General features: G+C 42.2%; 5 protein-coding genes across 6 annotated transcripts in view; 1 reads left to right on the forward strand and 4 right to left on the reverse strand.

Moving 5' to 3' along the window:
• Positions 1-8,081, reverse strand: part of prkd2 (protein kinase D2) — a 32,897-nt gene extending 24,816 nt beyond the window's left edge. Inside the window, exons 1-2 of one of the 2 annotated variants that reach the window (XM_069148114.1) lie at positions 7,981-8,081; positions 6,250-6,993 (exon numbers count right to left, since the gene is read on the reverse strand). In XM_069148114.1, coding sequence (XP_069004215.1) covers positions 6,250-6,666 — 417 coding nt within the window. In that variant the 5' untranslated portion in view covers positions 6,667-6,993; positions 7,981-8,081. Of the gene's footprint in view, positions 1-6,249; positions 6,994-7,577; positions 7,957-7,980 lie in introns of those variants that run through there. The other variant, XM_069148115.1, reaches the window with a different exon arrangement.
• Positions 8,082-11,140: 3,059 nt separating this feature from the next.
• Positions 11,141-27,553, reverse strand: strn4 (striatin, calmodulin binding protein 4). The gene is made up of 18 exons (XM_069148116.1): positions 27,061-27,553; positions 18,885-18,988; positions 18,656-18,732; positions 18,419-18,497; positions 18,113-18,298; positions 16,525-16,702; positions 16,249-16,405; positions 15,589-15,684; positions 15,102-15,220; positions 14,828-15,003; positions 14,647-14,694; positions 14,442-14,563; positions 13,926-14,093; positions 13,694-13,834; positions 13,450-13,548; positions 13,270-13,356; positions 12,575-12,763; positions 11,141-12,079 (listed from the first exon to the last, which is right to left on the reverse strand). The coding sequence occupies exons 1-17, from the start codon at positions 27,367-27,369 to the stop codon at positions 12,594-12,596; spliced, it is 2,316 nt and encodes a 771-aa protein (XP_069004217.1). The 5' UTR covers positions 27,370-27,553; the 3' UTR covers positions 11,141-12,079; positions 12,575-12,593.
• Positions 27,554-29,379: 1,826 nt separating this feature from the next.
• Positions 29,380-32,668, forward strand: fkrp (fukutin related protein). Its single transcript, XM_069148117.1, is given in 3 exon segments — positions 29,380-29,789; positions 30,035-30,787; positions 30,789-32,668. Coding segments are annotated over 2 exon segments (1,578 nt in total). The 5' UTR covers positions 29,380-29,789; positions 30,035-30,157; the 3' UTR covers positions 31,737-32,668.
• Positions 32,669-33,217: 549 nt separating this feature from the next.
• Positions 33,218-42,551, reverse strand: slc1a5 (solute carrier family 1 member 5). The gene is made up of 8 exons (XM_069148118.1): positions 41,868-42,551; positions 37,804-37,846; positions 37,615-37,683; positions 37,329-37,495; positions 36,742-36,975; positions 36,344-36,538; positions 36,010-36,144; positions 33,218-35,861 (listed from the first exon to the last, which is right to left on the reverse strand). The coding sequence occupies exons 1-8, from the start codon at positions 42,389-42,391 to the stop codon at positions 35,621-35,623; spliced, it is 1,608 nt and encodes a 535-aa protein (XP_069004219.1). The 5' UTR covers positions 42,392-42,551; the 3' UTR covers positions 33,218-35,620.
• A 19,045-nt stretch (positions 42,552-61,596) lies between these two features.
• The window catches only part of egln2 (egl-9 family hypoxia-inducible factor 2), a 16,194-nt gene continuing 5,701 nt past the window's right edge, over positions 61,597-72,089 (reverse strand). The window contains exons 3-6 of the mRNA XM_069148119.1: positions 65,577-65,696; positions 65,068-65,204; positions 64,084-64,151; positions 61,597-63,968 (exon numbers count right to left, since the gene is read on the reverse strand). Coding sequence (XP_069004220.1) covers positions 63,916-63,968; positions 64,084-64,151; positions 65,068-65,204; positions 65,577-65,696 — 378 coding nt within the window. The 3' untranslated portion in view covers positions 61,597-63,915. The remainder of the gene's footprint in view (positions 63,969-64,083; positions 64,152-65,067; positions 65,205-65,576; positions 65,697-72,089) is intronic.

The following is a 72,089-nucleotide window of genomic DNA, read 5'->3' on the forward strand; positions in this document are numbered from 1 at the left end:
GTCCCGTGTCGCTCAAACAGTAATCTGCTCAGCTTGCTTGGAACTTCAACAAAGGTGATATTAAGAATCATACCAGGTAAACAGTCATGGTCAGTGCAAAAAAAAAAAAAAAAAAGGCAAGTAGAGCCTAACCAGTAAAGGCAGTGGAAAAGTGATATTAATCATGCCATCAAGTTCCCAGAATTTAGAAAATAAGGTGGTGGTTACACCAGGAAAAGCTACGTATTTGATCTTTTTGTGTATTGTATCTCACAAATGCTCTTTGGGGATCACAATCTCAGCAGCTCCAGTTTCAAACACTTAGACTCTCCATCTATGATCCCACCTCTCTTGGGCTCCCGCTGATAAACATCCCTGTCGCTGTACACAGGTATCGGTGTGTACTTTGAATAATCAAATGTCCTAAGCTTCTCCTGCAGCACACCACCAACAGCTAGGAGGCACCAGGCACGGTCAGTCATGCAAAGCTGTTCCGCTACCATGCAAATTAATAGAGAGAGGCGCGCGCGCACACACACACACACAGCGAGAGAGAGGGAGGTTTGGGGGAGCAGAACTGATGCATGCTGCTGTCGGTCTAACCCTTTGAAAATAGACACCGTTTCCTGTACACCGCTAAGGCTTAAGTAGATAAAGTAATTATAGCCCCTGTGAGGCTCAGAGAGTTTGGCTAAAGCTGCTGCATATGGTCAGTGGCGGCGTTATCTTCACTCAGTCATACGGCCGTGATAAAGGTGTGGTTTGTTCTTTCACTGGCATGTCCACCTGCCAGTGTCTCGCTAATTAACCGGCATTTATTCCCTGAGCAAAGGTTTGGAGTGATAAGAAGAGTGTATTTGTTCCATCAGCTCGGACACATACGGGAGGCTTTTTAATAATCCACGCAGCATGACAACAAAACTCATGACATTAGATCAGCACAGTGGATGACAGCGTAGCTGGAGGTTTCAAGTCGGACCAAATTAAGTCACCTACAGCCGTGCTGAACACCGAACGGTGCTGTTATCATACAAACAACATGACCTTGTGTCACAGTGGGCCTTTTCGGTGCGCGCGCGCGTGTGTGTGTGTGTGTGTGTGTGTGTATGTGTTTGTAGAATACTTGTACAAGAGAGTGAGGTAAACAGGAGGTGGTGTGTATGATCCCATTCCCAGGGCCAAACTTCTTCTCCAGGGAGAGAGATAAAGAAACAGCCCCTTCCACAACGGAGGTGGAAACAATGGCCAGGGCAGGCGGCTCTCAGCCACAGCTGTATGTGTGTGCGTGGGTCTGTATGTGAGACATAGAAAGCATGTGTGTGTGTGTGTGTGTGTGTGTGTGTGTGTGTGTGTGTGTGTGTGTGTGTGTGGTTACTTATCATTGTGTGCTTTTTAACCATCCAAATAAAAGAAAAGTCCGTTGTTATTTCGTCATTTCTGTGCAAGTTGATGAAGTCACCAGCTGACATCCTAAACTGCCTTCTGCCGTTTTGCGGACGACTAAATGTTCAGTAACTTCAACGACATAAAAAATTGAACAGCAGTGTGATTCCTCGCAGCCACAGCTGGATCCCACAGGGCTCGCTGGGTGTTAAATGTGGCGTAACTCATCACAGATTAGTCCGACAACATGTTCAACAATCCGGTAATGCGACACAGCCGACACTGACGGGAGTCAACAGGTTCTCCCTTGTGTTCACACGTCGACACATGTGCGCGTACGTCGTAGCACACCCAGTGACGAAGACCCAAATGACTGTGCATCTCCATGACGAAATACAACATGTGGTTGGTGTTGAAAGAACAGGAACTGTTAAGCTCAGCTGACACACCTTTTTGGTAGGTCAAGGAGGGGATACAACCCAGACCCGAGCACACAGGACGTTAACCGGACTGTTTTGGAGTGGCTTATTTCTATGCTTTTTCCAAATCATACATCAACCTTCACTACTTCACTGGAGAGTATGAATCATTCTATCTGAGGCAACTGTTTGATAAATAAGAGACTCTTCTAGTATACCTCCTCCTAACCTGTATTCTCCTGGTATATTCGAAAGGAAAGAATGTGAATTTATTTCCCCACTTGAAGTGAACAAAAGAACAAAGAACCTACAGAAAAGATGAGACTGTAGAGAGCAGCAGTGGCAGTATAGGTAGATGCAAAGCGATTACAGTAAAGTGGATGAACAGCGGAAGGGATATGAGGAGGAAGAGGAGGTAGAGCGTGAAAGGAAGTTGATGATAAGGCAAGCAGAGGGAACTGAAGATGAGTGGATAAGGAGAGGAAGTACTGGATCAAAAGAAGAGGGGAAGAGGTAAAGGCACGATAGAAGGAAGAGCAGGAGGTTGTTATCCTGTAGACAGATAGAGGAAACAGACATTCAATTTAGGAGAGGAGAGGAGAGGAGAGGAGAGGAGAGGAGAGGAGAGGAGAGGAGAGGAAGAAGGGGAAATTGAGAACTGTAATAATGATGGAGATCAGGGAGGCCTATCCAACAAACAAGATAAAGCATCAGAGCTGCATCATGGCTGAATAAAGAAAGACTTCTGGTTTCCAGGCCACACTATTAGTTATTGATCCATCAGGTAGGAGGTGCAGCTAAGATCTTGGTGAGAACTGCGGCCAGGTACAGAGCCAACATGAGGTTTGGAACGGTGTAGGAAGATAAGACAGAAGACACTGTGTGTAACTAAAGGCAGATTTGTATTTCTGCTGAGGTCGATGGTCAGATCAGGTCAGAAGAATATGAAAGCCATAAAGAAAGACAAGAGGGAGATTAAGTTGGGGGGGGGTGGTGTTGGAAGTTGAAGCCATGCAAGAGAGAGTGTGCTCCTCCACTGGGAAGTGAATGGAAAAATGTGTCAATGGAACACAAGGAGGGATCCTGTGAATAAACAGAGCCGGTGACTCAACCTTTCTGGGATGGGAGACATGACCGTGGGTGGGGGGTGTGGGTACCAAACTACCTTCCCTACGCCTCCAAACACAGCAATAGGCATTGATGCGTGTACACTCAGTCCAACTCATGTGTCGCACTCAGTCGGCCGAACCAGGACAAGCTGTCTTTTGTCCAACTCTCCCACCTAAGGCTGTAGCTCCAAGCAGGACAGGGGTTTTTGTATTTAGGGGATTTTGGGGATTGGTGAGAGAGTGTGTGTGTGTGTGTGTGTGTGTGTGTGTGTGTGTGTGTGTGTGTGTGTGTGTGTGTGTGTGTTAGTGACTGGTCTAATGAGGTTAAAAAAAATAGCTTTGTGCCATTTTGTTTGTGGGAATGAAGGCATCTTTTCCAAAAAAAAATTATCTTGCTTCATTTTCCCCCAAAAAATTAAGCGTAAACGTCAGTTACAGGACTGATGCAAACAGCCACCTGATACCTCTGAACAACACCCAACAGAAACACCTCTGAACTGTATGTTGACTGTGTTTGCATTAGTTTCAATACAAATGAGGCTGAAACATCAGCCACTACTGAACAACATCCTTTGAAGTTTAAAGTGTCGTATTTATGTCATATTCATTGGAATTGATCATTATTATTTGCAGTAGTCACAGCTGGCAGAGGCTGAAGCCTCTGCTCAAACAGTAAATTAGAAGTATCCTAAGACCTAAGATCTAAGATGGGAGGAAATTCACCCAATCAGAGAAAAACAGGAGGAGAACAGAGAATATCCATACAGAAAGACTCAGTCATCTGTAGTTATGTTCATTTACAATTGACCAACTTATTCCTACTAAGATGCAAATATAGCAAACAATAACTTCATATTATCACGCTTCATGCTTAAATACACTAGTGAGTCAAATCAACCTACATCGATTCAAACTGCTATTTATCAAATTAAGTTCCAGTATCCTTTCATTTTATTTTCAATTTGGGTGAATAATCTCATTCCACATCATCTCAAAGAATATCATCTCCAGTCTTGATGTTCCTGTCCCAGCTATTCATTAATGTAATACATTGATGAAACCAGTTTGTCAAATTCAAATAATTTAGATGTTTAGTGCATAACTTCCCTCTCATTTCCCCAAGATGTTTCTCCATGTCTGGGATATTTGACACTTCTGGATAGATAGATAGATAGATAGTTACTTTATTAATCCCCAAGGGGAATTTTTTTTCACTACAGCAGCATTTATAGATACAGGAAAGAAAGAAAATAACAGTAAAAAATATTAAATATAAAAATGCACAGTATATACACAATAAAATAGAATAAAATAGAATAATTAAATTAAAACTAACTAAACAATAGTGCAAAGTTTTTTGTTTTTTTATATTTAAACAACCAAGAAAAACAGACAACAGAGTTATTGTTGTGTGATCTTAAAGTTTGTTAAATTTGGACCATGTTTACAACAATTAACTGACTCCCCTGTCTCTTGTTGCTGACAAGGGAGTTTTTTTCTTTCTTCTAAATTCAATGCAGTGGAGCAGGAACCACAAACTGGTACCCAAATGTATATTAAGGATTCTGCTGTGGAAACACTGTTTTCTCTGTAAAAACCCAGGAAAAGTCTTGAGTCACGAGTGTCGAGTCAGAAGTTCTGTGGGATCGTAGACCTCATACGCAATCACAATACTGCCGGTGTTGTTTATGAATATATTTTCATCCACTTGTTTATTTTTTGGGTCATACAGACAGTACAGCTAAATTTGCAGCCTCCATTGCTGGTTAAGATTTGAACTAATCATCATTTAAATTATCTTAACTGCACATTATCCATTTCTGTTCTTCACTCCCACCGATCTACTTCCTGCACTACATCACTGCATCTGTCTCCTTTCCTGGAAAATGTACCATTTTGGAGAAGTTATACAAACCTGCTCTGAGCAGGCAGTTTGTGGAAATCTGCAAATCTGATCATCTGCCAGGATAACAGGCTGATAAAAACCCTGCTCAGACTACCACTTTAGGCATAAAGTTATCTCCTGCATGTGTTGTACATGTATATATTCTCTCAAATGGTTAATATGGCTGAAAGAATTTGTGCTGCCAGTTCTCAAATATATAAAACATGTCTCCCATAACACTGACTGCTTCCTGTTGCAAAGAGGATGTCGGTACTTCTCCACCCCTCCCAGCTCTTGTGCCTGCATGTGTGTTTTGAAGTTTTCTCTTTTAGTTTAACAAGAAGAAAAAATACTTTTGGAGAAAAGAGGGGAAGTCTCAGCACTTTTTCTGCTGGAAAAACTGTGCCGTTTCCATTTTACATAAAAAACAAAGTGGCTGCAAATTCTTTTAAAGAGGGCTTAAATTAAGGTTAACATTGTGATGCAAGGTTATTAAAAGGCCCCTGAAATCCTGGGCAAGATAAAAGTATAAGTTAAAAGTGATCATTGACAACTAAAAAAAAAAAAAAAAAAAAAAGAAAAAGAAGAAGAAATCAACGAAGCGCTGAGAAAACAGGCTAAAACTGGCCTGATGTGTTTTCATAGCATGAAATGCAAAACCTCTGATGGTGCACTAAGGAGAAGTGAAAGGGACTTTTGAACATCACAGTCAGAAGTGTCACAGGAGAACTTAATTAAGTTCAGATCTCACTAATCCACATCTGCTCACTACGATTCGGTGACTGGTTTCATACTTAAAGTCTGTCTAACAAAGGTTTAAAAAAATACATATATATATATATATAAATAATATTGCCACACAACAACTGAATGTTGACTTCCTTTTGTATGCTCATCTTACTGATGAAGTAAAAAAAAAAAAAAAAAAAAATCCATGTAAAGTTCAGACATATATTCTTTATGTTTCTATAAAAATCGTCCGTTTTGCCCTGTGGGTGAACAGCCGGGTGGAACTGCCCGTGTCCCCGTCTTAAACACTAAACCTGTCAAACATCACTCTGCCGGTCGAGATGTGGCATAACAAAGCCTAATTGAACACAGCTTTCACCTCCAACTGTGTGAGGGGAAAAAATGCTAATTGCTGTAATTAGGGCGTGGAAAAATGATGTTCTCCTTCAAGTCTGTTACGGCTGTCTGCTCAAATACTTTGTCTGCTTGCATGTTTTTTTTAAATATATATATTTATCTTCGAGAATAAAATGAGTGTAAACAAAGAAAAAGTCAACCCAAACTGTTCATATGACACACAGCTGAAAAACAGCCATAAACATGTGGCATGAAGTCACTTGAACAGCTTTACATCTGGAGAAAACTTGTGCCCAATCTCACCTGACATGCCACTTTAACCCAGTTTGCGCGCAAACACATACACACACGCACGCGCACACACACACACACACACAAATATTCTTACCTTGGTGTCAACAATGGAGCAGGCCATCTGCTTCACGTAGGCCAAGTCAGCGCTCTGGGGCAACAGGACAGACTCTCTGGTCAGGCCGATCTGGATGATGAAGGACACCCCCGCTGGAGTGGGGGGCAGTGAAGGCACCACAGCGCCTCCAAGACCCTGCCCCGGGGTCAGGTCCATCACAGGAAACCCGCCCTGGGCGGGCATGGAGGGCATGGATATGGGGGTCCCCTGCTGCATCACAGCTGAGCCTGGTGGCGAGGGGCCCCCGGGGGGGAAGAAGACCTGGGCAATGGCCCCGGAGGGCATGCAAGGGCTCGCATTAGCCATTCGGAGTCCGCTGCCTGACGCTTTCAACACACACGGTGACGAACACACACCCGGGTGCAGTCGAAAGTCTGCAGGAAAAGCCACGCTCATTCAAACCGTCTCAGTGGAGGAGAACCACGGACACGCCGCGCACTGAGCGGACGTCCTCAGAGTCCCGTGTCCCCCCCCCCCCACTTCCAGTGGATCAAGGAAATATCCTTATCCAGGAAGCAGTGTGAGTTCCCCTCCTCCCTCCCTCTCCCTCTCTCGCTGTCAGACTTCTTTTATTGTCCAGGTGTGAGAAGCAGGAACAATGTGTAGGAGACACTCACCAAAGAAACAGAGGGACAAAACTATACCCTCCTCCTCCTCCTCCTGCTCCTGCTCCTGCTGCTGCTGTCCCACCTCCACCTTCTCCCCTCCTTCACTTCTGTCGCCCTGCAGTAGGAGAAAAATCCAAACTGGATTGTGAGACTCCCGGCGGAGAAAAACAAAAACAAAAACAAAAACAAAAGTAATGCCAAACTTTGTTGTGCTCCTCTCCAGGCCGGGTTACAAAATGGCCTCCTTAAACAGGAAACTGTGAGAATGAGGGCGAGCAAGAGACTTCGCTCCTCTTACGAGTCTTACCCTGTTTCAGTTTCAAACCCAGTTCGGTTTTTTTTTTTTGTTTTTTGTCAAAAAGCACACGGAGAGAGAGAGAGAGAGCGAGCTGTCTGAAGGTGCCTCCCTCTCCCCTCCCCTCTCATTTGTGATCTCTGCCACGGACGGAAGTGAAATGATTGACACATCCAGGAGCCAATAGGCGTTCAATACTGTCTCCATCCTCCCTCCCTCCCCCCCCCCCCCCCCCATCTCTCCCTCGGTTTAAGGCTTATTTGTGTCGTTTGCGTGCTTTCGGCAGCGCAGATCCTCTTCCATCGCCCGAGGGGGGGGGGGGGGGGGGGGGGGGGGGGGGGGGCTGCTCCACCGCACAGAAACCCCACCCCCCCACCCCCCCCTCCCCTCTCTCTCTGACTCACCTTTCCCTCATTATAGCCACCTTTCTGTCCCTCCGTAAAACTGGATTTCTCGCATCTGGTAACACCTTTTTTCTCTTTGCACGTTCCGCGGACACACCTCTCAAGGCTGCAGAACAGGACCGCACCTTTTGCAGAAATTCGTTCCAGGCAAAGTTGGCGCCAAGTTTTTTTTTTTTTAAGCAAAACTCGCAACTGTTTTAGATGCGGGCGGGGGTGGAGAGAGGGGGCGATATGCTCCCGTAAAGCAGCGTGTACTCTACAGCGTGTTTGCAAATTAGGTTTGGCCACCGCGAACATCAGCGTGGCTGACTCCTCTGTGGAAAAACCTAAATCTTTGAGAACAGAAAGAATGCGGATGAAAATATTTCGAGTTCGCAAAGAACCCCGGATGCTAAAAATTCACCACGTTTTCTTCATTATCGCCGACTTATCTTCTTCCCACTGTGACATGCTGAACCTCTGTGAAGCCGACCCACAATTTCCACTTCATTAGGACGAAATAAGCGCAGACACCTTCACTGCTGAAATAAGACAGGAGACCTAAAAAAAAAAAAAAACTCCGCAATGATTTTACTTTCCACCGCAAGAGGGCAGTGTTTGTTCTTGCTGTTATAGTTTTATACAGTGTTTCGGATAATAGCAATGGATGATGAATAATTCATTCTCAAGTAGAGATGAGGCCGCCTTGTTGTCACTTCACCTGGAGACTTGGTCTCAGATTACAAAGCCATATAACCGCAGTTAAAATGATGAGGTAAAATGCTGCAATGATAATGTAAAACTATATTCCATTAAGAGGGGAAAAACATGTGCTGCCAATATGTATCAAAACATGGTACAACACGTGTCAAATATTTAAAGTACTTTACTCTTGTGTAGTCTGAAATATCAAGGAATGTATTGGGCTACTTACATTTTTTTTTTAATTTATTTCAATAACTTTTACGAATCTAAGAGTTGAAATTATACAGCATTTTAGGACATTTCACTAGGTTCAGTTATTAAACTTGAAAAAGGGACACTCTATTTTATGGAGATTATGGGCTGTAACACTCAGCCTGTGAAAATAGGTGTCAGATGTTGAGAGTTGAAGAAACTGCGTTTAGACCTAAATTAAAAGTCCCCCCTTCATTCAGGAATGTGTTTTGCTAATTGTTACTTCAATTGCATGTTTGACCATCACTGTGCAGAAGGATCTATGTGCAGAGTTGGATCGTGGTCGTTTCCACATTCATCTGTTGAAGGGACAGTTTCTAAGATGTGGACCTTTAACAGACACGGAGGATCTACCAAAAAGACAGTGTCAAACTGGAACCTGACAAATATTACCACTGAGAGCCAGGACATCTTTGCGTCTAATTCTGACCAATTATAGAACCTTTAATTCCTGAAACTGTCACACTCAATTGCTGAAAAATAGCTCTTTTTTTTTTTTTTTTAGAAGTACTTCACACTCCATATTTGTACCATGTAGTTTCATACATGTAAGCATTGATACTTCTGTGTCCATGTGTTTTTGCAACTATCATATCTCTTACTAGAAGGAGAAAGACAATAAAAAAACACAACTCTCATTTCACTGTACAAAATTTTCATTTTTTTATCGTTTTCCTTAATGACATACAACAGGGGACCCGTAAACAAAAAGAGAAAGTCATTTGATACAAGCTAGAATGCAGTTCAAAAATATATAATAAAACAAAATTAATAAAAAGCAGGTCTCTTATCCCTTGTAGTTAGAGGAAATCGTTTGAATACAGCTTAATATGATGTACAAAATATCACACAGTGATAAATTGCTAATAAAAAAATAAAAACAAAGAAATGAGAGTCCTTTACCTTGGCCTCTGACTGGTAACAGATTTTTTTTTTTTTTTGTAACTTATTTTCTTAATTTTTCATGTTTTTTAGTCATTTTGCTTTTTTACAAGTTTTACATTGCCATTATCAATCACAAGCAAGTTCTATGCCTAGCAAGGAAGAATGATTCACTTATGATACTACAGTATTCTTACATCTTAATAATCATAACCAAATGAAAGGAATGCAGGAAAGAAAATAAGAAAATGATGGACATTTACAGCACATAATGGCAACTCTAGTCATCATTTACAACCTCTGTTCGATTTCTTTTTCTTTTTTGATGTGTCATACTGATTTGTCTTTATTCTCGTAGAGGGGACATGGGAGCTCAGCGTGAAAAGAAAAGCATCAGTTACTCTCACTCTCAAATAACTGAGCCACAGCAGGTTTCACACACTTCAGATTGTATAAGAAATACCTGCAAAACATTATTTCTGCACCCTGTCTGTCCACTCTTAACCTGAAGCAGCCACTTTTAGATGTAGTGCAATGTGGAGCCAGATAGTAGTTACATGTGATAACAGGACATTATGCCCAGCAGCAGCAGCACAATAATGTAGCTGGTTGTTTTCTTTGACACATTCACGTCAAAGCAACAGCAGTGACATCTTCATTTTACACAACACCCTGTTTGCAAATTATAAACATGAATTTTGAATGCTAGTGTTCCCACTGATTTGTGAAAAGAGCGTTTACTTCTATGTAACACTCGAATTTTGAAAAGAGGGAGCATGCCTCATAAGCAGCTGATTTAAAACCAGATTTGAGCAGTTTTCTCAAGAAAATAAGAGACAAATATTTGCTTTTACCTAAAGCAAACAAACATGTCCTGTAGTTTACGGGATAAATGCAGAGCACTAACAGAGATAGATGGGACTTGTCTTAAAGGAGCAATGTTTCCACCTCAGCCAATTGCTCTCTTGGTAATGTCTAAAATAACAGAACCATAACAAATCTGCCAGTCAGATTAGGTGTGAATTGAGTCAGTAATGTCAACTGACACCCACACATTTTAAATCAATACTTCCTTCTTGTGGCGGATTTTAAATCTGACGTATTATTCCCAGCATGCCTCTTCAGAAAATGGAGAACAGCTTCACACCATTTTAGCTCTCTGGCTAACATGCTGTTTGTGCAACTGATGCACATCACACAATAATGCAGGGGGGAACCTCACTTCAACACAGCAAGTGAAAGTGATGTGAAGCTCTTCTGAAAGCTTGAATAAATAACAACAAGATAATCGCCGACAAACTGGCACCAGCTTCAAAAAGTCAATCTCTCATCTGAGGAAAACCATTTCAGTCCAGTAATTATCAGCTCTGTACACTCCTCCAGCCCGAAACAATCAAAGCAGAAATTATTGACATTCCCCTCATGAGAAACTGACCGTTAATTCTGAAATGTGACCACAGTTAATGAAATGATTGAACAATTACAGATCACTTAAAAAAGGTGATTCACTCGACGTACATCTATAGCCCAATGAGTGAGAAACACAGTCTCTCTTTCTCACACACAAAACAGGTCCCTGATTCTGTCTCAAGACTGACAAGGTATTTCATAGCACCGTGATTTAACTAGTGCACATACAAACATACACGCACACACTCTTCTGTACAGTAAAAAGCACCAAATGACACAGTCTGTGCCATTTGTCGAGAGCACACAGACCAGCCCCCCCCTCCCCCCCCCCCCCCCCCCCACACACCGCTGTCGTTCCTATCTTTAGCAGGTTACTGTGGTTTGAGAGCATCAGCCTGCAGGGCCGAGTTCAAACTCCCCACCTGTGGAGAAGGTTGAGGATTATGGAAATGTGTTTATCTTGTACAGCAAAGTGACATTTAATCACACGTACAGAAGTAGAGGCAGAATCATGGGGACAATATAACGCTCAGGCATACAGTGAGACTACGTGACAACGCTGAAATTAAAGCTATTTGTTCAACACTGGTTAGCCACCGTCTAGTGCCTCCTCATATCACACACAACGAAGTTAAACATTCTCCAACCCCAAATACGACAGCACACACGCTCTACCTGGAGTCTTTGGAATGTAATACATTGATTCCCAATGCAGAGGTTGGGTCAAGTGATGCCTACATGTTAGCCATAAGCCATTTTTCAACTGTTAAAAAAAATATATCTAGAATGAAATATGGCGGTGCATTTGTGTGCATCGTGTGCAGTGAGTGTTTCTCTGTGAAATGTGCGAGTAGTGTGTCAGCAGCTGAAGCGCAAAACAAACACACACACGCGCGCACGCACGCACGCGCACACACACACACACACACGGTGGCTTGTAACAACCGTTGGCAGACTGAAAAAAAAAAAAAAAAAAAAAGCAGAACAGAATATTGTAGTGTAGAAAAGTGTCACTCCAAACATAACTACTTGGATTTTAAAGTTATAAAAAAGCATTACAAGATGTGATTAGTATTACAAGAAGTCACTGAGGCATCAGAGAACAGTGAGGAATCGAGGGGGACGGGAGGAACGGGAGGGGGGGGGTGACGTCCTGTGGCGATGACCCAGCCAGTGGGGTACAGGACAAGAGTGTGTTTGTGTGTGTGCGAGCAGGTGAAATTTTGTCCACTGTAGTCTTCAGTCTCCGTTGGCCCAAGTGTGGTTGTCGGACTCTAAAAGGCAGAAAATGAGGGAAATCAGGTCAGAATAATTATATCTGATTTATGGTTTAAATCCAACAAGTTCTAAAGAAAGTCACATGTTATAAAACGAGGGCTAAGTTTAACAGTGAGTAAATAAAATGTGGGCATTTAGGATTTCAAATATGAAAACATTTAACTTAAGAAGGGTCACCAACAAACTACACTTGAACCCGTTTCGTGAAGATCAGCAGATTCCCCCAAAATTGTATCTTTTTGGACAACTATAAATAAATAATGTGTTGAGGTCAAGAGAGATTCCCTTAAATGAACATATCTATATATGTTGAGATTTAAAAGACGTAGGTAAACTGTATTGAAGAAAAAAAACTGCAACTGATGGCTCTTGTCTGATCTTGGTGGATTTGTATCAAAGCTCCCACTTGTCTGCGTGTCACTGTATGTGGTTGAACCCCACCACCCTCCGTGCCCCGCACTCTTGTCCTTTCTCGCCACCCCGCGTCTCACCAGCGTGACGACAGTGCCGTCAGACGAATATCTTGGCAAGTGCGTCTGCACCGGCACTGGCAATGAAGGGCTGGGAAGAGTGGAAGGCCACGTCGTGAATGGCCTCGTCATGCTTCTTCCTGTGGGCAGTGATCTCCTGCACGCACGTCCTGTTGTCCAGCATCCACAGGCGCACTGAGCAGTCGTGGCCTGCAGGAGGTTAAGGAGCGGGTGGAAACGAAGATAAACAGCGTTAGGAGGGGCAAAGATTGCTGAGGAGTACAATGAAAAGGAATCCCAAGTATTGTTTTGTAAGCTAGATTTAATGCACAGCTTCTTCTGCGATGAGTTCATGTAATGTTTAGCCAAGACTGCAGATTGTACAGAAGATTTCTAATTCTATCTAAACAACTTGTTGCTTCCTTTATGGTACAAATAAACTTGTTTGTTTTTTCAGCAGACTATTTGTATTTTTATTACTTCTTTTTTAAACTCATATTACCGATGAATTCATTCCTGATAAATAGCCACTTGTATACAGAGTGGAGGCAATATCATAACAAACTTCTGACGTTGAAACCTCTCTTTGGTGCAATGATGTGATATGAAAACAGAGAGACAATTCCATGCGGACCTAATTGAAAACGTTGTTTTTTTTATCATAGAAGAGGTCTGATTCGAAGATGTTTAGCTCGGTAAAGCTGAGCGATACTCACTGCCAGAGATGAGGTAAGTGCCTTTAGGGTCTGTGGTAAGACAGGTGACCGCATCTAAGTGAGCCACCATCGAGTGGACAACTTTACCTGTACAAACACACACAGCAACCCTATTTAGACACATTCGCGGTCCAGAGAGGAAATTCCAGTGAGTATAAATAAAACTCCTCCTGCGGATACCTGTGTTGTTGTCTAGGAAGCGGATGGTGCGGTTCTCGTGTGCCGTGATGGAGACGGCTTCAGATGGGTGACTGACGACACGGTTGATCAGTTCACTGCCTGCAAAGAAATACAAACCAGTTTTTAATATCGTCTGCATTTTCTATGCTTCCGATTATTAATTTGTACCTTATTACTGAACAGCTGGTATTACCCGTGACTGGAAAACCAAATGTTTAAATTGTGAGTCGTGTCCAGAACATACCATCTTTGGTCTGTGTCTCCAGCGCAGTGACGCTCTGCTCTGTGTTGAGGTCGTAGAGCAGCGTCTCACCACCGTCAAACGACACCACCACCTGGTTGGGGTCGGTGGCCACAAACGCCACTGAGGTGGGTGTTCCGTGCTCTGGGAAAAGGCCGGAAATGATGAAGTTGGGGGTAATGGACACGATACATAGCTTAAAAGCAAATCTGAATTCTCAGTACAGACGTCTAACCTCTCTCCTTGTTGAAGGCAGACACGCAGGGAGACGAGTTCTGAGGGTCCCAGATGCGGATGGTGCCGTCGGCTGAGCACGAGGCGAGACGGTGGTGAACTGCCGAGTAAGTGAGACCCCACACACTGTCCTCATGGCCTGCTAGTACACTGCTCTCAATGCCAGGATCTACACGGGGAAACACGTATTTAAAAAACAAAACAAACTCGCAGCTTAAAGTGCTTCACGGGAGAAGATAAAAACATATGAAATAGGATACTGAAGACAAGTTAACAAACTCTTTAAAAACTCAAAACTATTATAAGAAAGATTAAAGATATATTAACTGAAAACAGTACTCTTTGTAAAAAAAAAAAACATAAAAGCAAGATCACAAAAGTAAGTCTTGAGCTGTTTTCCTAAAACCAAACAAAAAAATTTGGTTTGGTACATTGTCTGAAAAGTCTGGGAACCTCTGCATGAAGAAATACATTAAATTGGATTGTTGCTCAGTCCTCAAATGAGGGAATGACTCACCGTAGTTATCATAGGGATCCACATTGAGGTCTGGCATCTTCCAACACCTGACGGTTCCATCCAGACCTCCGCTGTAGCAGGAGTCTCCATCCTCGCCCATGGTCAGGGACAGAACAGCTCCACTAGACAAAAAGAGAGAGCCGTCAGCTGACTTCACCTCGCTGGTGTTTTTAAGTTGTAAGTCAGTATTTGGATGTGAACCCACCTGTGTGCTCTGAAGGTGTAGATGGGCTCCACATCCAAAGCTGCGTTCCTGCACAGGGACACAGCCTTTAAAATGTGCTTCTTAGTTTTATTTCTGTGCTTTGTTTGATTCATATTTGTAAGTTATCTGTCAGAGTAGCAGGTTCTATGTAAAATAATTTGTATTTTTTTTTTTTTTTTACTTTTTAGAGTGCATGGCCTTGTTGAGGTTCCACAGTTTTAGGGTTCCATCCTCAGAGGCTGTGAGCAGCACGGCTTGGCTGGGGTGAAAGGTCAAAGCGCGAATGGCATCGAAGTGGCTGCGTAGTGTGAAGCGAGGGTTCCATGTCTTCTTAAACTCCTCCCTGTTATCCTGCATCTGACAGGACAAACATTCAAAAAGAGAGAACATTCAAATAAGTCCGGGTGTAGATTGGCTCTCGCACTGTGTATGGACCAGAATAAATGTATAATTACATCCATGGAGAGATCATTGTCATTGGCAACAGTGAGATCAGCCAGTTCACCCAGGTTCATGTCCCCTCCTCCGACAGCATCCATGATGAAGACATCAGAGGAGAAACCCAGGGCACCACCTGCAGGTTGGAGGTGGAACAGCACAAGGGTTATCATTGCATCTTGACAAATGTCATGGCTCAATAAATACACACTGAGATAACTATAAAATATAGCAATGAGTCCCAGATAGCTGTGGTAAGAGTCCATTCGTCCTATTTCCTCACTCCCACACCAGAGGAAATATTTATAGATGTAGGAGCAACCTTGCAAGTTTACCCCTACGCAAGCTTTAAAATTGAACAAAACTGAGACAGCATCTAAATTTGAGATTCAGCGTCAAAGCTACAGCCATGCATGTGGGATACAGGGTAGACTGAGTCAGAATCCTTAGGAGTGGATAGTCTACGGTTCTCTTTGTGCGGCATATTTGGTGGGGATATCTTACCTTCCCCGGAGCGAGCCTGTCCTGATACGGAGGGGGGTGGGGCGGGTTTAGGGGGGAAGTCCGACATCATGCCTTGTAACTTGTTCCTGCGGTTCTCTGAACCCGGCGAGAAGAGAGAGACACAAAACATCCGGTCATGCAGAGAGGCGGAGGCAGGACGGAGAGGCCGACAGACGATAACAGATAACAGATGAAAGAAGGCAGGAAGAGGCGAAAAAGATAGACTTCGTTCTTTAAATACAGCAACAAACCTTAACACATTTCTAAAGATTCTTCTTGGAAGAGGATGACATCTAGAAAAGCACAAGGCTACAGTGTAAATATGATTCAAAGAATGAAATGTGAACACATAAAAAAAGAGAAGGCAGCATGCGTGATAACCTTTGGAATGACCCTGGAGCACAGAAAGTACGTCTACCGACGAAGATGACAGCTACACAGCTTTAAAGAGTCACAGACTGACAGCTCGTGAAACAGGACAGAGAGACAGGTGGTTGGGAAAAGAGGTTGGTTTTATTGACAAGAAGAGATGCCAAGACACAATGAGAAGTAAAAGATAAAAAGGTGAGCGAGGGGGAGAGGGACGAAAAAGACAGATACACTGGTGGCAGTGATACTGGCAGTGCTGGTGCTGATGGTGTTGCTATGGCAACCGCGTACCTAACTCCCGTCCGTCCCCCGAGATCCGGGCCTCTCCCGCCCCCTCCCCATCCTCCCCTGAGCCCAGGAAGTCAAATTCACTGAGGGCATCTTCCGAGTCGTCTTCGTCCTCCTCATCCTCGGGGTCCAGATCTGTGGTCATGGGTTCCGAACCCATCTGGACACGGGAACAGAGCACAGAACAGGGTCAAATATGTGACAAGCCATTCATATAGTTTATGGTTTATGAATTTCTTTTGGTCGTTCTGTTCCCCCCCCAATTTGATTTCTCATCACCTTTACACAAGACGTTTTGTTCTTGCGCGGGCCATCGATGCAGTCAGTGGCCATGCCTTGGAAGTCCTCTTCCTCGTCACTGTCGTCTTCGTCATCATCCTCACAGCCACGCAGGAAGGGGATCTTATCCAGCACTGAGCCACCAACACGTTCCTTAGAGTTTTCCTTTCCCGCATTCCTAGAAACAGATGCAAACTTTATAATATGTCCACCCCATGTTAGATAATTTCAGGACAATACAGCCACAATACAAAAATCATATTATAAATCAGAATGAAACATCTATGAGCTTTATGAAGTTTCTTCTAACTTTCCAAGTCTCGGAAATAATCTTCAAAGTGGTAAAATAAGAGCGCCTATCAAAACGTTCAGACAATGCTCTCGCTGCACACAAACAGAGTGCACCACTGTGATGTGCAGAGCAGGGGGAAGCTATAATCTTGATGCAAGTTGATCAACATCAGCATCTGACTTACACAAGTTAGTGTTGTGATCAGCACATTTGCAATTTCTCTCTGGACATGAAGAGCGAGCACACGTTAGATTTAATGTCAAACTCGGGATAATTGGTAAAAGAGCTTAAAAAGCTTCAGAAAGCCGACGGAAATGAAGCAATAAGCCGGGCCGGTAGTTTTGAGTGACATTTATGTTTCAAGAGGGGCTTTCTGTTCCCCAAAAATTTTACATGTGCCCTCTGTTTCAGGTTCATGGTGAAATGGCAAATGTACGCATACCACTGCTCACAAAAATGTGTGTAATTCAGGAGCTGATTTTGATCAAGCATTGTCAACTTGGAATACTCACTCATGAAGGTTATAGCTTCCCCCTGCTCCGTGCATGTCAGTGCTGTGCCTGATTCGCATGCGACAGAGGCAGTTTCACTTTTTGGTTAGCCCTCGTACATCAAACAGGGACATATATTCTTAGTGCAAAGACTGGAACACAACCTTAATAGATCTCGGCTATTTTCATAACCTACACACATCCACACGATGGAGGGCGCCTTCTGTTTTAGACCGCTTAATGCAGTCAGTAAACCGACCTCTAGTATCTCTTCACTGGACTTTAATCACCTGCAACATTTCTGCCTGTTGGATCCATTTTTTTTTATTTCTAGAATAGCACTGTTAATAGGAGGACACTATTCACCACTATACTATTACAAAACTGTTGAAATTTTATACAAATTATCTTGATCAAGATCAGGCGAAACCCTGCTCTGTTGTGTGCAAGTCTTCTTTGGCAGAAGGTTTATAGATCAGCAAAACATAATGTTTCATGTCTGTGAATAGATCCTCAGATTATGGCAAAATGTGTGACTCAGGACATGTCTAAAAAAGGGTGGTACAAGAGGCTGTTCTGTCAAACTTTGTACAGATCATTTTCACAACTAACAACAATTGCATGGCCATTATAATAAGGTGGAAAACATATGTAGTTAAATACATCACTAGCAGGGGTAGAAAGCTCATAGATTTGAAGGAAATGTCAGTGTTGTGTTTCCCTCATATAAGGTGTCATGATTTTGGCCTTAATATCACGACTCACTTCACTGTTTCAGAGGGAGCGTCTGCTTCCACAGTCTCACCTCTTAATTTGTTCCTCTATTTGTCGGACCAACAGGGACTCTCCACCTGCCCGCGGCTCGGGCTCAGGACAGCTTTCTATGGGTGGGGGCCCGTTAGCCTCGGGGCTGCTCCGCCCGAGCAGCGAGCGCACGCGCTTGGAACGCATGTCCAGGATGGTGTCTGAATAACCCACTTCTTCAAGATATCTACATTCAGAGGAACACAAAAACATAAGCGCACACACATTTAAATGGATCCTCCCGAGTCTACATCACAAGGTTGATACTGATGGAACACATCAGGATCAGATGGCGGAGAAGCCTTACTTGCGTAGAAGCTGACGTCCCTCCTTCCAGGACATCTGGTTGGCTGGCTCAGACTCTGACTCAGCCGGCCCATTGGGAACTACAGAAAATAGATGGGTCAATAGTGATGCAACAGCAAAGCACGAGCAGGAGAAGAGAAAAGCTGAAAACTTTTTACTCTGAAGATACAGCAGCAGCAGCAAAGGATGCAACAGCAGTACATGATACAAGGTATCCAAAAAACTTGGTTAAACGTACGTTGGTCTGCCTCTGTCTCTGGTTTCTTGTCTCCGGAACTCTGATCGTTTCCGGTCTTCAGCTTCTGGTGCTTTGCCCTGCAACCCCACAGGAGGGCAACATTACAAGCAAGTCTTTCACTCCCAAATCACGATGCCTGAAGCATACAAAGCGCTGCTACAAGCTGAATGAATAGCAGACATAAGGAGACAGGGACAGGAAGAGGGGACCTTCCTGGCATTTGTTTTACCTCTCTTGTTTGAGGGCGTACTCCAGCATTTTGATCCGCCTCACCAGGTCCTGTTTCATATTCTCCTGCCCTTTCCTCTCACCCTGTAGGAACGCCACCTGAGCCTGAAACACACACACACACACACATACATACAAACATACACGGGATGGTAAGCGACACACACATGCCATAAACCGCCCACATGAGCATGTATAAATGTAAAATGAATTTAAGCTCACATCATGACTCTGCCATAGCTGAGGTGAATCAGATAAATATCACATGCAGCGTTTCAATTAAGGCTCGACAGTAAGTAATTCATTTCACATCAACAGAAAGCAGAGATTGTGAACGTGAAGGGAAAAAGTTAGATGTGACAAGCATAGCAAACATGACTTTCTGAAAACCCAAAGGAATAAGTAGAGGGTTGCGGAGCAGGGCTCTTATTTTTAACTTCTCCTAACCGAGGCCTCATCGCGCATCTGCAGAAGAGGGAAAAACAAATTCAAACACCCTCTTTTAAGACACATCCTTCCTTTATGTGCTTCCTCTCTCGTTTCCTGTCTGCTTCCTTCCTCACTCCTGATAAAACTCCTACCTTGAGGAAGGAGATGTTCTTGAAGCTTGTCAGTGTTTTGGGAGCAGGGTTGACACAATCATGACATTTTAGTTGATGATTGTCATACAATTATTGGAGGCCTTCATGTAGTTTAAGCCTAATCACAGTGTAACAACATACATGCACTTTCGGAAGAAGAGACAATTATTGTCTGTAATGTTTGACTTTGCGACCAAGTCTACGAAGTTTATGTGAATAGATGCTCATAGAAATGTAGTCGGTCGTATATAAGACGTAAAGCCCTTCAAGATAAACAGCTGTTGGTGCAAAATCTCTTCTCATGGGCCTTAAACCAAAACAGTAGAACGGGGCGCCATGAGCTGACACCAGTCAAACCTCAACTTGTGGAAGACAACAGTGATGGAAATGTGACATTTTTGGTAGTTTCATCCGGAGATGAATGGAAACCATTTTAACGATTACGCAAAATGAGTGTGGTCAGTGCAAATAATCGCAATTAGGCCACGACGTAATAACTGTGACAAGACTATTTGTGAGGAGAAACAGAAAGAGAGAGTACAGAGTGACAGGTATCACAAGGTGATAGTTCACAGTTTTTGACCAAAACATCAAGCTGCAAACATTTGACCCTCTCTTGGTTGAAGGAGAAAAAATACCCCCAGTGGGGAAAAAAAAAAAAAAAAAAACAGTGATCCCAGTTAAAGTAGATTAAAAAGGCTAAACCTGGTTTAAACTCAAAGGGTTTGCATGCTGGTGATTGTGGGCGCAATAGTTTTGCATTTTCACTCTCTCCCTTTCTTTCCCTCTTTGTGGCGAGTTGTGCTGGAGCATTAGTACAGCTTGTTTTACAGCCCATTTCTCCTTTGCATGCCCCTGTCTGCGTCCACGAGTCTGCTCCCACACGCAGCTCTGTAAAACTAGAACAGTCTAAAAAGCGCCATCTCACGGGGCAGACACTTGGTCTGCTTGAGAGGGTAGTCAATTTCAGAGGAAGAGAGTACACACACACACAGACACAGACACACACACACAGACAGACACACACACACACAGTCATGTAACCAGCTAGGAGGGCGAGTGGAACACGGGATAATCTGCCAAGCAAACCTTACTGCTGCTGCTGCTGAGTAATCCTGATTAATGCTATGTGATTTTATATGCTTATCTGAGAGTTCTGGAGATAACGGTCAAAGCCAGCATATCATCGCTGCATGCATGTTCGAAGAGGTTCTGAAATGTAGATAACTTTGCGTGCTTCCTTCTTGGTCCTTAACTAGATGGAGCAGGTCAGTTCTTGCACGGTATCCAAGGTCTTTCAAATAAAGCAGAATAACTAATAAATGAACTGTGTTTTTGTAAAAGAACAGAAACACGAGAGCAACACAAAATTGCTTAACTGTGCATAAACAGTTATGCAATACCATATTATTTGCTGTGGTTTACAAAAGCAGAAGGCGCAGGTTGAGCCGCAGCAGCAGACCGTTATCTAGTTATTTCCAACAACAGTCAAGTAGTAGTCGTTGTGGTATTTTGTCCTGGTAGATGCTATACTGTATTTGTTCATTTCATTCAAGCAGAAGGACTTGTTCCGTTGTGACATAATTAAACATACATGCTAACCTATTAAGATGCAAGCCAGGCGGCGCTCGGCTGTTGTGATGACTGGGCAGTGTCATGGTGTGGGAGGATCGGATATCAGAGGACAGCGTGTACATTATATACTGGGTGCTATAAATGGTTGAACACAGATGGTAAAGAAAAATAAAAAAAAATAAAAAAATCCCAGCTCGCCATAAAATCACATCTTCAAATTTGAATGCCGAAATGTTTACTTCTATCAGTAAGATAACATTCAAGCTTGACCGAGCATTCATAACAACGACTATGGAATGTCCCTTTTAACGTTTCATCCGTCTTGTTACTGCGGTCAGTCGAGTGGAGGTCTACATGGGTAAAATAAGTCAGACTATAAAGAGCAGCAGAGTGGAGTTCGTTGTCTTCAGGACACGGATATACAAGTCGTAAACACAGAAACCTCAGTGTACTGACTCATCAGCGTCACGGTCTGAATTGGAGGATTTCTGGTGGCTGAAAAAACAATTGGGAGCTCGGCTGAGGTATGTAATTCTTCTGGAAAACTTAATGAAAGATCGTAACCCAAAATCATGGTGTTAGCTAGCTGCAGATGGGTCTTCACTTTCTCCATACAAGTCTAATTTATACTTAAGTGAACAAAACATCTTGAATGAAGGCAGTCAGAAGCAGTTATGGTCAACAAGTCCTCCAACCCATTCGACCGCATAGGTCCGTTGTTCCTTCCCTCAAATACGGCCCACAGAAGGGTCTTTAATTAGTGCCCCCGTTAGGTTTGGCCACAAGTAACACTTGGTTATGAAAAGATAATCATTAAATGATAACGACCCGTGTTGTGTTGTGATGTAAAGTTACTACTTTCTTCAGATCATGCAACCTTAGTTGTCATGGCAACAGTAAGCACAGTCTTAAATTACTGTCCCAGCTCGTGGTTGAAAATGGGAAGCGAACAGCAATCTCCTGCACCCAACTCCATTCACCACACACACCTCCTCCCCACCATGATATCCAACCATTCACCACACACACCTCCTCCCAACCATGATATCCAACCATTCACCCCACACACTTCCTCCCAACCATGACATCCAACCATTCACCCCACACACCTCCTCCCCACCATGATATCCAACCATTCACCCCACACACCTCCTCCCCACCATGATATCCAACCATTCACCACACACACCTCCTCCCCACCATGATATCCAACCATTCACCCCACACACCTCTTCCCAACCATGATATCCAACCATTCACCCCACACACCTCCTCCCCACCGTGATATCCAACCATTCACCCCACACACCTCCTCCCCACCATGATATCCAACCATTCACCCCACACACCTCCTCCCCACCATGATATCCAACCATTCACCCCACACACCTCCTCCCCACCATGATATCCAACCATTCACCCCACACACCTCCTCCCAACCACGATATCAAACTGGCATAATACACACCCCGTCCGAACTGGTCACTTCTCCGGGACAACCGACTGTTTGTACAACCTCGAGAGGTCAGCTTTGAAAAAGTTTGCGCAAAAGAGTTTGCAAAGTTTGCTTTTTGAAGGAGGACAGTCTCGTTACAGTAACGTCACCATGGTATGAGCAATGGTTTGATCATTAACATTATTGTACATTCGATTTATTTGTTTTCAAATCTCAATACCAAATTGAACAAACTGACTTGAGTCAGTAAAGTGTTTCGTGAACTCCACCTCCAAGCAGAACGTGTCTGCTGCACCCTGAAGGGGTGACAGGACGCACGGTTCTACTCCTACTCGCACATAGGCGAGCCACAACCTGCCTTCACACACAGATATCCATCACACCCTACACACGGTGTCTGACGCTGTGCTCCTACAAGGGCAGGTCCACACTGGTGCTCAAAACCTCAAATCACTGGCACGGCCTTGTTGGCCAAGACAAGGTTGCATGTGTACACACACACACACACACACACACACCCCCTCCCAGGACAATGGCCGTACTTTGGAACAGCAGCCTTCTCCTGATACATAAATAAGGCCAAAACAGAGGGATTATTATGAAAGGGTTTATTCATGGAAGCCATTTTTTTTAAGTCTGTTACTAACCAACTCGTTCTTCAGGTCTGACCTCGATTTGCTTCCTTTCTACAGTTCTTTAAAAGTGGTAAAATGTGGTAAATGAGCAGATTGATTAGCCACAGCACACACTGGCTGTCTTATGGAAAAGAACAAACACCGTTTTCAATGCATTAGCTTGGGGGTTTAAATAAGGTCATCAAACTAAAAGCTCCTAATAAGATGTTTAAATCCATTTCCAAGAAATATATATACACATCTGCCATTTTTTTAACAGGACTGCCGCAGCACACCAAGGCCAATAATTGATCAGACGTCACATTTATACTATTATTCACTCTCACTGTTTTTCTGCCCTTTGCCTGCTTCAGATTGGGACATGCTTGTTTTTACTCATGTGTGGGACCCGGGCCAGGAGACGCGAGACAAGGCAGTCCATTCATCGACTACAAAGGGTTTTTCTTATCAAGAGACTGACACTTAAAATAAGACAATCGCAACAGTGGCGGAGCAGCAGGTCAGAATGCATCGCTATTTTTAGGATGAAAGTTAAAGTGAAATACATGACTTTCCAAGCAACACATGTCAATGATTATCACAACCATTAGTCGGTCTTTTGGGGGTCATTGGATACAGCCGTGCTAACAATGACACTGTGGTTATTTTCTTCATATGATGTTGGTAAACTAACAATGCCTGAAGTACAAAGGAACCCTGTTGCGAGCAAACCTGCCGATCCATCTGATCTGTCCTTCCTGTGGGTGGGTTTTTCCTCCATGTGGCCTACTGCCGCTGACATTTCCACGGTTTGTTGTCGCATGGAGAGTTGACACATTTAGCCTATTCTGTCCGTCCTTCTCTACGAGCTGCAGAACAGGGTCAAGGGCAGCTTTCCTCCTCCGCTGGCCACCCTCCATCTTTTCATCCCTTCATCACCCATGAGAGAATCCATGAGAAAACAAGTAGAGCAATGAACTTTTCTGGGACAGCGTGCTTTGACGGAGTGTGTTCAAGTGAGTAGCACTGGAGCAGTAGCTGGAGGACGACAGCCTATAAACTTGGCCTTCCTGTCTGAGTTTGATTTGAAGATGCCAAAAATACTACATGTCAGAGTGTGTTTGAACAAGAAAGGGGGGGGGACACACACAATGAGATTTTTTTAGATTTCATGTGAGGAGTAGGAATTTGAAAAATGCAATAATATGGAGAGAACTGCATACAGAAAAAAAATAAAAGCAAAACAATAATGATTAAAAATAAACATAACAGGAGGGCTGCAAATGTGAGCAGGAGGCGCGCAGTGCAATAAAGCAATACATATGGATGTCATGGCTGAGAGCACAGAGCTATTAATTAGAGATGTTTACCCAGGGGCCCCCAAGGCCCAGACTCAACAGGAAGTGATGTCATCTGGGTCACCAGTAATCTATCCTGTACGACCCGCGACATGATTAATAAAATTAAATGGCTGAAAATGAGAACAATGAGAAGAGAGACTGGTAAAAGTTGTCCCTTTACAATGAAAGCGCCGTGACTTGGTTCGATATCTTTGGCACAGTTTGTCTATTAAATCATAATGAGGATCAGGCAAAAACAAGCTAATTACAAGAGGCAGCAGTACTGTGATCTGATAGAATAGACTCCCTACGCGTGTGAAGGACAGAGCGATAAGGCCACAGCCACCTGTCCCCTGTGCTGCTGTCCCGTGTTTGAACTAAGACGTCCCACCTGGCCCAGAGTGGGAGGGCCTTCGCTCCCAGCCTGTCAACGTAGACACGGCACCACAGGTGGCCTTTCACACCAACAACACACTCACAGAGACGTCTCGCTGCGACACACGCTACGCTACAGACAAAGACGCTGTCGAACATAAGTCACACTAGTAAGATGATAGTGTTTATTTCCTGCCAAATATTAGCGATGGTTTTGCTGCCCCTGGAAATCTTAGATGATTTTGCTTGTGGCTCCTTTACAGCCTTTAAAAAAATACGTGCAGAAAATGTCCTGTGTAGGCAACGTGTATGGCAAAGTATGCTTTGGACGCATGTACAGTATGTTGTTAACTTTGCAGGATATGGCTGGGGGGAGTTCGGGGGGGGGGGGGGGGGCGAGGGGGGGCATGCTAACTGGCATGCTGAGATCTCTGCCGGCATGTTGGCAACAAAAGCCAGAGGCCTGTGGCCTGTGGGTGTTAAAATGTAAGTTAGGTCAATTTTTCAGCCCGGCACTCCAGTGATCCGCTCTTCCTCTCAGCACGGGACGGGGTGCTAATTGTACCCGTGAAACCAGACCATGTGCAGCACATGCAAACAAAGTTTCACAGCAGGCACTAATGGCATGTTGGACATGGCGATGGCCCGCTTCTGACTTCCATTCCCACACTAACCCACGACTTTACAAGCACCAAGCACAGCCGGTTTGTTATTGTTCATCCATATTTTATCAAGCTCCTATTTATAACTACATGGGTTTGAGTTGGGGGCAATGTGAGAAGCAGAGGGACAGAAGAGAGGCCATGATATGTTTTTCGCTGTGGTTTGAACTCCAGAGGATAGTTCAAATCCTAATTACAAGCAAAACTGCGGTTACAGGAGGAAGACCACATAATGTGTTTAGGAATGAGAAGATGAAGCGTTCTTCATTCCAAACCCGGAGCAAAAACACATTTCTATATGTCTATGTTTTCCTATCCTTACTAAATCCTGGAACAATTCGATGAGTAAGCGCAATCTTGCCCAGCAATGCTGTGCCTCACAGTTGCATGCGTGCAGGAGAGTTGCATAGTGCAACCTCTGTCCTCTGCTGTTGCTTTCAGAATATGTGGGACCATCAGGGGACTCATGCCTTGCTCAAAGGCATTTTTATGGCACTGAGTCACACATTCACATAGATTTTCCTGGCCACTTTACAGATTCAAATCGATGACCTTTCAGGATGCAAGCCAACTGCTATAACCTAAAGGCAGGCACTGTGCATGGGTTTGTGAATGGTGTCGTTTTAGATTGAACCATGTCGTACTTTCAGGGAAGATTCACAAATAATACTCACCAATTGTAGACAGGATGGTACTTCACAATAATCTAAGACAGACACTGACTCATCCAACCGTTTGATGGACCAAAGTTCAAAATGTGGACCATGTACAGAGCCACACACTTTACTACAGATTGCTCACTCTTACGATCATTACCTGAATGTGATCTAGTGCAAAAACTGCTGGTGTTGGCTGTAGAGAGCGCAGGTCTTCCTTCAAAGGTCACCGTGACAAGTATTTTCAGTGTAAAATAGCATCCAACTCATCCTCATTTTACAGTGACGTTTCCCTGAGTATGGACACTACATGGACGTTCAAATGACTATTGTTCTAAAATGCAGTGAACTCAAAGCTGTGTGACACGTTTTCTAACTACAACAGCAGCACCACAGATCACTTGATTTGCTCCTCTGGGGTATGAGAACCAGATAATTGTCTATGTTTGCACATAAATACAGTCTATCTTAAATATAGTGTGGTCCAGGCGTGTCTCTCACGTGTACTTGCATAAATATAAAGGAGAGACAAAGTAGCCACACCTGAATTGTTCACCTTTATATTTGAAGGATACCTTGCTTGCTTTTATAGACTGATCCTTGAGATTGAAATGTATCTGATTGTTTGGACATTTGAAGCCCAGAAAGCAAAGATTATTGCTTGTATTAAAACCCTGTATATTAAAGGCTGCTTTTCTTTCAAACAGTCATGAACTGGAGGTCATACAGCCACTACAATTTAAATTTTTTTTTTTTTAGTAATACATCCTGGTAACGTAAGCCCATTAGCATTGTGTCATTCTGAAACTGATTGTAGGGCATGCGAACATTCACAAAGCAACTCTATCGGAGCTTCGGCACTGTCCGCTCTGGCCTTTATTCGGCTGAAAACGTAGGTTTAATAATAAACAAATTTACCCTAAGTTCGTCTCTCTCAGCCTCCCAGCGGTATTTCTCGGCCTGGAAGCGTCCCCACTCGTACTGGATGAAGTGCAGGATCCCAGGAAGCGTCATAGCCGAGTCCCCGTCCTGCAGCTCCCGAGACTGCAGCGATCCGGCGATGGCCCCGGCTGCCGCCGCTGCCATCGCCCCGGTCACTGCAGCTGATGTCGCCTGGCCCGGTGCTGCTTTGGGCCCGTTAGGGTTGCGCCCCGCTCCGCTGCTGCTGCTGCTGCCGCCGCCTCCGGAGTTCGGGTTTGGTCCTCCGCCGGATCTGTCCGCCTCCATTTTAACCGTTCAACCTTTCGCCAGGATAAGGAAGTGGAAACAGGCAGAATGTACGAACAAAAATAATAAAAAAAAAAAAAGTACCCCGTGCCCTTTTCCAGCCCAGCAGCACTTCACTATAATCTACCCTCCTTTCTTCCTTTTCTCACACGCACAGAGCAAAATTACTATTCAGTTGCTAAAATACTACACTTCCGCTATCGCCCCTTCAGCATAAAACACGCTCTGACCACAGATTTCTAACGTCGTGACCTATTTAGCCGCCAATAAGCCATATTTAACATAAATTCTTACTCGGAAACTTAAGAGTAACATCGAATCGAAGTAACATCATAAAGTGGCAATTAAATGTAATTAACTCTAAACAAATGTTGCCATTGTTTTGGTGACTCTTATTTTATATATCCAAAAGCTGTTTCCTCCTCCTTGTGTTTGCCTTTGGAAATGCCCAGTGTGGGTGACAAATAAAGTGCCATGTTTTCTGTAATACACAATGAACATGTCGCTAGGGGACTGAGTTTCCTGCCATTTTGTGAGCAGGAATGTTTGATGACAGTAAAGCTAAAGAAAATGTTCTACAACTTTGCTTCCGGTTTGGACGTATTCAAAAAAGAAAATCTTGACCGTGATTTTTTTTTTTTTTTTCCCCGGTCCAGGCTGCTGCTGCTTTTACAGGGTGACTGGCTCTTTCAGGTTTGGAACTCAAATTCTACAAATATGTATGATCAACTGTTCTTGATTTGAACAAACTCAGATTTGATTACCCGGAGGAATTTTTGACAACAGTGATACCAATATCAAGCTCTTTCTTGGGGTTTCTTGGCATCCTTGCACTCTAGAGTAAACTATATGAATAGTGATAATAAAAAGAAATTAAAACTGCAAGCAGTGATCTGCGGGCCCTCGCACGCTGCACGTCAGGGATCCAGCGGGTCGGGGCCGCCGGCTCCCCGATGTGCAGCATGCGAGGGTCCGCATATTCCTGCTTGCAGTTTACATTTTTTTCTCGATCTCATTCCTTATTCTTCTTCTTTTTTTTTTTTTTTAATGCCTTTTTTTGGTGGCTTTAACATCTTCAAATACTCATGAAAGTTGGTGCCTGATGCAAGTTTCATGAGGTTTGGAGCATCGTTTGACCTTAAACATCAACTTCCTGTGTCATGGCGAAACATCAGACTTAGCCGCATCGCTCTGGCTATACTATATACTATATATTCTATACTCTATACTCTATACTCTACTATATACTCTATACTCTATACTATATGCTATATACAAAAATGAATTTTGGGTCACTTTTTGGCCGCCACGCCACGGACATACCGATCGACGAAAACGAATTCTTTTGATAACTTTTAATTCCAAACATGTTAAGAGTGCACAGACTAAATTTCAAGTCGGTCCGACAAAATCTGTAGGAGGAGTTTGTTAAAGTACAACATGTGTGAATCGCCAAAAATGGCGACTAAATTCACCAAGGTTGCTATTAATGATTCAGATTACACCTTGCCCTGTTGATGGTGATTCAACTTTTAGTGAAGTTGAAACCTTTGGAGAAATTAAAAAAAGTTTTGCATAACACTACACATTACAGGAAGATATTTAATATCACTGCAGACCCCCTTGAAAACATGTATTTTATTTTATTTCATGCATGTATAAGAGTATGACTTCGAGACAGTTTTATGATATATTTTTCATCATATCCATACATTGAATAGTTTTAGAGATTCATTTTTTTTTATCGTAAAATTAATGTTCAGAGGGCACGTCTCAAATTACAGAATTCAATAGAGTATAGAGGATGGTATGCTCAAGTTTTTCCATTTCAAATGGATGAGATTTAATGAGTGTAGGGATAAATGAAAGACCGATAGTATTTTTGATATGTAGCTGCTGCTGCAGTTTTTGAGTGAAATCCTTCTATCAATGGTAAAATCTAAGGTTTTTGAAGATGGCGCTTTATTCTGAAGGATTCGGACCGGAAGTCCTTCCGTTGCTGAGGGCAAGAGACGGAAAACGTGTTAGCGTAATGCTATGTACGTGCAGTTGTGTTTGTTGGCTGGGTTTGTGCTTTAGCTTTCTGCGAGTGAATACCCTGATGTTCACTGAGCTGTGGGTTTTCCTACTAAAAACATCGGAGACTTGATTTTTTTTAAATTTTATTTTTTTAACCTCAGCAGCAGAACTAGCAGCTCGCTATGCAGGTCGATCTCCATTTTTTGCTGCTGCTGGGTGAGACAGGTTTGCTCCAACGCTACCGGAGCTGCATGAAACACATGCGATCCACATGTAGCTCGTAGAACAAGGTTAAGTGGCTTAACGTTGCGAAAGCTACTGATGACAACTGCATGATATGATGGCCGACGTCCTGCAAGCGACCGTCCTGCGAAGAAGGAAATAGATTCATCCAAATGAAGGTGAGCTGTGAATTGATTTTACCACCCTGCTATTATTGATTGGTAATGCAGCTGGTCGTATTTGATTTCTAAAAGGAAAGCTTCATGCTGTTCTGGTTTTACATTGGTACCGATAGGTGAAATACGAGTAGTGTGAATTTGTGTTATATAGTTAAGGCATAGTTATACAGTTGTTATATACGTGTTAACCTGTGGTATTAAAAGCAGAACACGATCATCAGCTTCGCCTTTTCTGTCATTCACAGGTTGTCTTCCGCTCCCGTGCATCCTCTGTTACACTAATGGGGACCCGAGACCTACCACTGGATTTCTTGGTTGAAACCTAAATTCTTCTCTGGAGAGAAACTGGAACATAAACATTAGTGGCCATGCGTATCAGTTTCTGCCAGGGCCTGTTAACTGGCGCCATCATCCTCAACCTCCTCATCCTCTACTATGTCTCCCGAGCTCAGCAGCAAATGATGGAGAAGAGGAAGGAACTTGGCAGGGGCACGAGGAGGGCGGCCCTGCCAGCCTCGGGCCTCGGAGGTGCCGGAGGCGAGCCTGGGGCGGTCGGAGTGGAGGGACACGGTAGAGGCCCGCGTGTGACTGTTCTTCTTCGGGAGTTCGAAAACTTTGAGAACTACGTTAGTGATGTGGCTAATTCCTTCCTCCGCCAGAGAGCCGAGCTTCCCTTCCTGGTCGTGGCCGACACGTCTCCATACCCGCCACTGGGACTTCCAGAGAGCGCTCGGCTTCTCCTGCTCTCCCCCAGCCCGGATCAGCCACCGCAAGCTCACAGGCCAGAGTTTCACGTGCAGACGGAGTTTGTGCTGCTGGTGCCCGATGGAGTGGAGCTGGAGCAACCTCGGGCCATCGAGAGGCTGATCAGGGAGTTGGAAGGGGAGGGCGGAGGGCCTGTGAGGCTGGTAGCTGCCCCCGTGCTGGCTCGATCTGCTGTGCAGTGTCTCCACCTGCGGGTGAACCTCAGAGAGTGGACGGCCACCTATTCGCCGGCTGCATCCGGGAGCAGCGGGGAGCGTGTGCACAGCTTTACAGGGAGATGCAATTGTCCTCATTCGCACCGAGGATCTCTTCAACCTCTCTGTCCCTCTGGGTCGGCCCCTCTTCCCCTCGCTCTTTGTCCAGACTGCCTTGAGGGGCTGGAAGGTCAAACTCCTGGAAAGCCCATGTTTCTCTGCAAACCACCGGCCCCTCTTCAGCTCCGCTCACAGCCAGTGGAAGGCCGACACTCGACTGAAGGAGGCCACGGGGAAGCTCATGAGGAGCTTTGGTCTGAAGCGCCTCCTGCTGCCTGATGGGAAGGAGCAGTGGTACGGCTGCAGTAAAGAGACACCCCGCTGTTTTGGCACGGTGCTGGAGAACACTCCAGACTACCTTTATCTGGACCGCTGGACGCCTCCCTGCTGTTTGCGAGCACTCAGGGAAACCACCAAGTATGTTATCAATATCTTGGAGAGCTCAGGTGTGCGCTACTGGATGGAGGGGGGTACTTTGCTGGGCGCCGCTCGCCATCAAGACATCATCCCGTGGGATTATGATGTGGACCTGGGAATCTACCTGGAGGACGTACCCAACTGTGACCACTTGAAGAACCTGGACTCGGGCTCTCTGGTGGATGCTAATGGCTACGTCTGGGAGCGTGCGGTGGAGGGAGACTTCTATCGAGTCCAGTACAGCGAGGCCAACCACCTGCACGTCGACCTGTGGCCGTTCTATTCACGCAGTGGCGTCATGACCAAAGGCACCTGGACAGGTCACAAACAGGACGTGGAGTTCCCAGAACACTTCCTGCAGCCGCTGGTGCCCATGCCTTTTGCCGGCATCACTGCCTACGGCCCCAACAACCACAGGGCCTTCTTGGAACTCAAGTTCGGTATGGGGGTTATCGAAAACCCAGAGTACCCCAACCCCACTAAAAAGAGCCTGGAGAGAAGCAAATTATGAGCGATACTGGAGGCTCACAAGCCCTGCGATGTTGCACTGGATTTGTTTACTCAATAACAGAAAATCTTGCCTCAAATGGTTTTCTTTGAAAGATGGTGCCAAAATTACTGCATTTTCTGTTCCTTTTACAACTGTATCAGCCTGTTTCTCTTATAAGTGTTTGTATGTCAAATCTAACTTTGGACTGGCTTTTTTTTTATTTTTTTTATTTGTCAGCGTGATGAGATTTGATGAGGGGCATGGACACTTGGAAAATTGAAATCCATACACGAGTATACTAGTGACATCAGACACCTCTGAAATAGTCAAAGACTGGTTTTCACAAAATAGTGTTCTAAATCTGTGATGTACAGTATAAATATTGCTGCTGTAAGATGATCAATACTTTAAAGTGATATCAATAAAGGTTTTTTTTGGTCAAAAGCTAGTGTAGATTATCTAAAGCAAGATTTAAGGTATTGTACAGTATTATATGTGTTAAAAGGCATTTTATGATTTCTTGACTATTGTTGCCTTGTTTTTGCACTGACTCTTTCTATTTTCAGTTTTGCACAGTTTATGAATGAATGTTAGTATAACAATGTTATTTGGTGCGCGACAGCTCCGACGTGGTGAAATGAGAAGCACACCATCGTTCATCCTGTTATTGTTGGTACACGGTAAGGGTAAAAAACATTTCTCTGTCAGGCCTTTCTTATTCAGTTCAATGTAAATATGAACTTATTTATAAGTGTCATTGTACGAACACACACACGTATTGACTGAAATGGGATAATAGTACAGGAGATTATGCGAACAACATTGTTTTTAAAAAAGAGACGCGACACATACCTCTGGTTGCCACAATATTTCTGTCGTGTTGTTATTTGTGTGTAACATATTAAAGTGTCGCTCCATTTCCTGTGCTGGAAAATAAAGGAATTGCAACCGTTTCATGTCGCTTTGTTTTGAGAACTGTTGGCAAATTTGTAAATACAGAAAATGTACAATATTCGTTGCAGTTCCTCTTGAACACTAGATGGCACAACACACCTAATTATTCTAATTGTGGGGTTGTGTTCACAGTACTGGCATTATGGGAGCCCAGTCAGACGTTTGGCAGGAGTCCAGGCGTGGAGGAATGTGACTTTGCAGGAATACAGCTCATCACAAGTGCAGTGATGTCAGCCAGTTTCCTGTTCCTACGCAAGCAGAGATCACCGCCTGTCATTATGACGCTGCACATATTGTGTTCCTCGAGGTGTGTTTACATTCCTGTCACTTAACCACTTAACTGGTGTATAAATCGTCAGTGTTCATAGTGCATGGTAATTGGATGACGTGGCTATTTTTTGGATGAAAAGACATAAAGGATCTCGGTGCATTTTAAACCCATCTCCCTACGACAACTTGACGTCTTGACAGTGACTAACGACACACCTGCGGCGTACGTCGGATTCAAACTCGGAAGAATGTTTCAACAAGCACGCAAGAGTCACATCTAAATAATAATAAAAAAAAGGCCTTTATTGTTTAAAACGGACACAGCACATTCAGATGACAGGAATTTATATATTTTTAAAAAACATAGCCCCATTGTAATAAAATCAGTACAACTACTAAGTGCAAACACACACAACGATCGACCAGACGTTCTTATGGTGTAACATTTCAGGTAGGAATGATATCATCTGTATAACCTTACACCAAAGAAAAAATAAAGTGTTGTGTTGTGAGGCAATTATTGTTTTAGCGTTTTCTCATAACACATAAGACTTGACATAAGAAATGATGAGACCGCAGGCCCGCAATGAATTCCTACAGCTCCTCATTGGAAATACTGCAACACCAGTACCATATAAAGCTGAGGAGAGAAAACTTTAAACCGCTGAAAAGACAAATATAGAATTCAACCGACCTCATTTAAACAGTAACGGATGGTACAAACCAATATCTTATCCATGCTTCGCCACACATTCTCCAAAGCCTCATGTCTTGCCCACTGGAAAATAATCACCAAATGGAAGCACCTTATTCAAAAAAAGTCCAGACTCGAGGCCGACATGAACAATATATATATTTTTTAAATCTTGACATCAACTGGTTGTTGTGAGAAGACTTGAAACTGTCAAAAAGCCAATTTGGAGTTACTAGCATGTTAAACAAAATTGGCTAATATTTCTTTGGAGTTTGATTAGAGAAATAAATATCAATCACAACAAATAATTATCAAGCATATATACAAGGTAACCAAGTATTTTGCTTTTATGCCAAAACATAAATAAGCCGAGAGACATGCTTACCTTTCACTGAAGGTCCTTAGGTGTTCACACTTAAACAGTCAAAACTAACCAGCAGTCCAGTGCCTCGATGCTCAGAGTGGAAAGACATTTTTGTGTGTCACACACACACACACACACACACACACACACACTTTACAACATCAAACTGTCCCGGCCACACACGGAGGACACTTTCGGGGGCAACAGCTGACGGACAGGACGATTAAAATGAGGGCCACGATTGAAGAAAAGCACAACCTCCCAGAAAATGTTATTCAAAGTCATCAGGAGCGCGACGGTCTCCTTCCTCTTTGTGGAGTCTGTGGTATTTTTGGTCTCGGAGTATTTAAGGAGCAGTTGAAGGACAACTCTTCAAGCAAAAGTCAGACCTGAGGTTATGTCACCTGCCATAGTGCTACTGTCCATCTGAAGAGGCAGGAGTTAATCGGCGTGTGCCCATCAATGCTGACAGATTTTAAAAGTCCTTGAGTTCCTTCATTCAACTATAATATTTCATTTGGTGTGCTTTGGAATTCAAACATAAATCTTAAAAAAATCAACTCTATTCGCTTTTTCTCACCATGAGAAAGGCATTGTTCAAAAGAGAACTATTGGTGTGGAGTCATCACAAACACAATAAAGGACTAATAGAAGCCTTCAACCTCCCCAGAACAATATAAACGTATACATTCCCAGATATTGTCACAACCGTCTTCATGTGGCGCACATATAATATGATTAAACTACATTGTTGTATACGCAATATACGATATAGTGTGTATAGTGTACACATATACATACACACACGACTTGTAGTTTAAATACAGCATTTAAAACCTGCATGAAAATCGCTGTAATTCTGGAAGATAAAATGTACATACGTTGATATCCAAATAATATAATGAACTATTTTACCAAATAAATTATGCTGAATGGCAAGTTTCTTCTGCAAAGACTGAAATCTGAGCTAGCTAAACAGGAAAAAAAAAAATAAAGTAACGGAGACGAAAACTGCCAGACTATGTAGTTAACTATATGGAGGTTGTCTTCAAATTTGAAAGTCACAAATTTTCATGTTTTTCAAAAGGAAGTTCTGCAAGTGGTTTGCTAATTTTATCTCTAGCGATATAAATGAGATGTGATAAAGATTTACCAATGCATTCATGTAATATTCTCCAACATAACTGAATGGAAAAGCTCTCATTCATAACATACGCCGTACATTTTGCAGAAGATCGTTGGTACGGCATCTGTGATTGTGGTCACATGATCAAATTCTGACTTCAAAGTTGATGACAAACAACCAAATGCAACATTAGACTTGAGTGAGCGGCAACTCTAAAGTACAACACCGTCCTTTAAAAAAGAAAACTAAAGTCACCGTGCATAATAAGGATTTTGATCATCCTATATTACTTTCACTAAATCCCAGAAAAGCGTTGAGGTCGGAAAGCTGTTCGTTGCATTGTACTGAATTGTACTGTGCAGGTCCACGCTCACAACTTTAACTCTTTTCTTCGACGCAGCCAAAAAAAAAAAAAAATGGAAAAGTGGGCTTTAACTTCAGCTTTCAGGAGTGTCAAATTAGTATCAGGCGGTTCATGGAAAATGCCCGCGGCAGGATTACATGGCAGACTCTTTTTCACTAGAAAGCGCTTTCTTTGAACTTTCTGCACTGTCCCTCCCACCTTGCTCATCCATGAGCGGGGAGCTTTCGGGGGCAGCAGCTGACAGATCCTCCCCCAGCCTGATCTCACTCAGCTGTGCTCCGTCCTCTTTTTTGGATGAGCGGTCCACAAAGAACTGCAGCAGCCCGGCTCCGTAAGCGTCGCCCTCCACATTCAGCACCGTGCAGGTACGGTCGCTAAAGGAAGACAAAATGAGTGGCAAGCCATTTTAATATGGTGAGGTTTTACAAAATGTCTCGCGTATTGTAAAAGTGTACATCGCCGGGCGTACCAAGTTTAAATTGCATTATTGCCAAAACTGTTGTTTGGAAGTCGTGTACTCACACAAGCCAGTCAACAGCCAGGATAAGAGAGATGTCGCTGGTGGGCAGTCCTATTGCTTCCAGGATAATAGCTAGAGTCAGCACACCGCCGGCAGGTATACCTGCTGCGCCAACACTGGATGCTGTAGCTGTCACACTGGTCGCAGGGGAAATGTCATAGTTAGACACAGAAAAGGCCAAAAAAAAAAAAAAAAAAAAAAAAGTTTTATACAGCATTTTCAGAAATATGGACTTACAGTACATATCACCATAAACAGTACACGTCGATATAAACCAACTGTATAATCACCTCACTTATGTAACTGCGGATCTGTTTCAGTGGGTTACAGACTTACAGGATGGTAATGACTTGGATGAAGTCGAGGGAAGTGTTGTTCAGCTGAGCAATGAAAACCGCAGCCACACACTGGAAGAGAGCGGCTCCGTCCATGTTGACCGTGGCTCCGATGGGCAGGATGAAACGGCTGATGTGCTTGGATACGCCGTTATTTTCCTCCACGCACTTCATCATGAGGGGCAGAGTGGCAGAGCTAAGGAACAAGAAAAAGGGGGGCGTGAGTGTATGAAAAGCAGAAGGTATGTGCATGCATGTTTGCGGAGAGAGTAGTATGTGCGTGTTTTAGAACAGGGACACCTCAGTATTTGATATTGAACAGCCAGAGAGAGCAAACAAGTGTGTGTGCGAGAGAGAGAGAGAGAGAGTCAGAGAAGTAGGCAGCAGTCAGTTTATTACCTGGAGCTTGTTCCAAAGGCCGTCGCCAGAGCTGTGAATATCCCCCACAAGAAGGTGTAAGGGTTCTTCCTTGTGATGATAAAGTAGATGCCCGGCAGCACAAGAAGGCCATGGATAGCATGACCAATCATGCAGCAGGCTATATATTTCCCCAGACTGGCAAACAGCTTGCCAACGTCATCCATCTCCACGATCTTACCAGCCACAAGGAACATGATACCAAACGGAGCATACCTGCAGACAGACAGGAGGCGCAGCAGAAGTAATAAAAGGAAGAGTCAGGACGACACTGTCGTTTAAGTTTCTGGAACAGAGAGCGAAGGAAATGTCTCTCACTCACAGGCTGAACATACTTAAAAAGTTCAACAAGTTGGAAAAAAGGCACTTATTTGGTGTTCTTTCCCAGAGTTAGAGGAGAAGATCAATACCACTCTGATACCCATGAATTAAATATGTGGCTAGTCAGCAATTATTTTAGATTTTCTGCTAAGCTAAGCGGCTGTAGTTTCATGTTTACTGTACAGACACCAGTGATCTCAATAACACCTTGTACTCTCCTCCCCCTGAAAACACGAAGGTATGCTTACCACATGATCCAGGAGACCAGCACCATGGTGGCCTCGTTGAAGGAGTTGAAGAACTTGATGAGGATCTCTCCTTCCTCGCCCAGCTTCCTCAGCGCCACGCCGAACACGATGGCAAACACCACCAGGCCGAGAATATTCATGCCATCCTGGTCTACTCCGAAGGGAACCTGGCAACCGAAACCAGCGGGAAAAACACAGCCAGGAAACACGCGTCGTTATCGATCGTCGGTTCAGGAACACGGTCAGATAGTACCTTGAGTGTGTTCCATGTGAACGTGGCGCTCACCTTCTCCACTGTGATATTGGGGTTGCCATCTGTGCCATTCTTTGTAACCAGCTTGTAGGAGGTTGCATACTGGGTGAGAGAGAGCAGTTTGCTACTTTAGTGGAACAACAATCGGCTTATCGAAATATTTCCGTTTTACAATATCACGGCATGAATATGTAAAATATGGACCCGAGATGTAATACTCACCGACTGAAAGGCAGCAGACACCAGGTTGGAGGGAAAGATGTTTCTGTGGGGAAATTACACAAGATTTTAAATCCCTGTGCTCCATGTGAACCAGATTATTTGATAAGATTCAATGAAAAAGATGTAACTGCAGGTTTTAAGAACAGAATACAAACATATGCGCCTTGTTTGGCTCGTTCTCCTCCGCATACAACAGCACAAAAACAACACCGAACACTTCTATGAACAAGCACACAGAGCAATGTCACATCTGCTGCAGTGCAAACACATTGTAAAACCATAAACTGGCCTGCTTTGAAATGTCCGTGATGATGACTGGACTGTTTGCACACCAAACAGAAGACTCAACTAGACCCACTTCATGGCGTAGCTTCTAAAAATACAAGCTACTGACAGAACAAGCCATTGTAGTGTTGCAGGGACGGTGATAGTTACAACAGACGGAATCACAAGGTTGATCATGTGGAAACGGCTCAGAGAATTTAACCATTAATCCTTCCCCCCCCCCCTCCCGAGTGCCCGTATTACTTCACGTCGTGGCGTTGTTCGTTGCCCGCTAACAAGCACATGCCCACCCACCCACACACACACACACACATGTTGGTACATGGGTGCAACTGCATATTAAATCTCCCAAGAACCCATGAAACCCGATACCCCTGGACTCAGCTGTCTGTAATAGATTTAGCGTAATAAGGCATTAACTTCTCAAGCTCTTTCCAGCCATTCAGTCCCTCCACAAATCATGTGACTGAAACGGGTTGGATTGCTAGAAAAAGCCACGACAAAGAAGACTAAAGGGCTGCCAAGCTTTCACGCTAATGTTGGACTCTATTTGGATATTCAAAGTCTGCAGGGGACTATTGCATTATGTGTCAATTCAGTGTTCTCACAACAAGAGTCTTTATGCATAATGGATTTAACTACATCGTCACATGATTTTTTTTTTTTTTTTTTACACAAACTGCTTGACTAGAGTGCCGGACGTTCAGTTCACATCAGATCGGTCTCTGTATATACACGACACAGGCATGCACACCATGTTGTAGTCGAGAACATTTCAGGATGCTGGATATATGGAAAGTGAGGCACATCATTGCTTTGCATAGAGTTGATATTACAGAGCGGAAACATTTTTGTTCTTTCCTGTGGCTGCTTTATTCCTGACACAAATCCAAAACTCGGTTCTCTCGCGGTTCTTTAAAAAAAAAAAAAAAAAAAAAGAATACTATCTTTTAGTCAAACTGCCTCCAGTGGTGCTTCTTTGACCTTGTTTTTTTCCTGTACCCCCAACAGAGTCTAAAAGAGGGTGCTAGGTGCTGTACCTGCTGTACAGATGTAAAACCCTCGGATGAGAATGTAACCCGACTGTGTAAATACACTTGACTCTGGTACAACCAAATGCAATGGAAGGACAATTGTGACAATTGCCGGACACAGCTCCGTCGCATGCCATCAAGAAGGCGCGTCTCTTTTCTGTCAGGATGCTGGTTGTTTGAGTCCAACTACTGTGACGTCTTTTCAGCGTCCTGTTACACCTCCCAGAGATGGCAGTGAGCGGTAAACACTTGGCTGGCGCAGGTCTACGTTGAATATATTTAGTTTCATACCCAACAACATTGATTGTAGGTGCTTGATGATTGACCAAAAAAAAAAAAAAAAAAAAAAAAAGATTTAATTATTTTGTCACAAGTCATTTTTTTTTGTAATATAAGAGAAATCTGAAACTTGTGCTTGTCAAAAGTAGTGACAAGTAAAAACAGGGGTACTTCAGGTAAAAGCAGCTCCTCTGAGAAAAAATCTGTATTTATTGGGACTGGTTTTTCCTGTAGCTGAAATACTGCTCGGGAGATGCCAGTGGTCCATCGCTGATTGATAGCAGGCACCTGTGAATGCAGACGTTTGGCTTCAAGTCAAGGCAAGAGACCGGAACAAGGATGTGGAGGAGCGGCTGCAGTCGGAGTTACAGCGACGTGTATGTGTGCGAGTGTGAGTGTGAGTGGGACAGCAAAAGCGTTAAACAGACCACGTGTCTGCAAACAATGACCAGGCCATTTTTACGCTCTCACGAACAGCTCTTGAGTCGGCTCCAGCCTGGAAGTTCCACACTGCCCTTTGTTGTCAAAACTAACCGGGACACCGAGAGAGAGGGCTCGCTCTAATGAGGCACGGGCCTCGCCTGCTGTCCTGTTCGGGTAAATGTGTCAAAAGTGTGTCCAAACACCAACTATTTTATTAATGCTTGAAAAAGTAAACCACTGTAGCAAGAAGATTTTGCATTCTGGCAAGTCGGTTGCACTTAATTCTAGAAATAAACATGCTCTTTGATGAAGGTGGTTTTTTTTGTTGTTGTTGTTGTTGTTTTTTTAAATCCCAGTAAATAAACAAAACTACAAGTCAGATAAAAGCAAGTTATGTAAACCAGTGTTGCAACTATAAACACAGACGCAGTTATGTGAAGATCCTTTGATAGATATCAGGGTAAGAATGTTAATCTCTCAATGGATATGTTACTCTTGCATGTCAAATCTGCTTCTGGGCACAATGGTTGTTTTGATGGAGGTGTTGCCAGGGCTGTGTCAAGCTGCTGGAGGAGGAGGAGAAGGAGGAGAAGAAGGAGGAGGAGGAGGGACTGAGGAATTCTCGACCTTTACATTGCACAATTCCATAATTCATGGAAAGCAGCACTGAGCGCTCCAAAATAAAAACAAAAACAAACAAAAAAAAACTGGTCAAACTAAACGGAAAGAATTATGCAATAGTTACACGACTGCATGTGAACAGACTCCTGTTGTTAATGTGAAACATGATGAGAAGTTTAGGACCATGTCTGGTATATATTCTCTTCTTTTTGAGGCAAACCAAATAAGCAGCACATGGACTGTGGTACAGATTATGGATATCAACCGTACACTTGTTAATACTGGATACAGTCCAGCTCTGGACCGCAGTGCCGGATCTGTGTCTACAAAAGTTTGGTAGGTTTTTAATACACTAATCTTTCACAACACTCATCTAGTGAATTGCTGTTGACTCCGATAAGCAATGTCCGCCCCCCCCCCCCTCCTCCCTTTCAGCAGGTACAAACAGAGCCAGTAGAAGAGACCAAAAATAAAACTCATGTTGTGGAAAGAGTTTTTGGTAAATGAGACCCGTGACAATTTATCAGAACATTTTGTCACAAATTCCACCTCTGAGTCATTTGTTTGCCTTCCTTGTACACATCGGCTTCCTTTTATGCCCCAGTAGATGAGCTGCCACATGTCTCATGAATGTCCCACGAATGTCCCAGGACTGTGACACATTTACAAACATGGGGCCACGCAGACGGACATATTTATGGTAGGCGCGATGGCTTTAAAACTCAAACGAGTTCGAGGAGTTCAAATTAGCAACGAGCAGCCAACTTCTTACATCACCGACATGCTGGAACACGTTTGCTTTTTACATATTTTGCAATTAAGAGTCTGTTTAACAATAATCTCTACAGAAAACAAAAACAAAACAGAGCCTGGATCGCAAGCCTGACAGTCAGCAGGTCTTTAAACGTGGCACAGATCAAACTAGTGGAGCAGCTTTGGTTGTACATTTTACAAACGGGGCTGTCCCAACAGGAACCACTGAGCTCGTGTAGGAAACGTCTCACACTCGTGTCGTCATCCCTCCACGTGTCTATACACTTGTGTGGCCAAAAATGAGAAGGAAAAAAAAAAAACAACAACTGAAACTTCAATAGAAATGAGGTGTATTTAATGTGAAAGGAGCATTGTAAAAGTAAGAGTGTGTGAAGAGTGCCGGCCGGATCTGAGCCCGGGAGGTTAACCCTCAAGTGTGAACACGGCCGAGATGATGCAACTGCTCGACGCATTACAGCACAGCAGCCCGCACTGTTTTGGCGGCTATCCTGCGAATGGTACCGGAGACCGCATTCGCTTTAGGGGGGGGGGGGTCTTGAGTCGGTCCAAAGAGGGTCCCTGAATCTAATAAAACCAAATCAGCTGTACGTTTCTTAAGAGTGTGCAGGCTCCCGCAGGCGAGGTAAGAGTCGGGTTGGTTTCACTCACCTGATCAGATCTAAGAAAGAGTCGACAACTTCTTTATGGGCAGGCACGTCTCCAACCACGTTGGTTGGCTTGGTGACCGACACGGACCCCGGGGATATGATAAAAGCCATCACGACCCCGATGGAGGACGCGATCAAGGTTGTGACCAAGAAGAAGAGCATCGCCCAACCGCCGAGTTTGCCCAGGGCTTTGGGGTCGATGCTGGCCGCCCCGGACACCAGACTGCACACCACCAGCGGGATGATAATCATCTTCAGCAGCCGGATGAGCAGCTCGCCCGGGAAACCGACGTAAATAATCTGGGTTTTCGTCAGCGTCACGTTGCGCACGCCAAGTCCAATAAAAACCCCGACGATGACCCCGGCAACGGTGAGGATCACCAGCAGGTTGGCCCTCACGATCCTCATCACCCGCCGGGACCACGGTTGCCGTTCGCTCTTTTTGGGGCCGTTCAGCCCGTTGGCCAAACGCTCGTCGACGTACACCTCGCCGCCGTTGGTTGCCATGTCTATCTTCTCAGCCATTGTCGCGCCTTTCCGAGTTACCCAGAAACTTATCTGAAGCGCAAAGATACTTTTTTCCACTGAAAAGTAACGTTACCGCCGCGGGAGCAGCTCTGAATAGTACCGGCTTCCCTCTCAAGACTAACGCGGGGACGCAGCTCCTCTGTTCCGCGACTTGTGCCACTTATCTACCGGGCGGGTGTAACGCCCACCCGGGTGACGTAGGAGCTGGGCGTTCCTAACAGGGGCTACGTTACGTTACACTTCATTCAGCTGACGCTTTTATCCAAAGCGACTTACAATAAGTACATTTCAAACCAAGAGGGTACAAATTCAGAACAACAACAATCAAGAAAGTACAATTTTATTCAAGATAGCCAAACTTCAAAGTGCTATAAGTAAGTGCCATTTTAAGTGCTACTATTGAGGGCGAAGTCTGAAGAGGTGTGTTTTTAGTTTGCGGAGGAAGATTGTGGCTACCAATTACTAATCAAATATTCCATGACATTCATTAAAGCAAAAAGCTATATGACAGGTTTCTTTTAAGTCTTTACTTATAAAATATTTTAGGTTATATTCACTTCATGTTGTGATGCTGATCCTATTTAGCCCACAGCGTAGACCTTACGTCACTAATAGTATAAGCAAATATCTCTGGGGCATGTAAACAGGAAAGCTACACGACAGCTATAGAAAGGCTACATGATTTCAGTTTGACTTGAGGTGAAGTCTGTTTTATATGTTTATTGCACAATATATGAACATTTTAGGGGTATTATTTTTAGCATCTGAGATGATTCCTGATTGGTTGATCAGGAACCTTTTTGCGGCATATTTTATTAGTATAAGTTTGGGAGAGGAGACAATGTTTGTTATATGCAAATCAGCCACATCATACAGCAAGCTTATGGATGTTAGTAGAATGTCCAAGCTCGGTTGAAGTATATACATGCATATACATTTTGGCAGCAATGCATTGTTTTGTTCACTAACTTGAAACTAGTCCCAACTATTGCATCATGCAGTGAAAAGCAAGACAATACCCTCAAGCCCAAATGTGAACTGAAAATTACAACCATATGTAAAATGTAGATTTAAAAAAATAACAAATTCAGTTTTGAGTCTCCATATTTGGAAACAAGTTACACATGAGATTGTATCCAGCGTATGATGGTTTGAGTATGATAAAGCCACCAAAAAACACCATCAGTCAAATTATAGACCCTAACCCCAATGATGCTGCTCTACTAGAATATCGGCCCCACTAATCTCTTTCTAGAGTACTATCCTTTATTAGAGTAGCAGTTAAACTAGGACGCATTAGCAGAGGACCAGAGGTAGAGCTTTGCCGATGCAGCTGTGGAGAGACTGCCACTGGACTTTGATGTGACCTCCCTCCTCTGTGTGTTTATTTGCTCTCCTCTCAAGCACCAAATCAAAAATGATACAATTTTTGTTGTAGTTATAACATCAAAGGGGTACGGCACATGAAACGACAAGCGCAGCAATAACATTAATCTAACATCTGTTAGGTTTGAGTGACAGCATGGATGACGAGGTTATCCTTTGCAGGATTTCAGCTGTGCTGTTTCTTACCCTGTTTTTTATGGTGATGAGAGAATGACTGCAGCGTGGGAATAAACAGCAACCTTCTCCGTGCATCCTGACATTTTTCCAGGACATCTGAAAAATTAAGAATGAAACTGATGAATAAGAATGAAAGTTGGAGATGGAAACAGAAAAACAGAATTTTAAACTTCCTGACAGATGGTAGTTTCTCAGATACCACCCTGAAATCTTTGGAAAGGTTTGTGTTAAATTGTAACAAGAGAAAGACTTTCATTGTCTGGGATACAGAGCCCTGCAGTCTGATAGCTTAAAATGTGTGTGTCGGGGTCCAAGACATGCTGGGCTTAGTTTACACTCCAACAACAATCCAACTCCTCTTTAAAAAGGATCCAACTGGTAAAAGAAAATTGTGGGAAAAGCACCTTGAACACCAAAGAATACCCACAGGACCAGAACCCAGGCTGGTAGAAGTCTGTCATCTCAGTGCCCAGTTTGTTATCTAAAGCTTGCTCTTTGTTCCCTCTGGCTGTGCAAATGATTGGAGGAATCGCTGTGATTGTGTGAAATAGTGCATTACTCTGTGAGAAGGACAACTTCAATGGCTAAATCCGCCGACACATGAGAGCTGAGAGAGTTTTTCTAGAGCAGGCCCCATCTATAAAAACACACAATGCACACATGCTGTGGAGATGAGATTTTTTTTGCTGATAGCTAACATATCAAATTGTGACTCGTTGACCTCTAAATGCGCATCTTTTACCACAAGCAATTCATGATAATGACAACCTATACAGCATGCTGTGGGCTAAATATTCTTTTGTTATTCATTGACTGTTTCACTATAGAAGGCACTCATACAATAACAGAAACACTTGCATAGGTGAGAGACCTTGGTTCAACATTATGTAAATAAAAGGCTTTAGTTTATTATTGTGATTTATTGGCTCACATATTATTTTTTTTTTTTTTATTCATCCCCAAATACCAGAGAAATCTACTTTTTGCTTTGGTGAAATATCTAAACTTGGATTCATTGCCATGAAATTTTGCAGATGTTTATGGTGCTAAGAAAAATGAAAACAGATGACTCTGTTTCCTCTCACAGCAATTTCTTTTTTTTTCAGGTCTGAAAAAACTAATAGCATTCCTTTCACTCTCAGCTGTATTTTATGTTTTGGGGTAATGAGCAAATCACTAAGATTGTGACCATGGTAGACTTATAGTTGTATTCCTCAGCATTTATCATTCGTATTTATTAACTGTACAATCTCCAAAAGCTGCTACTGTAAATTCTGCAGGGTTAGTTAATTGTCCGTCTACAGTGACATGTTTCAAACCCAACCGGTGAGGTTACTGCTTGATGATGTACCTGAAAAAAAAAGGCATCTAACACAAGCAGGGAATTAGACAAAGCCATCACGTTACCTATGAAATGGGTACATGGAAAAACAACATGTTGGAAATGCAGCTGTCTCAGGTTTCGTGAGAACAACTGATGAGAGACAGGGATGCTAACAAGCAAGAAATTAGAAAGGTGGAGAAAGAAAGGAAACTTAATACCCTATCTGAATGTGCCAGTGCAGTAACGCCTCACCTTTTATTCTGGTTCTGCTGTGGTCATGGAGCAGGATCAAGGTGAAGTACAAAAAGGCTTTCAGTCACTGCAAGTTACTCTTTTCACCAGCAAGGGACACAAGAATTTTTCCATCAAACAGAAGAGAAACTCATAAGAATGCTTGTCCAAAAACTACATGGGAGACTGAGGAAATTGCTGAGTCATGATGAAAATACATGACTGAATGTTAATCTAAAAGGAATGTTGAGAAGAGGAACAGAAGACTTTGAAAGTATTGAGTTGTTGTTTTTTTCCCACTCAGGCCCTTCGGGATAAATTCCACAAATCACACACTTGTTTACCAATGTAAAACATTACATGGCTATAACTGAATGAATGTAAATCAACTGTTTCTGTTTCTTGCATTCAGAAAAATGAGGTACTGCTGTTCATTCACACACTGTGCTCAGCAACTGAAATATCTTCATATATATTGGATGGATTTGCCATGAAATTTTACATAGACATTCATTGTCCCAAGAGGATGAAGTCTCACAGCAAGTTGATAGTTGCAGCTTTGAATATTGACACAACTATCATGTATTTCCAGGTAGTTTGCTTCAGACATCTGTGTAACCTTCAGAACGATCATTTTAACATGGTAAACATCGTGCCGGCTAAACATCATGTTGGCATCAGCATTTTGCAGTGCTAAAGTACTGCCTCACAATGCTGCGAGCATGACTGTAAAATTGTGGTAGAACTCAATGTTTTAAAAGCACAATGCATGCAGATGGATGTTATTCATTTAAACATTTCGTTTTCTTGTATTTCCCACAGCATGCTTAGATCCAGCACCGCTGTTATTCCTGCAGGCCAAAAGTGATGGGAAGGCACCTAAACCCTGTCTGATCTCCTAGAGCCTTATGTGACCAGGAGGGGCCTCCCCAACTTATTTACGGCTTTACACTGTGTAATCAGACACACATGCCGTCCTGCAGCCATCTTCATATGTCTGTTACAGCCCGCCTTGCAGTACTCCACTGCCTTTCATTTGGTTGTAAATAATGATGTCCATTATTTAACAATAGCGAGCTGCCTAACATTAAGTATTAGTTGTTACCATGGCAATATAAACAAACGTAAAATGTTTGGCTCATGAGGGACAAAAACAATTTTGCTGACTTGAACCAGGGACTTTGCTACTGAGGGCTCTTTCACTCGTTTGGCACCCTAACCACTTTGGGTCACTCCAATGTGAGAACTCTTGCAAAAATTGAATGCATAAAAAGCTTTTCATCACTGAAAGATAAGAATGTTTCAAAGTGGTTTAAACATGCCAAGTGTCAAAAACGTATTTACAGTACGTACTGGGACCGTACAATCCTGAATAGAGCCTTTGGACGTCAAACACATGCACTGAAGGGTTTCTTAGCCCTGCCAGCAAATGGACAAGTAATAATTATTATAGTTTCCTCTTATACAGCACAAAATGTCTAAAATATGTAATCCGCCACCAGACTACCCTTCACCACTTTCACCTTTTATTTTCTACAAAACTGAATGCCCAAGGTGGGATAGATTTCATTACAACAATTAAAGCCAGGTTAATATAGCTGTTCAGCTTTCTTCTACACTTACCCCACAAAAACCTTTAATCTGAGTTATTTATCCACACGCTGTGCTTGTCCACACAAGGGATTTGCAGTATTTAAGAGAAACTTGTTTAAACTGTAACATGTGTTGGAGAGCTGTTTTTGTGCCCCATATGTTCAGTTTCAAATGTTTAACTCTGTACTGCTCCACCCCTTCGCGGCCTCTGTCTCACCATCATTTATCTTTCGCTTCTTTTCACTGTAAGAAACGGTTCAACGAATAAGTGTACTTTGAAACGTTGACCTAGTGTTTTTGTAGTCGTGTATTTTAGCGGAGTCTGGCAGGTTTTGGTTAATCAGGTCAACCAAAACTGTGTTCTGAAATGGGTAGAGAAAAAAAGAGGAGCATTGCAAATGGACATTCAATTTTCTTCCCTTCTGCCTCGCCTCACAGTACGGTAATTTGATCCCTCTGCCATCTCTCTCCAGCTCTCAGTGAGTTACCTGCCGGAGGTCACAGCCATCTGTTTAGACCAACCTGGTCAAAACACACCCACAGGACACAAACGTTCCCTTTGTGCCACTGTTAAACAATACACAATACCACATGTGCATGCATAGCATTATCACATTGTGTGCCTGTGTACATGAGTGTGTGTGTGTGTGTGTGCGTGTGTGTGTGTGTGTGTTTGTGTCACTGTGTGTATTTGAATAAATGACCTACATCAGGCTGAGGTCAATCAATAACACACGTCAAACCGCTGGGTTTTATTTTCCTCTGCTTCACTGCATCGTGTCATCTGCAGAGAATAATATTCCTACAACAAGACTTCTTGTTTTCATATCGAGGCAAGTTGTGGGGGACAATTTAGGTGTACTCACATGGGCAATGAAGTGATTCTCCTCCCTGTGCAACTTGCGCAGTGCTTCCTCTTATATTTAGCCACACTAAAGGTCAGACTGCTGGGTGAGATGCAAGGGGAAGTTTATAGTAATAGTTTTAAGCAAAAATCTGCCCTTCTGTACGTTTATTTATTTACCTGGGCTTTAACATTGTCAAAATAAGATTGACTTTATTAATCCCACAGTGGGGAAATTCGGGAACACATAGTTCCGCTGTTAGTAGCACTAACATATGAATGGATGGTTTTACCTTTGTAACAACAGATTTAGGCACCAGAGTATCGCTACCCATTGGCCAGAAGTTCACAGAGGTCTGAGGTAACGTAGGGAGCAGCGAGATGAATGTGAGTGACATGTGAGGGTCTTGGAGGGCAGGCAACCTGCAGACAGAAAACACAGGGAGAACATTATCTTCCCACAGGACATTTGCTGGGAACATTCAGGCCTGGGCAGTACAGACCAGACTGAAGCGGTGAGGGCTCTGATTTGCTGAGATCAACACGCCTACCCCCCCCTTGCCCAGCTCCTTTATGCACAGTGCTGCTTTGGAAGTCATACGATACTGTATGGCTCGCAGGGGCTCAGAATTTCCTCTTTTCATGAGCCCTCTCTCACTTTCTACCTCCTACTTCTTTCTTGTTCACTGGCTTTCTTTGTGTAGATAAGGTGTGGGCCTGAAGAACGAACAACTGAGGGAAAAGACATGCGACTGTTCTGATTATCCCAGACTTTTTATGTCTTCTTTACAAGTCTGAAATGTCAAGACAGTCATACATCTCATTCGCTGTGAGAAAATCCCACCTGTAGGGTTTTAAAGTAAGATTTATTGGTATGGGTTTTACTCTCCCTGAGGGTGTGCTTGTCCGCTATGATGAAACATGACAACGCATATTGCTGAGTCACCATTACTTAAATATTTTCTCTCCACTCTCGCATGTCCACACTATGTAGCTTGCACATGCCCCTGCCTGTCATTACTGCCGCTTTCTATTTAATGGCCGTAGAACCCACAGGAATCTATTCAGTGCACATCGTGCTTTAGTTTCTAAGCAAATACAGGACTGAGGAATCACAAATCCAGTCAGTATACACAGTTTTCAGTTGTACAGCTTGAGAACAAGCATATTTACTGCATTCAGATACTCAGTTCCCCAACAAAGGTCATTTGCTGATATACAGTATGTAATATGCTTTCTAGAAAAACAAAACACAAAAGAGGAGGTATGGTGACTCCAGCAGCAATGAAGCAGACTATAAATAACATATCAGGTTCACTGAATGCAGTTTAGTCTATTTTTTTTAACACCATTGTTTGAAACTATCCAACATTTAATGTTTACCACAAGTCATGTAACCTATTATTAAAGGTTATATTATGAAAACAGCCTAAAAACCCAATTTACTGTGCCAAAGGAAAGTAGTTCTTTATATGTATATTGTATAATACATTTACAATGTGATCAAAGTTTTTTGGCGGCAGTGGATACCATGAAAAAAGTGAACATCGCTTTGTGTGCACACGCAGCTGTTCATGTAACGGTCTGTGTACATGTGCCTGTCTAAGTGCAGGTATGTTGTATGAACACTATAGTTACGCCTGTCTGTCCGTATATGAGCATATTATGTATGTAATATGTGTATATTAATAGCTGTATTTACAAGAGTGGCCGGCTGTAACTAGTCCGCAGAACAGAGGTCACTTGGACCTGCGAGTGAGTTTACACAAGATTTGAAAAGGTTGGAGGTGTGACCACCTTGTTTACTCTTCTTCTGTCAGGGGTTCCTGCTGATGAATGGCCGGGCAGCTGTCCTTAACATGGCCTTGATAAACGTTTTGTCCCAGCACGCCACAAAAAGAAACACAGAAAAATTTGGATTGTAATTTGGATTACATAGTGTAAGCTAGGGTCAGGAAAGTAAGGTTTTATATTTAATTATCTCCTTTCCTCCGGCCCCTGGTCCCTTAATAATTGGAATATTTTCTTATCCTTGCTTATTCCGTTTATTATCCCTCAGTATATCTGCAGATAGCTTTCTCATAAATATCACTGCAATCTTAGTCTTTCAATATTTAGAATAGCAGGCTGTAAATTCATGATAGCAACGGTTAAGTCAGTTTAATATAATTTCAGCTCTATTTAAGGACTCTAAATGAAAACACAGTCGGAGGTCTTCATGCTGACATGCTACACAACCCCGAGCTATCATTTTCCCAGTAATTTGACCGATACAGGAGCTCATTCCTGCCCACTGCAATAAGACTTTTATATGAAAGTTGTTTGTTTGTTTGTTTGTTTGTTTGTTTAATTCATTGCACTGTTGTTTAATTTAATATTTTTTACTACCTCTATTTTTTATTTGTCATTTTTATTGCTTTGCCCTGTATATGCTGCTGTAACGTAAAAAAAAAAAATTCCCTTTGAGGGATTAATAAAGTATCTACCTATCTATCTATCTATCGATCTATCTATCTATCTATCTATCTATCTATCTATCTATCTATCTATCTATCTATCTATCTATCTATCTATCTATCTATCTAGCTATCTAGCTATCTATCTATCTATCTATCTATCTCTAATAAACTGAAGGCTCAATTTGCTGTGTGCTTTTTTTCCACTGTTATGGAGAGTACATTGAGCATGTAAAATTAAAAGAAAATCTCTTAATCTCTATTACTTTAACCTTCCAATTAACTAGTGTTCCTCCCCCACACATCTCCCTTCTCCCCTCCCTGGCCCTCCTTTCCTCTTCTCCCTCTCGGTGTGTGAATCCACATGGCGGCCTAATCCCCTTACTGTAGCTGATAATGCCTGCTGGCCTGAGCTGTTAGCTGCAACAGTAGATTGGATCAAGTGCAGGGCTGCCATGTTGGTTAGATAACCTTCTCTTGCTCCCACTGACCCAGTTTCCTGCTGTCACCCGAGTAATGTAGATTTCTGCCTGGTCTGAAAAGCTGACATGAAAAAAGATGATAAGGGCTATCACTAGCCTGTGCAGGAAATCACTGTGTTGCATCATCTTTTTCATCTGCCCCAGTTTCTTATACAACCATAATCCTCCTCGTTCGCATGTACAGGCCTGGATTAGAGTACAAAATGCCACCTAGTCAAACAGTAGCCTGGCTTTGAAGAAACCATTAGCTGATGCTGTGGGAACTACCACTTCAAGCTTGGATGACCTTGAACTTTTAATTTAAGTTTTAATTTTCGGTTCATTAAAGAATACAAAATTAAAAACATTTGCCAACAAACGTGGCTGCACTCACTAAACTAAACTTTTTAGAAATCCTACATAGAATCATGTGAACTGTAACCAATCCTGAGGCAAAAACACAGAGATGTTAGCAGCTCTCTGAAACTGTACTTAAACGCAGAAGTATGTCTTCATGCCAGCTTGCTAACGTGCCCTGCTGTTTACTTTCGGATTTAGGTGTGGACCTCATTAATCGGACACACCTGAAGTCATAATGTGTTTACAGGTTTTGCCATGCAGGTCCCCCGTTCAACATCTGTCTCAGACTATGGCCGTTTTGATTTGGCTTGGACTATCCTGGTAGCTGTACTGTATCACTCAGCTGCTGCAACACTCTATTCAGAAGTTGGTGTCCATGTGACATAACTCTCTCACTGCTTTTCTATAAACCAGACCTGAAAGAATCTTGCCGAGGGGGCTTGCACAGACAGACACCAGCAGAGGATGGGGGGGGTTGTGGGGCCCAGCGGAGGACCAGTCAGAGGTCAGACGAAGGGGTCGGACGGTCTAAACCTCCCTCTGTGTTGGTGATGCCGCTGAGTTAGGTGCTCAGACACACCCCATCCCGTGAGAACGATCGCATCGCACGGCTCCCCTGGAACACATAGAAACACGTACACGTCAGTGTATAAAGTCTGCCTAGCCAACCATCGTTAACCATGTCTGTCATCTTACACACACACATACCGACGCAAACAATGACACTGTACTAACACAGTGAAATCTGTGTGAATGCCAGGTAAAGCATCTACCTCGTTAGATTTGAAATGTGTCACGTGCACACTTTTAGTGCTCACTAATGTGTGAGTGCTACTCCTACAATGTGCATATGAGGATTTGACCATATTGATGTTTATTGATTTAACCATAACAGATGCACAACCAGAAGAAATCACGTATTCATTCTGATGTGTGCTGGGCAGCAGATCCATCACCATGGCAACTACAGATGTGACCTTGGAATAGAGGAGATTTTAGAGGCAATACTGTATGTATATGCTGAAACCGAAAATACATAATCCAGCTATTTCCGTTTTAAAGAGAGAAATAAACGGTACACATTTAAAATTGTTCCCTGCAGGAAGATTTCATAAGGCTGGGCTATAGCGTTAGGCATAATTGTATGTTTTGCTCCAGGAGATGAAGGACGCTGTGTTCTTTTGACCTGGAAAGCCCAAAAAAACAAACTTTGTTTTTTCTGACAGATGCCACTGGTGTCTCAAAATGAAACCGAAGATATTCACAATAAAAAAAAAACTTGGTGAAAAAAACAACCGACGCCTAAACCTGGACACATCCTCTTCTAAGCCTTTAAACTTATATGGGTCTGACAACATTAAAATACCAAACAATCTCAGTATGTGCACTGAACACATGCTGACGTAGAAAGACATTCATTGAACTGTAACAGTCACACACTTCACTGGAGATGGTAATATTTCTCAAAAATATGTAAAGTTGTCCAGTGAGCCGTCGCACACCTTTCATAAATGTTATACCAGTTTGCATGTTAAGAGGCAGCAGCTAATTAACTGTAGCATTCAGTCAGTCTGGCTCTCAAGAGTTTCAGGAGATTGTTGGGTTTTCTTCTTACTCTGCTGTTAGTGAGTAGTTCGATTTCTTTAACAGTTGATACTAGAATGTATGTTATAGCTTGCTTATTACTGCGTTTACCAAGACCACAGTGGCAAGAAAACAGCCACAACAAACCCATAAATCAACACCATTTAAAATAGTATTTAAGTACTGTTTGTGTGGTCTTCAGCGGAATTAAAGACACATGTTGAATTGTCCAAAGAAAGTCAATGTGGCTGGTTTGTTTGCAACATAGAATGACCTCAGTTTGGTAGACAAGCTAACTGAGCTCTTCACATACAGCTTCTCTAACTGGTCTGAGCCGCATCAACAAGCAGCAAACTAAACATCTTAACACTAAACAGAGGTGGACTAAGAATTCAGCCCTGAACTTATCAGCTGGACTCGGCCAGCCTGCAGCATGCTCTCATGTGCACCCTGAATGACGGGCACACAGAGAGGACCGGTAAACAGATAGTCAGACTCGGTAAGAACTTCGTGGATTTTTTTTTTGACGGTTCCCCAGCCCAGCAATGCTGCGGCCTAATGGGATTTTTCCTGGCGTGACAAACGGTCAGAACATCACTGACATTTCACATTTAGTGCTAGCAGGACAAAACCACCTTTAGCATTCACATGTGTTTATTCACAAGTCCTGAGGAAATATTGCAATTTCAGCATCAAACTTCATTACTTTACTGGCCGAGAGCTGTCTCCATCGGTGGAAATCAATGCCAATAGTAACACTTGTTTTGCTTCTATTTTGCAAAGAGTCGGACGGTTGGATGTTGGACTGAGAGCAGTCCAGACGCTACAATTACTTACTAATTCCACTTAGCACGCTAACTTCAGTAAAAGTCTCTGGAACGCGACACACAGACATCTGACAAAACATCAACTCTGCCAACGTCTTCAGATTCTGTGGATAATTTTAGTCAATTAGTAATAATCTTACATGTTTCACCTATTTAATAACAAACCTGTTTTTCAGATCATGTCGGCACATTTTTTTGCTTCAGTGCTTTCATTGATTATCTTGTTAATAAGTTAAGCATTGTATGACATATCCTGTGCACAACACCGTCTGTGTCATCACAGGACCCACAGACAAGACTAGAGAAAGAAAAGAGGGTAAGTTAGGAACAGTAGGAAAAAAAGGTTGAGCATATACGACACACAAACAAAGTTTCTTCTATCAAAGCTCATAAACCCCCAGATAAGTCAGATAAATACCAAATGGACCAAATAAATTCATTCAAAGAAAGTCTAAATGGCAGAAGAGGCTTTGATTGAAGAGGGTGTCATCTCCTTGTGCCTGTCTTGCCTACCATGAGGCATCGTGGACCTGTGAGGAATAATGTTTTGCAGCGAGAACGCTCGATGATCAATAATGTATTACACAGAGAACATAATGTTCCTTGGCAAAAGGTTTAGCTGCGAGAGAAAAATATGAGGTAAAACACATTTTTTTTACTTCAAGTGTCACGCATGTGTCAATGTGAAACCTAAATGGTCGCTGGATGTCACAGAAGAAAAGCAAAAATATAAGACCACAAAAGGTCTGTCTAAAATTGGTAATAACAAAAGCTAAAGCGAGGCAATGGATTAAAACAGCAACACTTATAGGGAAATTAAGCTGTGATGGAAATCGTGGAGATGAGGTGAAGAAGGCAGAGGAGACCGTTCTGGGTGACAACGGAGTGATGTTTTTTTTTGGCAGCAGCTGGATGGAGGAGAGACATCACAACATGTGCTCGTGCCCAGTTGCTAAACCTCTCTCCCGTACTCTCACAAGGGCTCAACTATAAAGGAAAACAATGTGTCCTTGGCTGAATACTGTCAGATAGAGAGTCACACATGCTGTCTCCAATGTGGCCATAATCAACACTTATCATGGATAGTTAGTTCCCGAGGTCGGGGTATCATTTATGGGACCTTTACCCCATTCAGGGAATCAGAGGAGTCTCATAGTATGTCAGGCCTAAACAATAGAGTTTCCTTGACAGAAGCAAACTAATGAAGAGACAGGTCAGTAGTAATTGCACTGCAGAACTGAAAACGATGAGTCAGCTAAAGACATTGTATTGTGATCAGATGGATGGCAGCTCCTACATCAGGGTTCAGACGAAGACAAACTAAGTCATGGCAGATGTGGCACAAACTCTTACACTAAACAGAGTTTTCTACTTTAGAACAGATAATTAAATTCAATGATTATTTTATAGTCATACCTGTATGAAGTATGAACAATATCTCCACTGGTTTTTATTGGTGTAATTTTATCAATATTTATATTAAACTTTGTCAGCTTCTCAGCAGTATATAACAATAATTCGTATTCATTTAATTGATCATTAAATACTACCTGGTTAAGCAGATGAAATATAAAGATGAACTAATTAATACAGGGTAAACATATGAACTCTAGGCCAGATCTCTGGTACTTGCTAAAGATCTCATAGATCTTAGAATAAGACTGTGTCAGGTTAGAAAACAATAATATTACGCTTTGTGACAAATAATGAAACTTTCTTAAAACCATTTAAGGCTTTTTTGAGGAAACTAAAATCATTTTTAAAACCTTCAGGCTCCCTGTGTTTGGCTGTGAATGGCCCACGGTCTTTCTCTCAGGTTTTGAAATGTAAAAAAAAAGGTGTGGTCAAAGAATACTTACTCAGACCAGCTGCGTCCGACGCCTGAGGGCTGGCAACTGGCCTCGATAACCACAATGAGTGTAGCTCCAGGGAGCAGGGCTACGGCATTGCTGGGCCTGCAGAGGCTGCTCTCTGTGGAGCCAGTGATGTAATTTGTGACATGACAGGGATGTCAAGTCATGTCAAAAATGAAATCACTGGCTGCACAGAGAAAGAGGGGACAATAACTGATCAGCAATTTACAAGTTATAACATCAACATTCAATTCAGACATTTTCAAAAAATAAGCTAAATATTCTTTCCCAGTGAAGGCAAAGTAACATATGCATGTTAAACCAGCAAAAGTGGGCTTTGGACACACTCAAAATGTACTTGCACTTAAGATCTTGCACTTAAGATTGCTAAAATTCTGCTCTGAAAGTTACAGGCCAAAATGACCAAGAGGAACAAAGCAGGATGATGAAGAGGCTGGGCAAGCCAGGTCAGATGAAGATGGACTGAGGCACAGCAGATATGGAATGCACTCTTACAATGAAATCATCAAAGTGAGGTTGAAGCCAGACATCAAATTTCCTGAGCAAGGGGCTGCTTTCATGATAAAACATGTGTGTGTGTTTTCACGAAATACAACGCAGAGTAAGCACTGGAGGCAAATGAGAACATCATGTGGTGTAACCCAGATCTAAATCATTGAAATGACGGTACGGCACCTTACAGAAGCTGTGAACCAACAATTTAACAACAGGTTAAGGTTTAAAAGTCAGACCCAACTCTCATAAGTCAAAACTGCCTGGTTTCTACTCACTCCTAACTTAAACTAATGTACATAATGACCATGAGGAACAGATTACTTCGCCATTACGGATAAGTACTTTAATTCCGTTTCAAAATTAATAGGGGACCACATGACATCCACATGTGCACACAGAAGGTGTTTTATACTGTGGAAAAGTGTACATGCTGTCTTTGCTTTGATGTTTTCATTTGAACCCCACTTCCTCAATAAAGACAAGAATCCCTACTAAACACTAAAAATTAATCACACACAAAAACATTCAGGAGTAAGACCAGGAGAAAAGCCATGCAGTGAACACATTTTACTATTTCTATTCTACTCTCAGTTTCAGAGGAAACTGTCATGGCTTCTGTTTTTCTTGGTACATATTCACAATGTATGTCTGAGGTGTGCCCTCTTCTCTTTTTTACTCTCACTTCCTGTAGTAAAATAAGATGTGGAAGCTTTACTGAGGCATCATCAGTGTGGTGCAGACACTTTTTTATTTCTCAGGCAAACTGCCACCTTTCTTCACACTTCATCTTCTTAACAGTCTTTCAGTCTACTCCCATCTTGTCAAATACCTCTTAAAAACTATATAATTTACTACAGAGAATACACAGTGGAAAGAACAGGCGCACTTAATTGTCTACCTCAATTGCATGGCAGGGACATTTCCACATTACTGTTTATCCTGTTTAGATAGATAGATAGATAGATAGATAGATAGATAGATAGATAGATAGATAGATAGATAGATAGATAGATAGATAGATAGATAGATAGATAGATAGATAGATAGATAGATAGATAGATAGATAGATAGATAGATAGATAGATAGATAGTTACTTTATTAATCCCACAAGGGGACATTTTTTATGTCCTCACTGAAAGCTTTGTCACAGCCAAATGGACTTGGATGACCATAATTGTTCTACAATAATTTTGACTCTTCACTCTCTACTATAACATAATCTTATGTTTGTTTTCCGACTTGCATTGTATCTGATGCACAGCGTCAGTTATCCTACAGTACCATGCATGCTCAAAACTACACTCCTCTTTGTTGTTTAACAGCAGCTGGCTGAACTCTTTGACCTCTTTGTGAAGCCACAGTGACCTTGATCATACACCTTTGGCCACCAAAATCAAATCAGTACATTCTTGAGTCCAAGTGAATGTTTGTGCCAAATTTAAAGCAACGCCCTCAAGGCATTCCTGAGTTTTCACGGTCATGAGAACGGGATGGACGGACAGACAATCTGAAAACATAATGCCTTGGGCTGCGGCTGTAGCTAGCACAAAGGGAGAAAAAGAGACAAGGGGTAAATATTGTTATTCATTTAGAAGAAATTCGTATTTCGAATTTTCTCTTTTAAAGAAATTCATCTGACTCTTAGAGACAATGAAACCTGCAGACATGACTGAATACTGACAAACTATGGACACAGACAGCCAAATTGCAGCATACTGAAACTTACCACAAGTAAGGAAAATTATTTCTGGGAAACCAATGCATGAGAGGACAGGGACATTTTTAAATTGCATGAAAATAATCAGATTATAAGAAAACATTGAAGAGTCAGAGGAAATCATCTTGAAACTTAGAAAAGAGGAGTAACACATGGAAGAAAAAAATAGTAAATCCTGCATGAGAGTCCAGAGCTGAGGACAGAGGAGAGGCCCACCCACTAAAACCAACAGTCACTATTGTCACACCCAATCAGAGAACAGCTTGGCCACATACCCATTTATGGGAGGAGTAATGGTTTGGAGGAATTGCATCATTGCGGAATACAGCGCAAAAATAAAATCGAATACCCCTGTGAAGACCCCAATAAAGAAAAGCATTTACATCCCTATGATGTCATGCTTGTTGTTAGAATATACTGCAATATGATACACAGTAGAGTTACTGGACGTCAAGCAAGTGAAGAAAGTGTTTCATTACACGAGTGCACATGCTTTTGGTGCACCTGCTAATTTGTCACGTGCTGTTGTCGTTTCCTGGGTAGGCTGTGTGTGTGTGTGTACGCCAAATCTTTACTCTTTGAGACAGTAAAAAATAATGAACCTGACTGGGACCAGTGGTCCTAACAGAGAACAAAGCTCAGTCCCAATGAAACATCCCTGAGGTCCTGGTTAAGGTCAGGGTTTGTGTCCAGAACGAATGAAATCATTGTCCTAAGAAGGAAAAGTACGCAAACTTGTGTGTGTGTGCGTGCGTGCGTGTGTGTGTGTGTGTGTGTGTGTGTGTTCTATCACAACCAGTACAATCAAGAGAAAAGAGAGAGGGACAAATTGTGAGTAAAGTTTACATTCAGCCAGACTCTACAAAGAGGACCATTCACAAAGAGCTCACACGTGAAGTCTTTTATATATATATATATATGCTGCTAGAGAGCAAAAACAACAACAACAACAACAAAGATGTGGCAGGTGACGGACACCGCAATGTAAAAAACTACCAGCAATCACAGCGAAGAGGAAAACGCTTGTTCATGGTGGGGCGCAGTTTCTCTTTTCTTTCATGGGTGAAGTTTAGGTGCGTTTCTGGTCTCTTCACCCCGGTCATAAGGGAGTAGTGTAATAAAAGTGACTAAGCTAAGAGGACAGATGGGTCGCTGCAGTTTAAGGATCGTACGTACTCAGTGTTGCCCAGCGTCCCTTTTTATGATGTATTTTGAAGCGGTTGGACAAAACGTACTTTTAAGTGTGAATATACAGACACAGTTATATATATATAAAGTGCTGACCTCTGCTGGCTGCTCATGACACTACAGGGGAAAATGTAGACCTACACCGTTATGAAGGAAATAAACCACAAGGTGGCGGGAGATGACTACCACAAACAGGTATTTGCAATGAAGCTGTATAAACTTACGCTGCCACATAAATGAAGGTGAATCTTAAAAACAGCCACCGTGTTGTGACCCCACCAGTCAGATACGAACACTGACACACTATCAAAGATCTCTATATGTTGAGTGATGCTGAGTGAGTGGCCTGGAGTAAATCAAGCCACTTCAATAGATACACTGTTACAGGAGAGACACAACTCTGCTGCTTTGGCCTCTGCAGCAAAATGTCAGCAAGAGCTCCGCATCTTTCATCGTCTTGTTATTAGTCCGAGGATTGGCACGGTTTCACATGCTGACCACACTGTTTATATAAAAGGTGAACCAGAAAGACTTATGATCGAAGAAGGGACGTAATCGGGAGGATTTTTTTATTCAGCACACTTGCCAACAGGAGGTGTTTGGTACAATTTGATTGCATAAAATGACAGATAACAAGCTATGAATAGAGCTGGCTGTCAAACACATTAACATACTCGGTGCTATCGTAGCATTGAGTATGTTAATGTTCTTGTCAATTTATGCTTTGATTAGAGGCAGTGCGTAGTTCCTGATTTGCATCAAAGTTGTATCCAGTTTTAGATCATTTTATTTCAGGCAAAGTTCTTCTGCAGTTGCTTGTTTTTATTTGAGAAAGTTGGGACTGCTTTTATTAAAATATATAAAAACATGTAGAACAACATGGATTTAATTTTCATATCCAGGTACCAGTATATACATGCGTGGAATATGCTCGCAGTCTCATAAACTGATAATGTTTTGATTAACCAAACGATCATTCGGTAAGTAAACAGTAGAAGTAAACAGTAAATGTTCCACTTAAATTCAGCATAACCACAGATTACTTATAATACTTGTAGCCTATAATTACGAGAAAAGATAACAAGTGGTCATCAGTCATCACTTCACTTGATTGAGCACAGCAGACATTTTGACTTGTCATTGTAGGGAAAGCATAGGCGTATTAAATAATGGTTCATGAATTTATGTAATGAATATGAGCATGAATATCAATTAATCAACATCCAAATGATATTGATACTGAAATAAATCTTGATTCTCAGGCTCGCTGGCCTTCTAACGCTTGTCCCAATCGTCTATTGCACGTGAACTTATAATTATGAGAAAACTATCTGATAATCAACTTTAGGAACATAAGTGTGCATCGGGATCTCGTATTTACAGTTGTTAACTCTTAGAATCTAATTCGGCATATATAATCTTCCAAAATATGAAACTAATAAAGGCTAAAAAAAACAAAAAAACAAACGAGGCCCAGTTCGCAGCACACTGTGTAACTGAATGTATGCTTGGATGAAGGTAGGAATGGGAACACTTCCAAACTTACCTTACAATCAGCACGTTTTTAAGGTTCCTTTTGTATCAAATCAATTCACTGATTGTTGTCAGTACATCCAATGTTACACGGATAAAAGGAAATGTTATTAGTTAATTCGGCGTACTTTATTGTTCCATAATGTAAATAAATATGAGCAAAAAAAAAACGGGGTTTATGTTACCATGTAGTCATGTATGGCAACACAAGGCCTTCCTCCTGTAACTTGTGAAAGTTTACATCTACACAGAAGGGAAGGCTTTTAGCGTGACATTTTCTATAATATGTTTGTCATTGAAAACCCCACTTATATTGATGTTCATGCTCGTATCCATTACATTAAATGATCAGGTAGCTGACAAAACGTGATTAGACAAGGTAGCTGGTGAAGAAATACCATCGAGCAGATGAACATCCATAGCTTGTTGATTGAGACCAAAACAGAGATAAAAGAATAATGAATGTTGGACTTACATCAGTCAGCTGGCCAAATGGATGACTTTAAAATGACAGTAGTGTCGCTGCAAGCTGGCTGTGTACGTGAGAAAAGTGTTGCTAAATCAAACTCTGCTCTGTGACCATAAATCTGTCAATGCAGCTTTGTTATCTTTATCTGGAGATGTGGGAACTCACATTTACTGTCAGCTAATTGTGTATTCATTGTGAACATGAAGGCATGAATGCCAAACAGTCTGTCAGTAGTTATTTAAGCATTTAAAATACAGATCAAACTCAAATCGCGGTGGCATTTGAGACAATCTTGTATAATTTAGTTTTAAGACACAATGTTCCAGCCATTTAAAAAAAAAAAGCACTATATGTAGTTGTTAAGATTTCACGTTAATCCTCTCCTTTGTAAACCTGTGTTGAAGAGCTTCTGATGGCTCTCCACCAGTACCAGTCAGTACTCCAGGCATTTATTGCTCTGGCCTTGGCAACCCATCAGTTACTATTTACATTTTAAGTCACCAGGGCAGATCCTTTTATCTGTTGCCTTACATAGCGATCACATCATGATAAACCTTTGTCATCTGGTCCTGTATCAGTATTTGAAGACAATGCAGATTCTGACTAAATATTTGTAAGAGTTGTGTGTAACTTTGAGAAAGAAAAAAAAAGGGCTCAACATGGTTTTACATAAGCACACATATATATCTGGGGAACAGGTCATCTTTATTCATGTTTTTCATTTTAAGCCTGATGATAAACATGCCTACCTCAGAGTGTCTCTCTGAGCCCTGGACTGTAACACAGAGCACTTTCACTAATAACCATAAAGATGGTGACTCCTCTTCACTGCACCACATATGATTAGCTTCACTCTCCCGGTACAGACAATTACTGACATATTTGTTAATTTAGCACCTGCTTTAAAAACTAAAGAAAATGATCAAAACTGACACATATTTTGCTAGATTCTTAACTGATAACTCTTCCGACAGTCTTTTAAGGGGCTGTCATTTGAACCATTTTCCATATCCAAAGACAGAATAAGTGTGTGATATTCATAGTACACTCAGCAATTACATTCATCGAGAGAGAGACTGAGATTGTTCGTATCCATCATCAAAAATGTGTCTGGTGCTGCTCTCTTGGTCTCATCCCACTTGAAAAAAACAAACAGCTGAATTAAAAAGCCATTTAGGTTCAATTTTCCCCAGTAAAACAATTACAATTTCTTGTGTGTACAAAAACAGACAAGTTTTAATTAAATAGTTAACAAAAAATAGGCAAACAATTTCCATTTGTTCTCACTTTTTTTTTTTTTTTTTAGTTCCTATTGCATTTGAATGATCATATAATCCACAGCATAAAGGCATTAATCTACTGTACATTTTTAGTTAAATTGTTTTTCTATCATTCACGCATGGCATTTTAAACAATAAAGTGCTTTTAAAAATAACTTTCTCTTTAATCACACACCAAGACAATACCTGCAACCCTCTTCAAGACGGTGGAATTTGTCACATACATGTGCAAGTATACACATTTACACACAAATACTCAATCCCACACATGAGCAGGCGATACTTTCACCCAGCTGTTCACATACAGTGTATGCTTGACTCTGTGCTTTATACCTTAATCGGCCTTAATGGTTTTTAAGTCTTAAATATTCAGGCTGACTGAGGTTATGATTTTGTTAAGAACTGTTTATTAAAACTTTGTCATTTTTATTCATTTTCTTTAAAAAAAAAATTTAGCTGCTGTTGTCCATCTTCTCTTTCTGTGTGTGTGTGTCTTTTCAGCATCCGCACGGGTTGATACACATGATTTCCATCATATTACGAACCGGCGAGAGTCAAGCCGGATCTGCACACAGGGATACTGTATGAGCGCACACACATACGCACAAATACACACGCGAAAAACACTCCAGCTTTGTCAAACCCTGTCTCGACCCCTGTCACCGCACAGCTTGCCTCTTGTCTCAGGTGTGAGCCGTGTATCTCAGTCCTACAGAGAGCACTGCACCTCAAGTATGTAGAAAAGCTTTATGTGCTCTAGGGTTTAGTCTTAAAAAATCTGTTACACACATTACAACTACTAAACAAAAGCAAAATGAAAGGTTCATGCTGAAGTCTCACATTTTGAGGCTCTTGCTAAAAAAAAAAAAAAAAAAAAAAAAAAAAAAAAAAAAAAACTTTTTTTTTTTTTCTTCTGAGCCAGATAAAGTCCTGAAATACTTAGTGAACTCTGTGCAGTGTGCTACACAGAGTAAAAACCAGTGTAGAGTTGTCCTCGTGCACCGATTATTACTTGTGAGCTGATCGTTGTAATGTCGAGTTTGAGCCAGGACCGACTGAACGTGTGCCACGGTTCAGCTTTCCACTGGCCGACAATCACTCGATGCCCCGTCAAGGTCCATTTCTTTTTCTGTCTTTACACTGACCTCACGTACACAGCTGCCCACATCGTGAGACAAGGGGGCCACATCACAGACGACGGGGAAGAAGGAATTTCAGGGCACTGATTTTTACTGCTTGTGCCCCATTTTCGCCCTGTCTGTTCACCGATTCATCATTCGTGTTTGAATTGAAAATGACACCAGAGCTACGTAAAACATTGACATCTCAATACATCACATCACTGATAACTGAGCAGGCAAAACTGCAACAAAATAACAGGAGGGAGTCTCTTATTTTTCAGGTAGCTGTCTTCATCGACGATCAAGTGAGGCGTTTTCTTCTTCTTTTGCGGCGGCTCGTAATTCTAAATTTCACCTTTGCCGTACAATCCAGTCAACTGTGCTCTATATTTCTGACCTATCTTTGAGCAGCAGCCCAATCATACGGCGGTAGAACATCACATCACGTCCTGTGACGTGAATCTGACACTCAAGAGTGGCGCGGAGCTGCGGTGATGACTGACAAGTTTAACGGTGTCTCCCGTTACGATCACAACATCCATTAGCAGTCCGGGAAGGCACATAATACTTTGAGAGTGCACTCCAGTCATTCGATGAGATTTATGTCCTGCTGTTTTGAGTGACAGGCACTTGAACACCTTTCTGTCCCGTTGCTATGGACACAAGTAATACAGAAAGAGTTTATTAGTTACATGCAATATTTATTGCACCAAATATAAACAGAAGTGATGCAGTGCATAAACAACCAAGGAAAAAGAAGAGACTTACCCAATCTATATTTCTCTTTAGCCTCTGCTCTCTCTTTGGCATCGAAGTACCAGACTGTGATGGCATAGCTGCAAGACACAAAAGGGAGAGGTTGAAATAAGACGAAAAGACGAAAAGATAACATCGTTTTTGGACACATTATATAATATATATTGTCTAGTGTCCGAAATGGAATGATCTTAGGTTTGAATCAAAATTGAGTTAACATTTAAAAGTCCTAAAAATGATCTTCATAAGAAAAGAAGATATTTGAATTGCTGCTGTACAACGACATCACTGTTTGTGAGTCTTTTCTGGAGACGGATGCTTGAATAGTCAGCAGTTAAACACATCTTATTACTTCTTGTTTAAATTGTACATGCCAATATGCAGTGCAGCTGCTGGATTATTATTTTTTTTTTAAAAGGACAAAACGGATTATCAAACTGTGGAAATTGCCATAAAGTAAATCGTGTAATTTCCTGTTACACGTACAAAGAACACATTACAAACAATGTTTAATCGTTCGTGTCGTAACGGAGTAAGTTAACTATCCTGGTAGCAGATGTTTCAGGCACCAGAGGGTTAATTTCTACAGTTTCTCATCTCTCCTGTGGGGCTGTGTTGTTTATTCCTGTCTCTCATGTCTGTGCCTCTCCAGCACGAGAGTCCTGCAATCGAACCTTCCTCCCCTCCCTCCCTCCCACCGACCTCCTCAGGAAACACATACTTCCTGCCTCCGGCCCCACCTTGCCCCCCAGCAGTCAGGAGAGGAGAGAGGAGCGCGTAAAAGTGTACATGTCACATGTCTTCAATTGACGCCGCTGTTTGACACAATGATTTAAGTAGCAGCGTGCAAGTGCTTGCATCAGTCTGTTTATGTACAGTAGGTCTATCTTATATTCGCATCAAGTAAGCATCAACAGAGGTGGATCCTTGTTTCTCTATTTGTTTGTGTAGTCAATTTTTTTCCCCATCACTTTTTGATTAGTAGAATTTACTAACCGAGTGTCGTAGGCCGGCTTGACTTCATGTGGGTTCCTGCGGTCAGACCAGAAGATGAGCAGCCGGTCAAATAGAGGTTCGATATTTGCTACCACATTTTTTCCTTCAGGATAAATCTGCAGCAACCCTCCTTCTTTCTGCAAAGACAAATGCACACAAAAACATAACACAAAATATTCTCTGTATGCTGGCAATACAGAATTTTACAAGTAATTCAGAGATTCAGAATGTCGTTTTTTTCTTTTTACCATGAAGCATTTCAGGTTTTAGTCGAGCTACTTCATGTAAAATATAATTAAATAGCCTTTAAAAAGGACATTGAAAGACCATAAAGTTTTTGTAATAATACCAATTTCATATTACATTTAAGCCTATGTACCATGATGTGTATATTAACACTGCTCTGAAAATAAACACGGGCTTTGATGTTACGTTTTCATGATGATCCACAAATGTTTAAAAAAAAAACCTATTTTTGTAAATCAAATTGATACTGATGATAAATGTACCTTGACATCCCAGTTCTTGTTAAGATAGTAGATACACGTGATGCAGCGTCCATCACCATTCGGGTTGTCAACATGGCGGACGTACCCTGCCCCGTTGCCTGGGTAACAAGCAACCATGGCCTAAAAGCAGAAGAAATGAGATCATTAGTTGTACTTTTTTTTTATTGATCTTAGACAATAAAAAAAATAAACCAATGGATGTGGAATTAAAACAAAAAAAAAAATGTTTTGACAGCGTGTAATTTAAATCGTTTATCCTCTGTATCCAAAAACCAGACGTGACAGTCTCGGAAAAATCTTGCTCACCAATCAACGATTAGAAATTTCCGCCCGCGCGGGGAACATACAAAAGACTTAATCTCTTCCACTAGTCCATCTGTTGCCTTTTAACTTCCCCACTGTGCCTTTTTTACATGAAGACTCTTTGAAAAGTTAATATTACGTTCCATGAGGTAATTTGCGAGCAGAGCAGCAGAGCAGAGAAATATGTCAAGAGTTCAGCTGTTTTTCCCAGCTAAGAAACGATCTGCAGATACAGTATCCATTTTCAAACAATGGTCTCACGCTGGTATTTCCCCCTGCTTGACGTCTGAGCGTCGGGAGGCCGCGAAGCAGGAGAGCGCTGCTTTCTCTGGGGAGGCCGAGGGAAACCGAGACCTGCGTGAAACCTCCAGTCAACGCACATTCCAAACCCAAACCAGGGCCACTGCGAGATCATGTGACGGCGAAATGTTCCCCTAAGATAAAAGACGGAACTGCACCGGGGTCAAAATGAGCTGAGTGTGAGGCTATGTCAGTGTGACATATCGGTCGGAAACCACGGGAACGTGCTCGTGTTTCAGGCCAGAGCATATACGTTTCCAAACAGGCTCCTCTGGCCGTCAGAAGCTTTCAGTCGCTTCAGTATAGCGAGAAAAGCCTACAGCTGATTCAATTACTCACATCCGTATTTGCCGGCAGAGAGAGATTTCAGGTCATGATAGAGTTGGAGGCGTGCAGGATAATAACTTCTCTGTTATCTATCCGGGGTGACAACAAAAGAAGATACTGTCATTGTCTTGACTTATATTATTCTGCATGGGAAGCAGACGTTCCAACTGTGGAGTCGGCGCATCACTTCAGCTCTGTGATGCGATCACTCGTGACTAACGGGTTCCACGCCGCTGCAGCATCGATTTAACTTGCCCGACGCTGTCGTTTAAAGTTCTAGTACGACGAGAGAAATCAAAGACTGCTCGCATAGATTTCTAAGACAAACGCACCCGTCTTCGTGTTGTTTGTCAAACTCAAAGAAAAGTGGCGGTAGCTGCGCTCTGTGCGAGAGGGCTTTGGTCCGAGCGCATGCCGCCCCGCTCCTTCTCTCTTGCCGCTTCCCTCCTCCTCATTCGCAGCCAAGTGAGTTTGGGTGTGTTGTGCGTGACTCTGCTCAGCCGCCATTGTCAGCTCTCATTAGTGGCCAACGCTCGCAGTCGGAGCTCAATTAACCTCCGGACCTTCTGCTCCCGGCGCCAACTGCCGAGCGGAGTCTCTCAGTCAAACCGCACATATCGCATTGTAAATAAACGTGCGCGTGTGTATGGTCATTGGAAACATGACTGCATTTAAAGTCATTAGAATAATTAAAATCTGCCCTGTGAGTGATCCGTTTTGTCAAAGCAAACATCTTTCACTTGGTCTCTTCATTTAGGTATGTTTGTGTGTGCGCGTATATCCGTGTTTGACATTATGGGTATATGTCCACTAACAGAAAAGACACAAAAAAAAATGTCTAAACTCTATTAGCATCTCTTCATTTCATGTGCAAGCTTGTTTGGAAACCGTTTCTTCGACATCCACGTTGTTAAAGCACAACATCATCACTCATCCGGAGGCGTGCTTCTGGTCACTCGGCCGATGTAGGTCCAACGTTCAATCTCTTTTAGCTCCGTTTTTGTCTCCACCACCTCCTGAGGCTAATACCTGGCTATTATACTGCTCTTTAGTTCTAGTTTGTCAGATAGCTGCTAACTTTGTTGAGAGTGAACCAAAACAGTAAACTTGCAGGCGAGGCCCTGCTAAGGTGAGCAGAGAGGCAGATTCAGGTGATCATTCTGTGTAGGTATCACTGAGGGAGTTCTTTCACACTGTCAAACTGTTTTCGATTGATACAATGGTTTTGTAATGATAATGTTAAAGGTACCCCGTGGGATTTGTGACCAGTTTCAATTCTTTTATGACAAAAACAAAGTCCTTAAAGACAATGTATTTTGATGAGAAACAACTCATTTAAACATAACTTATGCCAACAAAAATCTTTGCACACTACCTTCATTTTGAGTTTTCAGTTTGTTTTTTTTTAGTCCCAATTGATAATTAATTTCTGAATTGAAACTACCAAGAGAATTTTTTTTTAACTATTATATATATATATATTATTGATTAAAATAATCCTAGTACTTAAATAAACAAATAGGTTTTATTTAAAAAACGCAAATGGCCCATGAAATCATTCACGGTATTTACATTGCTGGACGTGCTTTGTTCAAGGATGACCGTGACTTCTTTTTGGGGGGTGTGTGTGTGTGTGTGTATGTGTGTGTGTGTGTGTGTGTGTGTGTGTGTGTGAATGTTTTTAAGGAAGTATGTTTTCCAAGCAAGTAGCTTTTTTTTTTAAACTGGTAACAGTCTCAACAGCTGTACTTAACCACAATTAAGAAGTAATATGGCACACCAGACAACTCAGCCCCAGCCTGAAGCATAAACACGTCACATACACGCACATAAACATACATAACGTCTACGTCAAAGACAGCCATATCATTTATGAGGGTTATGTTTTTCATTGTAAACCCACCCCAGGCACTCAAAAGAGATGTGAATTCATCACCCATCATTGCTATTCAAACCAGTTTCATATATATATATATATATATATATATATATATATATCCACATTGTTTCAGCCTCCGCTTGTCAGAGGCTTAAACACACACAGACACACGCAATACTCCGTCACACAGCCTGACATTGCACGTCTTCATCCTATCTGTCATCTCTGCCCTCCTTCATCTCTGCTGAGATCTGTGCCCACAATATCTTAAGAGTCTAATTGGCACCAACCACCTGTCTGCCAGGTACCAGCATTAATGCACTAATGGCAGCGCTTGGTAGATACCCGGGCAGCCAAGGTGATGGCCGTCAGGCAGAACAAGATGTTCTGGAGAAGAAGAAAAATAAACTGCAAATGCGTACACGTATTCCGATAAGAGGAATGATGGTGGAGAGAGGTGTGAGGGGTTAGATAAGGCTGAACAAATACAGGCTTACTGCTTGTCAAAGAGATGGCGGGAGAGCATATGTATGTTGGTGAAGTCAAACAGAGCGAAGGAAGTTGCTGCTCGATGGTGATGATTGCAAACTCTTGAGGAGAATTTTGGAAGCAAATCCTTTCAGTGGTTTTTGGTGTTAGGTTTGATTCTGTGATCATTCCAGGATTGTTAACCTAGAAGTAGATATTCCAGTTTAAAATGTTACCTATTTGAAAATGTTCTGTCTGCCATATTACAACTCTACTGTAAAAGACATGTAGGCGGAAGAAAATATTAGTGTGAATGGATACTCGTTCACACTAATATTTTAATGTCACCATACTTAACAAATCACCAATATCTTCTACTTTATAGGAACGGGGTATCTTTTTCAAATTTTCAATTAGTCATTAAAAAATATTTGTAAAATCCAATCGTTTACGGTAAAACATGTTTGGTCCTGTGAGAACAGACACTACAGCAGAAACACCCAAAGACTACAACAGCTGTTAAAAGGTTCTGTACATAGCACATCATACGTCTACCACAGCTATGCCCAGTCATTTAAGAGCAAGGCACAGAGCAGACGGTCCAGCCACAGAATTACAATCAATGACTCCGTCTCTGTCTTTCTATGCGTCTACATGCTGCAGCGGGTCTTCGTATAATAGTGGACAAGTTCCCAGTGATAATCAAACAGTATCTGATATTCGGTGGTACTATTTAATCTCTTCGGTCAAGTACAGTACTGGTAGAGGTTCACTGCTCTGGTCCCCGTCCCTTTGCCCGTCGTAATCCTTCAGCCCTGACCTATACCCATTTTAATTAAGATCATCTGCATGATCAGCAAAGATGACGGGGATATTTTGTGAGGGATGAATCAGGCCTTGATAAATTCTTGTTGCCTGGGCGGAAGCGTTTGTGTGTCAGTAAAGTGTGACGCCTAAGTGATTCAATAAAACAGCATGTTTATTTCCTTCTTTTTTTTTTTTTTTTTTAAACTATAACCGATATGCAGTGTTGTTTGATCAAATGAGATGAAAACAGAGACCGCCCTCAAAGAATAAAGAACAAGACAAGGAGGTAATTTCTTCAAGCAAACTCTGCTGCTCTGAAAAGTGTGTACTAGCAGGCTTAAAAAGTCCTCAGACTCCTCGCAGTTTCACAGTGGGACAGCCCTGATCCCTCGTGGATTAACGGAAACATGCATCAAAGTCTGCGAGTCTTTGATGGTGAACGATGGGAGGGGGCCAGGTTGTTGCTCAAGGACATTTCAACACAACAAATATTAGTCAGCTCCGGAGCTAAAACCAGCTGAGTCACTAACTGACAAGCAGCACTGCCATCTTGCTTCATTTCCATGGCTAATTACTCACAAGCAGCTTGGATGACACAGGATGAGATGGCAATCAGGATGAGCTTTTATTAATTGTTCCAACCAAATTGAATGAGAGAAGTGAAGGAGATAAATGTCTGAGTTAAAGTGAATTATGCTGAACTGCTTTGTCAGTCAGAGCTTATAACTGCGCTGTCCTTCCTTGTTTCATATCATTGACCATTAATTGACTTAGATAACCCTTTAGATTTCTGCTCCGATTGGATGGATAAGGGCTTTTGGTTTCCAAGAAATCACTGGGAAAGTCACGAGTGTGTGTAAGACCAGAAGTGACCCTGGGCTTGATGAGATCAAACTACGAATCATAAATTGTTTCTGAGCACATAACCCACACTTTGATCCAAGTGGGCGCAGCTCTCACAGTTTAAAAAAAAAAAAAACACCTGCTAATGTGCCCAGGCTCTTGATAGATTTACTGGTTTAAATTTACCAAGAAAACTGATTGACTGCTTTACTTCTGCCATAAGGGAGTTGCACCGCAGGCTAAAAAGAATCAGTTGCTAGTTGATGCTGTATATTAGTAACGCAGCAGCAGCAGCAAGCCTGATATCCGTTTGGTAGTGCAGGTTTTGCAGATACATAAGAAGAGGTACATGAGGTGCTTGTAAGTTACAGCTTGTTATATTTGGAGAGGGTGCTGCTTTCTGTACCTGTAACGTGAGATAAATGGTGTATTTAGAAACACAATCAAACTTTTAATTATTGACATCTGTAAATATAATGCTGTGATTCTGTTTTATGTGAACATTAAAAAACTGGGTGAAATTTGCCCTGCTTCGTCCCCAATGGCTCTCTTTATCCCCGAGTCATCACCAGACATTAGGATGGAGCAAATATCTGTGTGTGTGTGTGTGTGTGTGTGTGTGTGTGTGTGTGTGTGTGTGTGTGTGTGTGTGTGAAAAAGTGCTTTTTTTTTTTTTTTTTTAATCAATAAATAAAATTAGAGGTAATGCCTGAACTGTAAATGCTCAGTTCGGTTTGTCACAATTCAACCTTTGGGGACACCACCCAGTATTTCTGGGGTTCTGGTGAAGCCAGTGGATATTTTGGCAAAGACTTTCTCTTTCTTCAATTTAGCAACTTGAGATACCAGAATGCAGCTGGAGAGTAAGAGATGACTGATCTCTATAAACAGACAGCTGCATATGTGCAGATAAATAAAAAAAAATTAAAAAGGCAATAAAGAGCTACATTGTAGTCAGATGGTACACGGTGGCTTTCTAGATTGCATTTCAGCCAATGTGTTCCACCTCTTTTGCTTTTGATTGAGTTTATTGAGTATAATTACCGAGTATGATTATTGAGCAAGGCTTGAAATAAAGCTTGTTTTCATTTTTGGCTTTAATAGATTGATTATTCAGCCTGAAAAATTCCAGAAAATAGTGTAAAATGTCTATAATAGTCCAGGGTGATTTTCTTCAAAGTGTCAGTTTCATCTGAACAGCAGTCCAAACTCCAATGATGTCCAATTTACGATAGCAAAAAGCATCACATTTTTATATTGAACGGGATGAAACAAAAAAAATCTATTCACAAAATAGTTGTCAATTATTTATCTATCACACAACTAATTGATTAATTGACTGATATCATCTCTAATGCTGGAAAATAGATGTAAAATCTCCAACTGGACTACTTCACACAGTTTTTGATTAAAGTGTTGATGGACACAGATTTCCTGCAGCGCCATCATGCACAGCGGAAATTGGGGCATTATGCACAGCTACTGAAACGCTGTGAAAAAAAAAGAAAGAGCACTGCATCTGTTTCATGTCAGCTGAGGACAGCATGTGACACTGAGAATGATTAAATGACAAAATATATATATAT

This window comes from Embiotoca jacksoni, unplaced genomic scaffold (genome assembly GCF_022577435.1).
Source record: "Embiotoca jacksoni isolate LCO1_2020_lvr unplaced genomic scaffold, fEmbJac1.0.p SCAF_14, whole genome shotgun sequence".
Classification (NCBI taxonomy): domain Eukaryota; kingdom Metazoa; phylum Chordata; class Actinopteri; family Embiotocidae; genus Embiotoca; species Embiotoca jacksoni.

Coding starts and splice junctions, on each gene's coding strand:
- strn4 (XM_069148116.1), bottom strand. CDS start 27,369: ATGGAGGCGGACAGATCCGGCGGAGGACCAAACCCGAACTCCGGAGGC. Junction 14,094..14,441: donor GGATCCCTATGATAACTACG/GTGAGTCATTCC, acceptor TTCCCCGTGTAG/ATCCTGGCATTGAGAGCAGT. Junction 13,549..13,693: donor GGAGACACAGACCAAAGATG/GTATGTTCTGGA, acceptor ATTTCTTTGCAG/GCAGTGAACTGATCAACCGT.
- slc1a5 (XM_069148118.1), bottom strand. CDS start 42,391: ATGGCTGAGAAGATAGACATGGCAACCAACGGCGGCGAGGTGTACGTC. Junction 37,496..37,614: donor CCAATATCACAGTGGAGAAG/GTGAGCGCCACG, acceptor TTCGGTTGCCAG/GTTCCCTTCGGAGTAGACCA. Junction 35,862..36,009: donor CTGGCTGTTGACTGGCTTGT/GTGAGTACACGA, acceptor GTCTTCCTTTAG/CGACCGTACCTGCACGGTGC.